This window comes from Lactuca sativa, chromosome 4 (genome assembly GCF_002870075.4).
Source record: "Lactuca sativa cultivar Salinas chromosome 4, Lsat_Salinas_v11, whole genome shotgun sequence".
NCBI lineage: Eukaryota > Viridiplantae > Streptophyta > Magnoliopsida > Asterales > Asteraceae > Lactuca > Lactuca sativa.
The window spans coordinates 179,532,523-179,604,611 of NC_056626.2; the positions used below are offsets into that span (position 1 = coordinate 179,532,523).

Consider the following 72,089-nt stretch of genomic DNA (forward strand, 5'->3'; position numbering starts at 1 on the left):
CAAGTCGTTAGTGGAGCGTGTATGGTTAACCGACACACTAACTTGGACTAACAACGGTGACAATGGGTAGCTCGTAAATTATCATAGATCAATGGAGCGTGTGTGGTTAACCAGCACATTGATTAGATGGTAAATGACATCAAAAGTACCAAGCTAATTTTTATGGTTATTCACACCTTGTTTGTGATCCTCAGTATCCCAGTCACAAACTTGAAGGGCATAATCGAGATTAAACATGTCTTTGAATAGTTCAATGAATCTCAAAGAATCTAGAATTTCATTTCTTTTAAAACCTAAATCTTTTAATGTCATTTTTCGTGGTGGAATTGGTAAATCGTCATTTACCTACCTTCAAATAACATACAATTGGATTACGGCATCCCTCTTCCGAATTGTGAATTATTGTGTTGGGTCCTAGCCTTAATATTTCATTTTGGGTGTTATATTAAGGATTCCTTATCTAATCAAAACTTTGTCCTTATTCTTTTGCAGATGTCTACCTCAAACAACGTTTCCGGTTCCTCCAACAACTCCTTCTCGCTCTTGAACTTTTGTGCGATGATCACTTTCGATGGTTCCAATTTCAATGATTGGATTTAGAACATTCGAATGGCCTTGCGCTACGAGGACAAAGAGTATGTCCTCGAAAAACCGTTGAATGAGATTGATGAGTCCAAAGCTACTCCTGAAGAAATAGCTGAGTATAGGGCTCACTACAAGGATGCTACTAAGGTGTCCTGTATTTTGGTAGCCACCATGACTCTTGAGCTTTAACGGTTCTACGCGGACTATTGTCCTTATGAGATGTGCAAGGACTTGATGGAAAAGTACCATGAAAGAGCACGTCAATAGAGGTATGAAATAGTCACCTCATTCATCACCGCTAAGATGAGGGATGGAGAGTCCATCACGAGCCACCTGCAATGCATACAGAGATATGTGGATCATATCTTGAAGTTGAAAGTGAACTTTGATGAACAGTTGGCTATTGACATAGTCCTACACTCTTTGCCTCATTGTTATGATCAGTTCAAGATGACTTATCATATGAATGATAAGGAAGTCACATTGAGCAAACTTCGAGGCATGCTAAGAACTGTTGAAAGTGGATTAAAGGGGAAAAGTGTCGAATTCACTCCTACTCCTAATGCTACCCCAATCCTGACAATTAGACATGGAAACGGAAAAAAGAGGAAAGCTCCCTCAAAGAACTGGAAGGGAAAGTCTCATGATGGATCTTCTTCTAGTGGAACCAAAGCTAAAACCGGTTCTGCTCCTCCCTCCTCTGATCCTAAAGAAGCAACGTGCTTCTACTACCATGATAAGGGGCATTGGAAGAGAAGCTGCCCGAAATAGTTACAGGACATCAAGGATGGGATGATAAATCCCACCTTCGCAGGTATTTATATAGGATGTGGTTTTCACATTTGTTCTGATTTGGAGGGGCATAGAAGAAGTAGGCACGTGGAGCATGGGAAGATGAACCTGATAATGGGAAATAGGAAGTCATCTCCTGTAACCAAGATCGGAGTTTACACTTTAGTGCTTAATAATGGGTTAGGGTTAGATTTGAATGATTGTTGCTACTCGTCAGAGATGACGAGGAATATTATTTCCTTTCATGGATTGTACAGACAAAGCTTTATATTTTCGTTTAATAATGAAATTGGTTCTATTAATGCTTATTATAATGTTTTATTTTATTTTGAAGGATTTCCTTGTAATGGTGTATATGAAATTGTGATGGTTATAGATAACTTAGGAAATAACATGTTGTATATTGATTCGTCTATTGGTATAGACAAGGCATGCTTGTGGCATAGTCATCTTGGACATGTCAACAAGAAGCGCATAACCCAACTCCAAAAGGATGGAGTGTTGGAGTCATTTGACCTAAATTCAGATGACACATGCAAGTCTTGTTTGCTTGGAAAGATGACTAAATCACCTTTCACTGATACTTGTGAAAGAGGTGAGGGACTATTGGATCTCATACACACAAATGTGTGTGGCTCCTTCAGATCCACCACACGGGATGCAAACCACTTCTTTGTGACTTTTACTGATGATTATAGCAGATATGGATATATCTACTTAATCAAGCATAAGTCGGAAACCATTGAAAAGTTCAAAGAGTTTAAGCAAGAAGTGGAGAATCAATTGGGCAGGAAGATAAAGACGCTCAAATCTGATAGGGGTGGTGAGTATCTTAGTATCGAGTTCCACAACTATCTTAAGGAATGTGGAATTGTTTCACAATTAACGCCTCCTAGGACACCACAACTTAATGGTGTGGCTGAGAGGCGTAATCGAACATTGTTGGACATGGTTTGTTCCATGATGAGTCGAGCTTCGCTGCCAATCTCATTTTGGGGGTATGCCTTAGAGACTGCCGCCCATATCCTTAATCTAGTCCCAACTAAGAAGGTTGCCAAAACACCTCACAAGATGTGGACATGGAAGGTTCCCTTGTTAGCACATAACAAGGTTTGGGTTTTTGAAGCTTTCGTAACATGAGAGACTCACGAAAAGCTTAAACCTAGAAGTGAGTGGTGTATTTTCATCGACTACCCACATAAATCCTTTGGATATCTTTTCTACAGACCTAGTGATAACGTGGTCTTTGTAGCAAGGAGAGGAGTTTTCCGCGAGAGGGAACTCATATGCCAAGAGCACAGTGGGAGGGCAATTGATCTTGAAGAGATTCAAAAATCAAGCAATGAAGGAACCTCTAACGCTAGTGCTCAACCCGAGGAAGAGATTCCTGTTGAACCCATTGATGAGTCATTACCTCTTAGACATTACACTCGAGTTAGAATGACACTGGAGTTTTATGGTTTTCATATTACTATGGATTATGATACGTTTATCAGTGATAGTACACTGGTAAATTTGAATGAGCCTTTTAGCTACAAGGAAGCCATGGCGGTCCCAGAGTCTGCCAAATGGAAAGAGGCAATGGACAACGAGATCCAGTTCATGTATGACAATTAAGTTTGGAACTCGGTTGACAACGTACCAGGTCGAAATACAGTTGGGTGCAAACTTATCTTCAAGAAGAAGACCGACATGGATGGAAAGGTGCACACATTCAAGGCACGGCTGGTTGCGAAGGGCTTTACTCAAACCCCGAGGGTTGACTATGATGAGACCATCTCACCACTGGCCAAGATCAAGTCTATTATGGCTATGTTATCCATCGCTACGTTTCATGATTATGAAATATGGTAGATGGATGTCAAAACCACTTTCCTTAATAGGAAGCTAGCTGAAGATGTTTACATGTGTCAGCCAGAAGGTTTTGTGGATGCTAAGTACCACAATAGAGTGTGCAAGCTTGAGAAGTCCATTTATGGATTAAAGCAAGCATCTTGTAGATGGAGTCTTTCATTCGATGAGAAAGTCAAAGACTTTGGTTTCTCTAGGAGTGAGGATGAGTCATGTGTATATGTCAAAGCTAGTGGGAGTATGGTTAGCTTTCTAGTACTATATGTCGATGACATACTGCTCATAGGAAACGACGTTCCAACCTTGTAGGAGGTTAAGTCCTGACTTAGGAAATGTTTCAATTTGAAGGATCTAGGGGAAGCTGCTTATATTTTGGGGATAAGGATCTTGAGAAATAGGAGTAAAAGACTAATTAGACTTAGTCATAGTACTTACTTGAAAAAGGTGCTAAAGTGTTTTAGCATGGAGAATTCCCAGAAAGGGAAGTTACTTATCCAAAGCAATACCAAACTGAGTAAGACTCAGAGTCCGAGTACCGATGTAGAAATAGTGGAAATGAGTCGAGTGCCATATGCTTCCGTCATTGGCTCGATCATGTATGATATGACATGTACTCGCCCTGATGTGGCTTTTGTGTTGAGAAAGGTAATTTGATATCAAGGGAACCCAGGTATAGCTCAATGGATAGCAGTTAAGAACATTCTTAAGTATCTACGAAGGACTAAGGACTGGGTCCTTATACATGGTGGAAGCGATGACTTGAGAGTGACAGAGTATAGTGACGCTAGATTTCATACCGACAGAGATAACGTCCGCCCTCAGTCGGGCTAGGTGTTTACCCTGAATGGAGGAGCAGTGAATTGGAAGAGTTCCAAGCAAGAGACCGTGGCTGATTCAACGTGTAAATCAGAATACATAGCTGCGAGTGAGGCATCGAAGGAGGCTATATGGTTGAAGAACTTCGTTGTAGACCTTAGAGTTGTGCCAACCATAAAGGATCCCATGGAGATTTTCTGTGATGATGATGGAGAAGTTGCTTTAACCAAGGAACCAAGGGATCATAGCAGATCCAGACATATCGATAAAAAATACCACTTCCTCAGACATCGGGTAGAAGAAGGAATCCTCGTTGTAAAGAGGGTATCGTCAGAAGAGAATCCGGTAGATCTTCTCACAAAGTGTCTGAGTAGGATCAAGCACGTTCAACATATGAGGAGCATTGGTCTGAAGGACAGTATTATTTTTAGTCATTAGATAGATATTTTAGAAACTTGTAATAGATAAATGTAATTGACATTTGATAATTAAGTAATGGAAGATTTATTGATGAGTAAAGTTTACTATCTTGTGTCAACAATTTACTATTTTTTCTCTTTTGCATGTTTTACTTCCTGAAAAATTGTATTGTTCAAATTATCCACAATCGATCATACTTTGGAAGTAAGTAATGAATGAAGAATGTTATGAATTGGCTTGTAAATTTTCTAACTGATTAGACATAACAAAGGTTTGCTGTAACATTCATGAGTACTCCTGAAATAGGATTTGAGTATTGGATTAAACCCGTACTTATTTGAATTACTTCATGGAATTTAACACGATTAATTGTGAGACAATAATATCGTATAATCTTTAAACCGAGATATATGAGTTGTTGTTTACGAGTTGGTTGTATATTGATAATGCGTAAACACATCAGTAACTTGATGTTATAAAACGTGTTGTTGTGTATGATTTGCTGAGTAAATAGTACAAGCATATAAGTCAAAGTTTATTTGTTCCTTTTTCCTTAATAGGAAAAGCGATATCTTGGGCCCCTCGATGATTTTGTGTTGACTTATGTGCCGGGCCCGGTCAGGACTAAATTGATGTGTTCAATTAAGTTCGTTGTTAAACAAATCAAAAATCGGGAAAAAACTGTTGGACATTGAGAATGAATCTGTTCCATGTCATTGTCCACACGATATCTTGCACAACGGAGGATTATATGATCCCTTATCTAAAGGATGCGTCATTGACTAGGTCAGAGTTCGACAATGGTTTTTGAAAGCTATGATTGCTAATCAGATTCTGAAGTCATACTTGCAGTTATAGTTATTAGTCTTATCCAAGTGGGAGACTATTGTATTAGGTGTCTAAGCCCATAACTATAATTGGTATGTACTTGATTTGAAAGTAGCATGGTCCTTTTGGGTTGCCTTCACCATAGCAACTTGACAGGATGACTTTTAGAGAGAGAGGTTATTTAATGATTTGTTAGTATATTAAAATATAATAAATTAAATAGAAATCATATTATTTAATTAATATTTAATCAGAAATTAATTTGGTATTAATTTTGGGATTAAAGGAACTAATTAAAAGTACGAGGACTAGTTTTGCAAATCACTGATAGTTGCAAACTGGGCTGCTGGACTCCCTTGGAATGGGGTGGACGAATTTCTATAGGGAGGCCCTATAGAAATCGTCTAAGGCCTTCCAGAAGGGATGTCCATGGGATGCTTGGAGCCTAAGCAAGGAATTAGGGTTTACCCTGGAAACCCTAAGAGTCCTACTCGCCGAGTGCAAGAACCTACTCGACGAGTAGGATGCAAATTCGCTTGGACTCGTCGAGTCCCCTATGGACTCGGCGAGTTCACTGAACAGTGGGCAGAAAAATCAATTTTTTTTCAAGTATTTTGCATCAAATATCAAGAAAGCAAGCCTAGGCTCTGATACCACTGATGAGTTTTTAGCAATCTAAGACTCCTATGGTGTACATGAAACACTACTGGAATGACATACCTTTCTTGTAGCTTGGATTCCTTAAAACCTTGTGAGCCTAGCACCCCAAACGTGATGCCTCAAATGTTTCACACAACACCACAAATCTTGGAATAACTTGAGAGAAGAACACTTGATCACAAAATCGGCTAGCCCTCACCCTTTTAGTCTTAGTGCCGATTTGGCTTGCCATGGGGCTCTTTATATAGTGTGCCACATGTAAGGTTACACCATGTAAACCCTAATGTGTATGACTTTTCATTTCTTCCATGATCCATTGGTTTTAACCTCCATGGAGCATCCATGGAGCACCTAATGGGTCCTATCCCAATCTAGTGAATCATGAACTATAAGCCCACTACATAAGAATGAATGATTTACAAATGAATCCCCATATATTTAACTAGTCTCTTTTTGATCACAAAATTAATTCCAAATTAATTCCTGATCAATACTAATTACATAATATATTAGAACTTATAATATATTAACAAACCATAAGTGTCCTTTTTCTCATTTTGTCTGTCCAGTTATCATGATGCCATGCAACCCAAAAGGACCATGCCAAACCGGGTAAAGTACATACTAAATATAGTTATGGACTTAGACACCTTATCCAACAACTTCACCATGATTTTCCACATGTATTTGTATATAACTTAAATAAACACACTTGTAGTTTAGAGTTTTATTAAAAGAAAATAACGGGTTGTCATACCGGAAGTGTCATTACTCTAACATGTTGGTTCGAAAAGACAGAATCGGTGTTCGAAATTTGCGCATGCCCTAAAGCTAGCAAGGTGAAATTTGTAGGATGTACATTCATGGATAGAGCCCTTTCTTGGTGGAACAGTTATGTCAAATCGTTGACTCTCCCAGTAGCCAACGCCATGAGCTGGGACGACTTAAAAATTCTGATGCTAGCAGAATACTGCCCGAGGGGAACAAGAACTTTGGGGTCTGACGATGAAGGACTCCGACATCGCTGCCTATACTGCCATATTTAGTGACCTAGCTGTTTTATGTCTCGGGATGGTCACCCCGGAAAGTAAGAAAGTGGAACGGTACATTTGGGGACTATCTTCCCAGATCTAAGGAAACGTGATAGCTGCAAACCCACTTAATTTTGACAGTGCAAAACGCATGGCACTAACACTGGTGGATCATGGAGTCCGCTAGGGCTTCATGACAGCCATTCCCGAGCAACCCAAAGAAAGTGGAAACAAAAAGAAATTTTGGAACGAAAGGAAGGGTCAGTCGTCACAATAGCCCACAAAGAAGCAACAAATGCAATTCACGCTGCTACTGTTCCTACCGCTCCATCACCCGCCAAACCATATGCGGGAACCCTCCCAAAGTGTAACCAATATAATTTCTATCACACCGGGGCATGTCGAGAAATGTACTGCAAAAATTGCAACAGGAAGGGGCATACAACCCGTTTCTATAGGACTCCAGCACAACAAACCACTCAAACCACTAAAATTGGAGTGAGCCAGGCTTACTACGGATGTGGTGAAACATGGAATTTCAAGAGGGACTGCCCAAAAGCAAGGAATGATGGAGGTGTGGGCAGAGTTCTAATAACAGGGCATGAGGAGGCCGTGAATGATCCTACTGTGGTTATCAGTACGTTTCTCCTCAACAATTCATATGCATGCATACTTTTCGATAGTGGTGCGGAGAAACGTTTCGTGAGTCATAAATTTAAATACTTACTTAAACAAAATCCCCAATCACCAAAAGACACATTCACCGTAGAAATGGCGAATGGAAAGGTAGAGAGCACTAATGATATATACATAGGATGTACCTTCACTCTAAACAACTACTCTTTCCAAATCGACCTGATGCTGGTCATAATAAAAAGTTTCGACGTCGTCATTGGCATAGATTGGTTAAGTTATCATCATGCCGATATCCTATGTAACGAAAAAGCCATTCACCTTAATATTCCAAGTAGCGAAACCCTCGTCATTTATGGCGACAAACCCGACACAAACCTTCAAATCATTTCTTGCGTCAAGGCTCAAAAGTATCTTCACAAAGAATACTACGCCTTATTAGATCACGTGGTGGATAAGAAACAGGAAGTGAAAGACATCAAGAATATCCCCGAAGTTTGTTACTTCCCCGACATATTTCCCGAAGATCTCCCAGGAGTCCCACCCGAACGCCAAGTCGAGTTCAGAATCAGCGATTCCCAGAGCTACCCCCGTAGCCAAATCCCCCTACCGTTTAGCACCGAAAAAAATGAAGGAACTATCCAATCAACTAAGTGAAATGCTAAGCAAAGGATTCATCAGACTGAGCTTCTCGCCTTGGGGAGCACCGGTCTTGTTCGTGAAGAAGAAGGATAAATCATTCCGCATGTGCATAGACTATCGGGAACTAAATAAACTCACCATCAAAAGTCGATATCCTTTACCTCGAATCGATGACTTCTTCGACCAATTAAAAGGAGCAAGTTTCTTCTTGAAGATCGACCTAAGATTCGGATACCACCAGATACGAGTCCATGAGGACGATATTCCTAAGACCGCATTCAGAACTAGCTACGGTCACTATGAATTCGTAGTAATGCCCTTCGGATTAACAAATGCACCTATGGTGTTCATGGACCTGATGAACCGTGTATGCTGACCTTACCTAGACAAATTCGTAATTACTTTCATCGACGGCATACTAGTCTACTCCCGAAGTAAGGAAGAACACAGTCACCACCTACGACAAGTCCTGGAAAAATTAATGGCAGAGAAGTTGTATGCGAAGTTCTCAAAATGCGAATTTTGGATTTAAAAGGTGGACTTACTTGGTCACATGGTTAGCGAGGAAGGGATACAAGTGGACCCCTCCAAAATCAAAGCAAGTAAAAACTGGACAACCCCAAGAACTCCAACAGAAATTCACCAATTCTTAGGCCTTGCTGGCTACTACAGGAGATTCATTCAAAATTTCTCCAAGATTCAAAAACCACTTACCACTTTGACTTAGAAGAGTGTAACCTTCAACTGGGAAGAGAAACAAGAAACTGCTTTCCAAACACTAAAGCGAGCCCTATGCAGCGCCCCGATCTTGTCCTTCCTAGAAGGGACGAAAGACTTTGTAGTTTACTGTGACACGTCCAAGCAAGGGCTAGCCTGCGTTCTTATGCAACGAGGAAAGGTCATTTCTTATGATTCAAGACAGATTAAGAACCACGAGGTCAGCTATACCATGCACAACCTTGAATTGGGATCGGTATTATTTGCTCTAAAGATCTGGAGGCATTACCTTTATGGTACGAAGTGCACAGTCTTCACGGATCATAAGAGCCTCCAACACATCTTCGATAAAAAAAGAACCCGACATGAGGCAACGACGATGGGTAGAACTACTCAATGATTACGAATGCAAGATTCGCTATCATCCATGCAAAGCTAATGTAGTTGCAGATGCCCTTAGTTGAAAAAAGTACTCGGACCGCCTTGAGTAAAGTCATTAACCATGACTATCCATTCACACCCGTCTACGCAGATCAAAGAGGCTCAACTGGAAGCCTTGATACCCAAGAATGTGACAGGTGAAGCCTTAAGAGGAATGGATAAAAACCTAGAAGTTAAGAGTGACGGAGTTCATTACCTCATGAATTGAATCTGGACACCGAAGTTCAGTGGGTACAGAGATGTTGTCATGAACGAAGCACACAAGACTAGATACTCCATTCATCCCGATTCAGACAAGATGTACCTGGACCTCAAGAAACGCTATAGGTGGCCAAATATGAAAGAAAAAATTGCTACCTATGTGGGCAAGTGTCTGACTTGCGCCAAGGTCAAGGTAGACTACCAGAAGCCTTTGGGTTTATTACAACAACTAGAAATACCCGAGTGGAAGTGGGAGCGGATAACTATGGATTTCATAACCAAGTTTCCCAAGACAAAGGGTGGTCATGACATCATTTGGGTAATCTTTAATAGATTAACCAAATCCGCACACTTCCTGCCAATAAAAGAAACTAACAAGATGGAGAAGTTAACCAGGACGTACATTAAAGAGATAGTACGGTTGCATGGTGTGCCAATATCCATTATTTTCGATAGAGATAGTAGATTTACCTCACAGTTTTGGCAATCACTGCAAAAGTCCTTGGGAACCAAACTTGACATGAGTAAACCGTACCATCCCTAGACTAATGGGCAAAACGAGAGAACCATTTAGACGCTGGAAGACATGTTGAGAGATTGTGTGAAAGATTTTGGTAAAGCTTGGGATACTCATTTACCACTCGGCGAATTCTCGTACAATAACAAGTATCACACTAGCATCAAAATTGCTCCATTTGAAGCCCTCTATGTCCGTAAGTGCAGATCCCTTTGTGTTTGGCTGAAGTGGGTGATACGCAACTAGCAAGGAAACAAGTTCCTAACAGCACTCTCATCGGTCTTGAGATCATACGAGAAACTACAGAGAAGATCGTCCAAATTCAGGAACGACGAAAAGCATCTAGGGACCAACAAAAGATTTATGCGAACAAACGACGAAGGCCCTTGGAGTTTCAAGTTGGTGACCGCGTCTTGTTAAAGGTCGCACCTTGGAAAGGAATGATACGTTTTGGAAAATGTGGAAAACTAAATCCAAGGTACATCGGGCCATTCGGGATTCTTGCTAGAATCGGTCCGGTGGTTTACAAACTCAAACTAACGCATGAACTCAGTAACATACATCCCACTTTTCACGTATCCAATCTAAAGAAGTGTCTATTCGACGAAACTCTTGTAATCCCACTCGATGAAATCGAGATAAACGAGAGTCTACACTTCGTAGAGGAACCTGTGGAAATCATGGACAGGGAAATCAAGAGAACGAAACAAAGCCGTACACCAATAGTGAAGGTCCGTTGGAATGCCAAGCAGGGACCTGAATTCACTTGGGAATAGGAAGATCAGATAAAAAAAAGTACCCACATCTTTTCCCTAGTTCATGAGTATCACTTTAGAAATAATTTCGAGACGAAATTCCCTCTAACAAGGGGATAATGTAACAACCGGTTATTTTGGATTAATAAAAGTCAAACAAGTCCAACCAAAAGTCAAAGAAATTCAACCACAAGTCAATTACATCAATAGTAATTAAATAGTTTAAATTTAATAATGAAAATTTACATTACTTTATGTGTTTTCGGTTTAGGAATCAATAGCACCAAAACCAAAATCATATTTTGTGAAAGTAATGTGACCGAAATCTCCTTGGCTGAAAACAATCCTCGGCCGAGATCCATCTTGACCGAAAACCCCTAGACCGAGAACCCACTAGACCAAAGTCCTTGAGGTTCTCGGTGGGAACCTTGACCGAAAACAAGGTGATATCGGTTTGGAGGATAAGCCGAGATCACAAACTTTTAACGGTGGCACACCATTCTAGGTGATAAAATACACTTCCCTATGCATCTATCACATCAATTTTTACCATATATATATATATACATATATATATATATATATATATACACACACACACACACACATACCGAAATCAAGGTTCAAAATCCCTTTTCCACTTCAAAATTTCGTTACTTTTTCTCTCAAAACCCTTATATACATCTCCAAATCTTCAAAGTTTTGCCCAGAATATCTTCATATCTTCAAACATACCGAAGAACATTCAAGCTTACCCAGGAAGAACAAACCTTTCAATTAATTCTTAGGAATTAATTTGGTAAGTCTACTTATATCATATAGTGTTAATATAACACTTTATTAATAGTTATCTAATTTATACATGGTATTATGTGATAATCCAAATTAGGATACAACTATATTTACGTGTTCTAACGCGAAGAACATCGCTACTTACACTGTTATCCAGCTAAGAACACACCCGATGTGAGTTCATACCCCTACAGTTTTCACGATTTTTATATGTTTTAGGTGGGGGGGGGGGGGGGGGTTATAAGTAAAACACAAGACAAGTTGTGTTAATATACAAACCGTTACATTTATATTTTTATGAAATATAAATATACATTTGGATATAATAAAACTTTAACCCTTTTGTAGCATGTCGAGCAAAAAGGGTATAATTATATAAACGAACATGTATAATTATTTTATTCCAACTTATTATCATGACAAATTTGATAATAACATACAAAGGGTTCACCACTTCAACGAAGCATTTATATAAACTATAATAGGTACTGTTTATGGAACATACACACTATTTTACCCGGTTGGGGCACATAAACATAATTATTTAAAAGAGTAATTATTTTCATACTATGTAAACATTTACATACAAACATTACAAGAAAAAGGAATTTCATTACACTACATGTAAACCATTAATATAGCTTTATGAGACATTATCTTCAAGTACTTAACTAAGTACCAAAAAAAGTCTGTTATTATAACCAGAGTCTCCTAGAGGGAGAGTGTGATAATTGTGTATAGATCTATACGGGACTGACAATCTCACACCTAAGCTGCTTGCAACAGCTAGACCGGAATGTCTGGGGTGAAAAATGTCGTAACATTCCGACACCTGAAGAACATCGTAACAGGCCAACAGTCTCTAAGTATGGTTATAATAACTCTCAAATTGGTATTAACAATACGTTTGGTTTACGAATACATACACTTCTTTAAATGGTTTTATTTATTTAAAACTACATTACATTATTTCCCAGTTAATACAGTTACATTTCAAAAAACATAGAAAGGGTTTTACATAGATACGATTACAATACATTATTTTCATGTACAATACAGTTTAAATTTCTGGAAACATGCATTCAAAATAATACTTATACATTTTAGTCTTGGAACATTTAAGACTACATTACATATACAAAGTAAATATTGGATTTTCTGGAAGAACATACTATCAAATTCAAGGAACAAAGACACTTATTTCTCATACAAAATACTTATGAACTCACTAACTTAATTGTTGACACTCACTTTTGAAAACCGCTTGTATTCTCAGGGAATCAATAGACAGGTACCCACACATGTTTTGGTGAAGACGGAGCTTAGTATTGTTATGTATTATATTTTTTCGTATGCTTTTGGAGTCAAACAATGATTCAAATACAATGTAAATATTAAATTATCAATACAATGTTTGTAATACTTTGAACTCTATTATGCAATTGTTGTGATATTGTACATGACGTCATCCGCCCCCGGACGTTTACGCCGTTTACTCGGTTCGGGGGTGTGACAAGTCTATTTACGAAGGAGCACGAGTCTCTAATAAGGATCAAGATTGTAAATCGAAGGTTACAATTGAAAGTCTAACATAGTATGAAGAGCGAGTGCATGATTGAGCACCGCCAACAGTCAAGAAGTCCAAGAGTTAGATACTCATTTGAAAGAACATAAGAGTTACGGTTATTAGCTATGATAAAAATATAGCATGTGGAGTCATTATACATGACTTGTTTTGTTGATGATTTTAGGACGTAATCATCATAAGGGGAGATAATTGTAACGTCCGCAGATTCGAGCTAGTCAATTTAGAGACAATGAGCGTTAAAAATGACTTTTTGATAGAAGATTATTTAGAATAAATAATATTAACCAAAGTATAGTATATGTCACAAGGGTTCCGTACATATAATGAATACTGAAATCCGACTTATAACGAATAAGTTATGACTCGTCGAAGTCATTGCGACAAAACCAGCATGACTCTACGTAACGTAAAAAGTGAATTTTTGACTAAATACTTTTTAGCCTTATCAATCTAAAAGAAAGTCTTATTTTACGTTAAACCGAGAGTGTGCATAGAGAAAACGTCCAAATTTGGCTTCGTTAGAGGAAGTTATAATTTTTCTAAGATTCAGCGTAGCTGTACACAACTCAGAAATCAAATTTTAGATCGATCAGTTATTAGCCGACACAACCTAAATGAGAATTGAAGATCTCGTGAATAGGAGCTCAAAGATAAAAAGAAATTCAAGAATGGTGCTCGTATGCGAAAGATATGGACGAAACTTGGTCCCTACTCTTCGAGTGCGGCGAATTCGATACATATTAGTAAATCTGAGATAGAATGAAAATTAGCCAATGGAGTCTAAATGAAAGTTGTAGCACTCGTAAATACCAACACATGGATATAAAGAACGTCGAGAATAGATCTTGTATGTTAAATATATGGACGAAACTTAGTCCCTATTCTTCGAGCGCGATAAATTCGATACAGATTTGTAAATCTGAGATAAAATGAGAATTAGCCGACAGAGTCTAAATGAAGGTTGTAGTACTCAGAAATACCTACACGTGGATATAAAGAACATAGAAAATGGAGCTTGTACGCGGAAGATACGGACAAAACTTAGTTTTTACTCTATGATCAGACCCCTATAGATCAAGCTAGAATTCTTCAAATTTCTTTACTCAATTACTCTAAGCTCTCTCTAGAATTATTATTTCTTTCTTGTTCGATATATCCTAGTTTTAGGGTGCGATAGAGAAGCTCCGAGTCATCAAAAAGCCGATGAAAAGAAGTTTTTAGAGTCGGAGTTCTGCCCGTGCAATTTCTCGATTTTCGTTAAAAGCCCTATAAGTTAAGTTACACTATTCTGTTTTCGGTGTAACTTATATTTACATTCATAAGTCTTTATTATGAACCTATAAAAAAGATTTATCAGTGATTCCAAGTCGTTATACTTATTGATCTACTTACAGGGAAGATGTCTAGGCTGGATTAAGTGAGGTGATTAAAGTGGGATTTCCAAACAGTATACTTTGTATTCCAAACAGACCCTACCTCCAATATGATCCTACTTGGTTGTTCCTTAATTGATAGAGCTTGAAGTAGACTTTGAGTTAAGGATCAATCTACACTAATAATTAGTCATAATAAATAATAAACTAAGACTTAGTGATAATGATACTCGGTTACGTTAAAGGAAAAGTCAATTGCTAGAAGTATTTAATATTAATACATGCTATATGTGCTTATTATTTAAGTTCCTGATATATATGCTAGATGAACGATTTATACATGTTTTACATGATTTAAACTGTATATGTATTTTTATACCTATAAATATATTGGGTAAATATTGGTAGATGAAATATGATATGGATGATGAAAGATGAAATAGATGATGAGAGGTGAAAGATGATGAGAATCCTTGAATTTATCGATGATCCAGCCATCTAGTATATTATAGATGACAACCACAGACTATTCTAGACAGTTCAGTGGAACGGTAGCAGTCTTGCAACCTGTAGGTGTTTGTGAACGATGTGTTCACATGATGTACTCTAAAAACCCTGACAACTATGGACTTAGTGCCTTACAAATGAATGTTGGCAACTATGGATTTAGTGCCCTATAGATGAATATTGACAGATATAGACTTAGTGCCTAATAGATAACATCGGCATCTATGGACTTAGTGCCTGTTGGATAAACCCTGACAGCGATGGAATTCGTGCTTATTCCTTAGGACAATCCTTAGGAATAAATGAATGGAGAATAGATGATTCTTAGGGTAGATCCTTAAGAATAGAGAAGATAATGGGGATGGGAAGTTGGGTTAATTGTTTGATGATTAAACATAATTATTATATTATTGTGGGTTGAAAACCCTATGCACTCACTAGGTTTCCCAACCTGACCCACTCAGTTTATTTGTATCATAGAAGTCGATACGAAGATACATTACACTGATAGATTAAAGGATACATAAATCATTAGTGTAAATGAATGTAAGGTCTGCTTATGCTTATGTTTCTGTATTGACGACGACATCCCAATGTTTTAATATAAACGAAATACATTTATTCGGAAATGCTTTGATAATATGTTTATCATTTTTTCTGGGAACAAATTCCACAATATTATTTTTTAAAATGGATACTCTTATTTTTAAATAAACATAAATTAAAATTTTAAAATGACCGTGAATTTGGGGATGTCACAGAAGTTGAAAAAGAAAGCTAAAAAAGTGCATATTGAAGACTTAAGGGTAGAGGTAAGAAAAGAATTACATGATAGCGTGGATGAAGTAGAAAATTATTTGGGGTCGAAGGCACCAAATGTTATAGGCCCATGGATAACTTCGCAAACATAAAAAACCCCGAAAAAGTTGTCGAGGCGGGAAAGGGCAAAAATGTTGATCTTAAAAATATTGTCCGGAAAGAAAGAATATTAGCGGTCCATAAATTTATTAGTAGGTGGGCATATGAGAGTGCAATTCCTTTTCATGCCTTTGAAAGGGATAGCTTCAAAATGATGTTGGAGGTTATTGGCTAATGTGGAATAGGGCTTCCATGCCCTACTAGATATGCTTTGAGTGGCCCACTTCTAAAGCTTGAAGTTGAAAGAACAAAAAAATTGTCGAGAAAAAAAAAGAACAAGAATGGAAAGAGGATGGATGCTCGATTATGACAGATGCTTGGTCCAATCGAAAAAGGAGAAGCATTATGAATTTATGTGTTAATTCGAAGATGGGTACCATTTTTTATCTTCAAAAGAACGTTCCAGTGAAGCATATACAAGCCAACACATATATGAGTATGTGGAATCTTGTATTCAACAAGTTGGTCCCGAGAATGTTGTTCAAGTTGTGACCGATAATGTCACAAATAACATGGGGGCGACGAAGTTGCTAAAAGAGAAAAGACCATCTATTTTTTGGACATCATGTGCGACACATACCATTAACCTTATGTTTGAAGGTATTTATATTATTTTATTTATTTATTGTATTTGTTTATTGCTTTATTTAGTATAAAAATGTTTGATTATATACTATAATTTGTTATTTAATCATGTTTATTTTTCAAGGTATCGGAGCACTCCCAAGGTTTAAGAAAATCCTAGATCAAGAAAAGAAACTAACCATATTCATTTACGCTCACCACAAAACCTTGGCGATGATGAAAAGTTACACCAACAAAAAGGAAATTATCCGAACGGGAGTCACGAGATTTGCTTCTGCCTTTCTAATTTACAAAGTTTGTCCGAAAAAAGGAGCAACTAAGACATATGTTCTCTAGCAACGAATATGAGGAATGTAAATTTTTCGATAATCCTAAAGGGATTGCCTCGTATAAAACGGTGACAAGTGTCTAGTTTTGGTCTGGTGTAACACAATGTTTATAATTATTCTCCCCTTTGGTGAAAGTCTTTCGAATGGTTGATGCACATTGGAAGCCCACAATGGGTTTTGTTTACGGGGAGATTAAAGTTGCAAAAGAAGAAATTATCAAATCTTTGGGTGGTAACGAGAAACACTACAAGCCTATTATAGATATCATAAACACAAAGATGAAAGGTTGGCTAGATTCAACGTTACATTTAACATCTTATCTTTTGAATCCATATTGTCATTATATTGATGCACAACTCCAATTTGATCCCGATGTAATGGGTGCGATTCTTGATTTTTTTTTGATACATTATTTCTTGGAGGTTTAGAGATGCAAAGGCAAGTCACAACTATTGATTTTCCAAAGCACAAGAAAAAATATGATAGATTTGTTTCCGATATTGCAGTTAAACATTGTAAGGTGAATGATGCCGAATTTGATCCGGGTAATTCGTTTTGCTTTTAGTTATCTATTTATCTATTTTATAAAATTTTGATATTTATCGATTAATAATGTGTTTTTGTTTCAAAATCGTAGCTAATTGGTGGGGACTATTTGGTGGCACAACTCCTCGTTTGACAAAGATTACGATGATGATTCTTTCTTTAACTAGTAGTTCATCGGGTTGTGAAAGGAATTGGAGCACGCATGAAGGGGTTAGTAATCTAAAACATTAAATTTATATTTTATAAAATTTAAATATCAAGTATGTTTAAACTCTTTGTTGTGTTTAAATTTGTAGGTACATACAAAGAAACGAAATAGATTGGAGGCAAGCAAATTGAACAATCTTGTTTATGTTCTATTCAATGCTAATTTAATGGAAAAAAACAAAAAGAGAAAATATAGAAACATGGAAGTGCTATTATTAAATCATTCTCTCTCTCCGCTCAAGAATGGATTGTTGATTGCGATGATTGTGATGTAGATGAAGTAGACCCCAAAACGGTTGATGAAGCTCTTGCAACCGCTGTTAGTCAAGCACCCCGAGAAAGTCAAAAAACGAGGGAACTTTTCGTTGAAAATTTTGAGTCCAAGAGTGAGGAGCAAGTGTTAGAACAAGACGAATATGAGTCGGATGGGGTTCAAATAATGGAAGTATGTGGAGAAGATTAGAAGAAAATTGTTGCTTGTTAAACTTATTATTAAACTTTTATGGACTTATTGGATGATGATTTTCTGTGCTTGTTAAACTTATTATTAAACTTTTATGCTTATTTTGGATGATAAATGGTTGTGATTGTTAAAATTATTAATTATTATTAAACTTTTATGCTTATTTACTTATATTCTTAGTATTAAAGTTAGATTTATAAAATTTTGAATTATTTTTTTAATAATTAATGGTCCCCGATTAATCCCTGTCTAACCTATTAATCCCTAGACCCCATAGATCAAACTAGGTTACATGTGCCCTAAGCAATTGAATTGTTTTGATTGGTTTATGCTTATGACATTGTACTTGTAACCTAGATTCCCCATCATTTCCTTCATCTGTACACCATAGTTGATAACCTTTTACTCATGTCACATATCCTAGAAATATGCACTTCATTGCCCTTGGCTCAAGTATACCATCATTCATATGAGCATATATGGGGCATCCAAATATACGTAAACTAGAATAGTCATAGGGTTTCCCAGACCATACATCTTAAGGAGTCTTCAAGTCTATTGCAGTTGATGGTGATCTGTTCACCAAATAGCAAGCAATGTTGTGTACTTCTGCCTATAATTGCTTAGATAAGTTAGCAAATATTTGCCTCCACCTTGCATGTTGCATGAGTGTTTGGTTCATCCGTTCTACCACTCCATTTTGTTGTGGTGTGTTCCGTACAATGTGGTGCCTCACTATACCTTATGCCTTTCAGAAATTGTGAAATGGAACATTGTAGAACTCCAATCCTTTGTTAATCCTCAGATTCTTGACCTGTTTTCCAGTCCTTTTTCTCAACCATGGTCTTCCATTCCTTTGAACTTCCTAAACACCTGATCTTTGGTCTTCAGAAAGTACAACCAAACCTTCCTTGAATAATCATCAATGAACGTCACAAAGTATCAACATCCTCCTTAATACTTCACTGGTACAGGGCCCCACATATATGAGTGATCATACTCCATGATTTCCTTGATTTTGTGTTGACCGGTACCGAACTTCACTTTGCGTTGATTTCCCTTAATGCAAGCTTCACAAAACTTTATCTTTCTAGTAGCCTCTCCACTAAGTGGTCCTTATTTACTTAGAACTGACATGCCCTTCTCACTCGTATGCCCCAACCTACGCTGTCACAACTCTGTCTTGTCATCACATTCATTCAAGGATTGGGAGATAGCCACTGTTCCCATAACTGTAATGCCTTCTAGGATATAGATCCCTCCATGATTCATCTTCCCTTTCATTATAACCAGAGAGCCTTCGGTAACTTTCACCTAATCACCTTCACCAACGTACCTCATCCCATTCTTAGCCAATATGCCAAGAGAAATTAAATTCTTCCAAAGTTTTGGAACGTACCAACAATCTAACTTCCTGACCATGCCATCGTGCATCTTGATCTGCACTGTGCTACTACCTTTGATACTGCTCACCCAATCATCACCCATCTTGACTGTGCCATCCCACTCTTTGAAGGAGTCAAAACAGTCTCAATTCTACTTCATGTGATAGGGTGTTGTAGAATCCAAGACCCAAGCATCAACAGAACTTGATGTACATACATCAGTACATCACCATCGTCCCCTTCATCACAACTTTCCTAAACCACAACAGTAGTGTTATTGCGGATTGGTTCACTCTTGGACTTCCCATTCTTCACATGCGGACAATTTCGCTTGTAGTGCCCCTTTCTCCTTACAGTTATAACACTTGGCATTCGATGAACCTTTGGACTTCGATTTAGAACATGATCTCCCTTTGTTTCCCCTTATCATATCTCCATTCCTTCCTCTCTCTGCAAACAAACCGGAACTGGACACCTCCTCTCAAACTAAAACTTTTCTTTTCAGCTCCTTGGACATTAGAGAGTCCTTCACATCATTCATAGTGATCGTTGTCCTACCATAGAGCATGGTATCAACAAATTATCATATGAGTTAGGAAGAAAATTGTAACATCCCAAGTTCAGGGGTGCAAAGTTCAGGGTCCAAAGTGAAACTGTGAATGGTCAACTCGGTGAGTCCATGGGTAGACTCGGCGAGTAGGGTCACGATTCTGGTCGCGTGTCTAGTGGCCAACTCGGCGAGTCGGTGGCTGGACTCGGCGAGTTGGTGCTGTGTGGAGAAAACCCTAATCCCAGGGATTGAGCCCTATATAAAGAACATAATACCCTCTCCCCAGCCTCTTTGCTCTCCCTTGAAGTCCAGAAACCCTAATATTCGTTTGTGAGAGAATTAGAGAGCATTTGGACCTTGAAGGAGTGTTTGTTGAAGAGATCTTTGAAGATTAAGAGGCTTGGAGCAAGGGGCTTTTCAAGGTTTTGGCTTATTCTTCTGTTGGAGTCTTCTTTTGAGGTAATGATTTGTTGCTTGAGCCGTTATCCATATAGATCTATCATTTGTGGGATTTTTTGGGTGTATATCTAGTGCTATCTTGAGTTTGGAGGTTGGATCTGAGGTTGCTACCTCATATCTAGAGTAGTGATGATCCAAAAGAGCATAAAGTCCCTATTCAAGAGCTGTTGATGAAGCCTTTTAGTCCCAAACCTTAGCCCAAGAGTGTATTATGCTTAGAGCTCCTTGGATTCACGTAAAGTTTGCCACTTTACGTGATGAATGGCTTGTATAAGATTAGATCTATAGATTGGAGACCCTGCATGGCTTGTAAAGCCTCTGTATGGGTTAAGAGCTAATGGTACTCGGCGAGTCACATGGGTGCACTCGGCGAGTTGCATGAAGACAGGAAGCAACTCGACGAGCTGGAAGAACAACTCGGCGAGTTGGTTGATGATAGCCTTGGACTCGACGAGTCTGTTCTTGGACTCGGTCTGGTCGTGAGGTCCTAACCTTTTCTGGTTAAGCTGTGAATCGGTGAGTCAAGGGATGACTCAATGAGTTGAGTATGGTTAGACTCAAAGTTGTGGGACTCAGCGAGTCTTGGGGCGACTCGGCGAGTTGAGTCGTGTTATGGGAGTTTCAGAGCATGGGGACTCGACGAGTCAGCGGGTTGACTCGGCGAGTAGAGTCAGTCAGGAGTGTTGACTTCGATTGAGGACTTTGACTTTGACCAAGAGTTGACCAGTTGACTTCCAGGGGTATTTTGGTAATTATTGGTATGTATTGAGTTAAGTCTTTTGGCTTTGGAGTGGTGGTGTTCGTGTCGGGGGTTGGAGCAACGTGGTCTAAATCCTTCAAGTCGGCAGTTGCAGGTGAGTTATCCTCATTATACTAACAGGGTCTACGGCACCAAGGACGGCCATATATCGGATGGAAATCTGGGTATTGCTGTTATGTTATTGCTTGCTATGTTTGTATCATGATAGTTAGGGTGGTATATTTGTGACCGGAAGGTCTTATGTGCTATGAAGAGTTTGAGATATATGTTGTTAGGTGTTATAAGAGTTGTATGTGTTATGTTACGATATGAGTAGTATGTTATGGACCGGATGGTCATCATGTTTTATGCGGTTATATGATATGTATGTGTTATGTATGTCATGTATGTAAGGATCGGAAGGTTAATATGACATGGACCGGAAGGTCAACAGAGTATGGACCGGAAGGTCAACAGAGATATGGGATGGAAATCCCCTGAGACATTCGGATCGGAAGATCCCATGGAGTTATGGCTTGGAAAGGCGTATGAGTTGTTATGGCCTGGAAAGGCGTATGAGCTGTTATGGCCTGGAAAGGCGTATGTGTTGTTATGGCCTGGAAGGGCGTATGTGTTGTATATAGTATTTTGGGGGTAACTCACTAAGCTTTCGGGCTTACAGTTCAGTGTATTGTTTCAGGTACTTCAGGAAAACGTGGCAAGGCGAAGGCGTGATCGTACCGTTCCTCCGTTTTATGTTGATGTTTCTGGGATACTCTGATAATAAATGAATTGAAAATCTTTTTGTAATAACGTAATGAATATGGTTGTTTTTGAAAAGTTTAAATTGGTTGTAAATTTTTAGAGCGTTACAAGTTGGTATCAGAGCCTTGGTTTGAGTGAATTGGAAGAACATTCGTGTGAATCCAATCTCAAATCAAGGAGAGTTTTCAAAGTGAAATTGAAATGGTTTTCAAAAATAATTAGAGGAGGATCCGGAGGTACAATCAGCCAGAGCCAGTAAGTAAACCCCAAGATACCATACAAGTTATTTGATTTTGTGATATGTAAGAACAACATGCTAGTACTAGGCTAGGGATCTTCAGGAATTTCATGATAATTACCTGATTATATGATGCCTTTTAGCCTAGGGATTCCTGTTATGTGAGGTAGTTAGCAGTTCCTCTAGAGGTGAGGATTGAGAGGTTGCCGTGTTTATGTTTATCGTTAGGGTGTTGTGGTGATACTTGACATAAATATGGGTAGGTGTAGAAAGTAGTATGGGCCCGTACTACTGAAAGGACATGACCCATACGCGTGTCAAGGAAGTCACAACCCCTAGAGTCGGGTTGGGAGTTGGTTCCCGGGTTATTGGGGAAGCACCTGATTTTTGGCGGTGTATTTCCAGTGTGGTGGTTACGAGGCATGCCGGGGATGGGTCCGGATCAGGATCGGGATCAGGAGAGGGTGTTCACGGTGGATCAGCGCCACCCGAGGTCATTGGTCAGATGAGTATGGATGAGTTGGATGCCAGGATTCGTGAGATCCTACATAATGAGGTTGCTGCTATGTTTAGGGCGGGGATGCCGGAGATGTTTGAGTCGATCAAGACCGCCATGATTGAGTACTTTGATGAACGCTATGCAGCTCTTGCAGAGGCGGCTGCCACGACAGCTACATCGGTTGTATCAGCGGTAGGGGGAGTAACCGGTCAAGGTTTTCAGTATCGGAACTTCGATAATACGATCCTCCTACTTTTGATGGAGTTTAGGATCCGATCATTGCTATGAGGTGGTTGTCGGACGTGGAGGGTTGTTTCTTCACATGTTCATGCCCTGTGGATTAAAGGGCGAGGTGTGCTCTGAACCTTTTAAGGCTCAGGGCAAAGGATTGGTGGAGGTTGACTACGGGATCGTATTCTGATACGCAGCAGGCTGCGGTTACATGGGAGCAGTTCCGGAAGATGTTCATTACCCGTTATGTTCCACTGATTGAGAGGGAGAGGTTGGCTCAGGAATTCTTGGAACAGGAGCAGGATTCGGAGTCGGTGACGGAGATCACCAGGATGTTCACTGAGAGGGCGATGTTTTGCCCTGAGTTTGTTTCGGAGTAGTGTCAGATGTTCTGATATCTGAGTATGCTAAAAGGGATATCAGGCAGTTTGTGTCTACACAGAGGTGCGAGACCTTACTGGAGTTGCAGGCGGCCGCTCTGCGGCATGAGTTGGAGATTGAGTTACAGTTGAGAGAGTAGAGGTAGGCCCCAGTGCAGTCGCAGTCGGCACCGAAACGATCCAAGACAGTTGATTCCAGGTTGGACAGTAGAGCGGCCGTACTTGTGAGAAGTGCGGGAAGGGTCATACCAGGGTTTGTAGGTCCGGTGGTGCATGCGTCAAGTGCGGAGAGTGGTGCATTATGCGAGGGATTGCCGTCAGTCAGCCCTGGTTCAGGATATGAGGATTTGTTATTAGTGCCATCAGGTTGGCCACATGAGGGCCAACTGTCCACAACGAGTTGCCAGGCCAGTGCAGGGTCCAGCACCGGCTACTTTGAGGACTACTGGCGGGGGCCAGGGTGGAGTGGAGCCTCCGAGGGCTCAGGGACGATTCCTTCAGCATACTGCAGAGAAGGTCAGGGTAGGGCCATATGCAGCTGCGGGTATGTTTTCTTTTTTTTCATCTTGTCATCTTGTGATCATTGAGGAGTATGGTATATCTGCTAGTCTTATTCGCATGATTCATGGTATTGTATTTGTTCGTGTTTTCTCCAGGTTATCGTATGATTGAGGGTTTTGGTATTGGGTGTTGTAGTTGGTTAACATCTAAGAGGATGGTTGGTGGGGTACTAGGCTTTTCGGCCAGGATGTCAGGTATAGCAATTGCGTTTTGAATTGTTCCACGGAGAGTCGAACTCCCTTGGAGTTCGTGATGTGCGATGTCGGGAAGTGATTTTGTGGAGGTTGCTTGTTTAGAGGGAATCAGTTCGTGGATAAGGGGAAATGTGTTGAGTAGGGGTTGTTAAGTGATGCCGGCTGGGTCACCGGTGAACGGGAGTCGGTGCTCTAAGTGGGGAGAGTTGGAAAATTCTTAAGAGGATCGATAAGCGTTAGAGTTTGATTAACTGTTGGGGATCCAACAGTGTTTTAGTCAGCCAAGAGTGTGGGCTGGTATGAGTGAGTGACAGATCGATGGGGCGGAGAACAGACCAAGGATTTCGGAAAGGGTGACTGATTGACTTGAGGCCTAGGATTAGGCCGGGTTCTGAATATATGGAATGGAGTTGGAGTTTGGAACCCTAAAAGGGCTAGAACAGTATGTATGGGAGAGATTCCCAGGAGGAATAGTTCGGGATGACGTATGGATAGTTGAGGCCGAAAGGCAATTAGAGTTGAGGCAGGAAGGCATACCAGTCAGACCAAAGGCCTGGTAAGGCGGTTCAGTCATGCTAAAAACTCTGTATGCGTTAGTGGATCTGTATGCGGAGAATGGGTAAATATGTCGCCATGCAGTAACAAACAGTAGGTCTGGCCTGAGTATTGATCTTGTTAGTGAAAGGTGGTGTATGGACTTCGATAGTCCTTGTGATCAGATTCAGAGTATGTGTGGTGCATGGGATAGCGGTTATGCTATAAGGGAATGGTGTAGTATTGGGTGAGCACCGTGGCACTTGTTGTAGTGATAAGGCGGCCAAGTAGATTTCCATAGATAAGGAAAGGGAAAGGTATGTAGCTCTGAGGGGGAGTGTAAATTCACGGAAGTGAAAGCAGTAGCGCGGAGGTATGATTGAGGTGTTCCAATTATGGTTATTGAGCAGTGTGTTTGCGCCAGGGGTATGGAAACACATCCGGGTTGGATGTATGTTGGGGTCTCGGAAGGAGTTCCGAGGGCGTAGAGCCAAAGAGGCTCGGAAGGGATGCAAGGATGGAGCCTTGAATTCCCAGTTTGGTATGAACAAGAAATTATGCATGAAGTGGTAATTCATCCTGGGGGGATGTTTGGAGATGTCGTCAGTGTGTCGGGTTTTCTCAACCTGAGGATGCTAGAGCCAGTTCAGCATGTGTATGTGATTGCGGAGGAGAACTCCTGGGAGTTGCTCTGAAGCTGAAGGATGTGTCATCCTGTCAACATAGAAGGGATAGAGTTGGACTCAGAAAAGGAGCAGGTTAAGTTCAGCAGTGAATTCGGTGAAAGATATGTCTGTCGAGGAAAATAATGGCAGTGTAGTACCGGGTCGGGACCCCGGTGGTTCAGGGTTATATCTAGCTCGTAAGAGTCAAGTGTTTGTTGTGGTCTGGAACGGGTGAAGTATCATGGAGTGGTACTCGATTGATAAATGTGGTTATCAGAGGATGAGGCCGGTGGCCGGATTGAGGTGGGGGTCAGGACACCGCGGGGGAAGAGTTGGGTTTTGGGTTTCAGTGGTGGTGTTTTGAGGAACCTGGTTTGGTTAATGCCAGGTGGTGCATTGCAAGAGTAGTATCTGGAGTTGTGTTGCCACAGGCTTCTAGGACGAAGCCTAATTTAAGTGGGGGAGAATTGTAACATCCCGAGTTCAGGGGTGCAAAGTTCAGGGTTCAAAGTGAAAATGTGAATGGTCAACTCGGCGAGTCCATGGGTAGACTTAGCGAGTAGGGTCGCGATTCTGGTCGCGTGTCTAGTGGCCAACTCGGCGAGTCGGTGGCTGGACTCGGTGAGTTGGTTATGTGTGGAGAAAACCCTAATCCCAGGGATTAAGCCCTATATAAAGAACATAATATCCTCTCCTCAGCCTCTTTGCTCTCCCTTGAAGTCCAGAAACCCTAATATTAGTTTGTGAGAGAATTAGAGAGCATTTGGATTTTGAAGGAGTGTTTGTTGAAGAGATCTTTGAAGATTAAGAGGCTTGGAGCAAGGGGCTTTTCAAGGTTTTGGCTTATTCTTCTGTTGGAGTCTTCTTTTCAGGTAATGATTTGTTGCTTGAGCCGTTATCCATCTAGATCTATCATTTGTGGGATTTTTGGGTGTATATCTAGTGCTATCTTGAGTTTGGAGGTTGGATCTGAGGTTGTTACCTCAGATCTAGAGTAATGATGATCCAAAAGAGCATAAAGTCCCTGTTCAAGAGCTGTTGATGAAGCCTTTTAGTCCCAAACCTTAGCCCAAGAGAGTATTATGCTTAGATCTCCTTAGATTCACGTAAAGTTAGCCACTTTACGTGATGAATGGCTTGTATAAGAGTAGATCTATGGATTTAAGACCCTGCATGGCTTGGAAAGCCTCTGTATGGGTTAAGAGCTAGTGGTACTCGGCGAGTCACATGGGTGCACTCGGCGAGTTGCATGAAGATAGGCAGCAACTTGACGAGTTGGAAGAACAACTCGGCGTGTTGGTTGAAGATAGCCTTAGACTCGGCGAGTCTGGTCGTGAGGTCCTAACCTTTTCTGGTTAAGCTGTTAATCGGTGAGTCAAGGGATGACTCAGTGAGTTGAGTACGGTTAGACTTAGAGTTGTGGGACTCGGTGAGTCTTGGGGCGACTCGGCGAGTTGAGTCGTGTTATGGGAGTTTCAGAGCATAGGGGCTCGACGAGTCAGCGGGTTGACTCGGCGAGTAGAGTCAGTCAGGAGGGTTGACTTTGACTGAGGACTTTGACTTTGACCAAGAGTTGACCAGTTGACTTCCAGGGGTATTTTGGTAATTATTGGTATGTATTGAGTTCAGTCTTTTGGCTTTGGAATGGTGGTGTTCGTGTCGGGGGTTGGAGCAACGTGGTCTAAATCCTTCAAGTCGGCAATTGCAAGTGAGTTATCCTCACTATACTAATAGGGTCTACGGCACCAAGGCCGGCCCTATATCGGATGGAAATCCGGGTATTGCTGTTATGTTATTGCTTGCTATGTTTGTATCCTGATAGTTAGGATGGTATATGTGTGACCGGAAGGTCTTATGTGCTATGAAGAGTATGAGATATATGCTGTTAGGTGTTATGAGAGTTGTATGTGTTATGTTACGATATGAGTAGTATGTTATGGACCGGAAGGTCATCATGTTATATGCGGTTATATGATATGTATGTGCTATGTATGTCATGTATGTAAGGACCGGAAGGTTAATATGATATGGATTGGAAGGTCAATAGAGTATGGATCGGAAGGTCAACAGAGATATGGGATGGAAATCCCCTGAGACATTTGGATCGGAAGATCCCATGGAGTTATGGCCTGGAAAGGCGTATGAGCTGTTATGGGCTGGAAAGGCATATAAGCTGTTATGGCCTGGAAAGGCGTATGTACTGTTATGGCCTAGAAAGGCGTATGTGCTGTTATGGCCTGGAAAGACGTATGTGTTGTTATGGCCTGGAAAAGCGTATGTGTTGTATGTTGTATTTTGGGGGTAACTCACTAAGATTTCGGGCTTACAGTTTCAGTGTATTGTTTCTGGTACTTCAGGAAAACGTGGCAAGGCGAAGGCGTGATCGTACCGTTCCTCCGTTTTATGTTGATGTTTCTAGGATACTCTGATAATAAATGAATTGAAAACCTTTTTGTAATAACTTAATGAATATGGTTGTTTTTGAAAAGTTTAAATTGGTTGTAAATTTTTAGAGCGTTACAAAAATATAAGAGAATGAGCACCTGATCTTCATCTTCAATCTTCATGTTAACACCTTGTGGATTCTAGATGATGCGATTGAATTTATCCAAATGATCTTTCACTTGGAGTACTTTCAGACATTCTAAGAGTTTTCAACCTTTGCTTCTGATACAACATCTTCGTCAATAAGTTGTTCTGGTCCTCGTCACAAAGTTTATCCTAGAGATCAGAAGTAGTTTTTTGATCCACGACCCCCCTTAGTACTTCATCCTTTAAACTCAATAGAATGGCACTATGTGCCTTTATTTGAATTTCCACCTTGTTCTCATCCGCCATGTCCTTTGGCAGTTTTGCTTCTCCTTCCAGTGCTGCTGCACACCCTTGTTGAACCAGAAGAGCCTTCATCTTATCCTTCCACAACGTGAAGTCATTTGAGCCATTGAATTTCTCCAAATCAAACTTGTGAGTAGACATCTTCAATCATAGGAATACAAACCGCAGCTCTGATACCACTTGTTAGGAAGTAAAGCGGATAACTAGCAAATCTATAAGCACACAAGACACAGTATTTACGTGGTTCGGTCAAGGTGACCTACATCCACGGGGAGAAGGGGAGTATTCTTTTATTTTAGAGCTCTCAAACAGAGGTTACAAGTACAATTACACAGAGATTCGCCTGTCACTCTAGAATTCAAGATACAAAATGACCTAACATGCATCTTTATTTATACTTGATGGATCAAACCTAAAACCCTAATGGGCCAAGCCTATTGGCCCATAGGCCCATGAATGGAGGAAACCAATCATATTATGCCATGCAACATCTTCTAGGACATTCTTGAGCATCATAAATGACTACATAGCATACTTGGCTCATCAAGGCCAAGATGGTCCAACTTGAAACATAATGGCGCACCAAGTGTATAGATGGCACAATAGACTTCAATTGTGGCATAAGAACATCAAGATTGGAGCAAGAACACCACCTTGGCACAACAGGAACATACATGGCACAATAAGGTGTACTCCATGACTCAACAGGAGTACCCCATGGTGCAAGAGGGATCCTCATGGCGCAAGAGGGAGCATAATGGCACAAGAATGAATTCCCTTGGCATAACAACATCCTTCTTGGCCAATCCCTTCAACATATGGCACACCAAGGTTTCGTTGTTGCTCCATATCATTCCTAATGCTCCACACCTCGTCCAAATGCTCCAAACCCCCTTCTGTATGATCTGTTCCTTTGGCACTTGATCCGTTCATTTGTCAGACGATCCATTCCTTTCTCAAATGATCAGTTCCTTTTTTACATGCTCCATGAACCCTAAGTGATCCATCGAGCTCCAAGTGCTCCATCGAGCTCCAAGTGCTCCAAATGATCCATGAACGTGATCCAAATGCTCGAATCACATTTAAAAGATAACATGTTGATATTGTTTCCTATTCTAATACGATTATAAAACAAACAATCTTCACACCATCAGACGGAGTCAACCTCGAATGACGCCAATCATCAGAATTCTTCACTGCTCTCGGATCACTTCTACCATCGGATTACATTACCATCGTGAAAACTAAAGGTTATTTTTCATGAACTATTAGGTTGCCATTTTGAATATGAAACCGTGTTTTTGTCATAGGTTGGCTCAATGAGCACATAATATTTAAGTTTTGAAAAATAATATCATAATTTTTACAAAATTCAGAGTTTACAAATGTCTAATGCATAACCTTAAGTATTAAACACTTGTATAAGCTCACTCAATGATAGAAAATTACAGATGAGATTGAGGTGATCATAGAAGGGCATAAGAAATCGCTAAAGGAGTAATAGAAGAAATTGTAGATGACCAGATGTCATATATATATATATATATATATATATATATATATATATATATATATATATATATATATATATATATATATATATATATATATATATATATATATATATATATATATATATATATATATATATATATATGTGATTTATATGTCAGATTAGCAACATTTAATTTTTTTTTTAATACTTTTGATAAAGTGACAAGTCTAGCTTCAAAATCATAGTCCGACCAATAAAATCACATACAAAAAAACTGCACATACGATTTCGGTAATTATATTGGTTACTACATTATTGATGCTTTAAACTCGCTTGTTTCACAATTATATGAAGTTACCGTGTAATCATTTTCCATTAACCCATATAAATTTTAATAAGTCAAAGATTTTGTTATTAATTTTCCATACAAAACAACATGAATCCTACATTATTGATACTTTAAACTCGCTTGTTTCACAATTATATGAAGTTACCGTGTAATCATTTTCCATTAACCCATATAAATTAGAAATATCCCAAATAACCCATCGAGTTTGTCTACAAAACTAGTTGATGACTTTCGACTAAATAATATTACATAAGACACTCTATCACAATAATCCATCGTTTCTTGCTGGCAATCTCCTAAAAAAATTCATCGCCACCGAAGGAAGCCCAACCCTAAACCTGGGATGCCGCAACACGAAAAACCCCGTCGTGATAACCACCATTCTCACCGGAATAAAACAAAGAACAACGGCCGAAACAAAGCAGAACACCAGAAACACAGCGGTGGCTCGTGGGTCCCGCCACGTCACCAAATTTTGAACCCTCTCTCCTTGAGTTGCCAAGTCACCGACCACCGTCTGAACCCTAGAACCCACACTTCTCAGCCGATCATATCTCCCACGCAACACATCTTGTGTTTTCGACGACGTCGGAAAACTATCAAACTCTTCCTCAAGTTCATCTTGATTTAATTTATCAGCATATGAAAGTTTCACATCCATATGAGGAGGATACCTCGATCTAGATCGATACTTCCAAATCCCGATCATAATTAAGTAAAACAACATCGTGCTCATGATCATCTGTGGGTAGAAAACAAGAACCAAGAACAGGAAATGAACAAGAACAGTTAGAAATGGGTTCTTCCAATTCTGTATATGATCAAACCATTTGTAGAAGGAAATAACACCCGAAAGAACTGAAATGAGTCGGGAATAGTTAGCTTTACTCTTTCGCAGACTCCACATGTTCGAACTCACATCAAGCATGTACTCCACCACCTCCCTCCTCAACGGCGGCTCAGCCCTGTTTAACCTCATCCCGACTATTTGAGTCGCCTGGTGTCTCAAACTATATTGCTGAAGAATACTCAACGGATGAATGTAATGCATCTTTGGTAACAATGGCTGTGAGTAAACCTGCATCATATTTAGAATCGAAAAGCATGTAAACCTCACAGCAAGTTGGATTTCACCAGTTTTTTTGACACCTGTAGGCTCTAAAACGATGAGTGGATATGAATGAGTGTAAACCCGATCCGTTTCGAGGGTAGACAACCGGATTCGGATTTTCCCGATTCGGGAATCTTTCGACCCGGGACTTGTGTCCATGCAATTACAGAAAACAACAATCGTGATCACTGTACATGGATCGAAAACTTCCCAGGTGTACTGCTCATTCCATTTTGGATTGAGGGAATCGATTACTGTTCTTGTTCGAATCCATTTATGTCCGTATTTTGCTACACAATAAGCATCCATGGCTACACGACCGTTTTTCGATTTAATTGGTGTTAATCCTTGTGCATTCAGGATTCCCAGTTCTAGAATTCCAATGCTTGGGGAGCTTAATAGTCGGGAGCTTGATCGAAGGTCGCTGCTGTATTGAGTTAACTCATCAAGAACATGATACCCACCATCTAAACAGACGCGTATATGAATCTTGCTACTCAATGTCTCCGTGTTCTTCTCGAGATTATACCATTTGCTATCGATAACAACTAGATTATCGATACGTTTCTCCACATTATGTAACGAGATCGAACACCTTCCGATAACTTCTTCTTTGAGTCCGTTCTTCTCTTCTACGCTTAAAACTAGTTGTTCATCAAATGGTTCTGCTACTACGAACATCAAATCCTCATTCCACGAAGGTCTTGGGAGAGATTTAGTTCTTAAAACAATGTTCTTAATTGCACCTTTCACAACAATCTCTTGCTCCTTATTTTTAATCGGCAATTCTTGAGCTTCGATAATATGAACTCGAAGATACCAGAGTCTAGGTGATAGATATACTTTGGATCGAATATTTGTAACATTTTCACTGTTGACTGAAAGGGTATCCAAATGCCAAGCTTCCGGAAACGACTCATCGGCTTGTGTTCCCATCCAAACAGCCACCATTAACTCTCCGTTGCCATTATGTAACATGTACCATTGGGCCGCTAACGGACTATCCGGCGGAACCCTAGTGGGGAGCTCATTGATGTCGAAAGAAATCCCACCGATGGAATTATCATCATCTGTAATGGACTTGTCTTTGACGATGAGTTCAAGTGTTAATGATTGGATTCTCTCTTTTGGGAATGCGAACACTTGGTTCCATTCTGGATTTGGGTTGTTTTCTAAATGTGTTGTAGTGCATGCAATAAAATTACCAAGTTTAATTTCAACGTAAGGGTCTGGGAAATTGTTGTCATTATCTTGTTTTGGTGGTAAGCTTTTGGCCTTCACGACTTTTACGTATAGGTAATGCATCTGCTCCACAAGATCAAATGTTGTTACATATCTTTCATTGCCGGGAACCCTTCTTCCTCCTAAACTCGGTGTCGTCTCCTTCAAAATGAAATCCTCGTTGTTTTTGTTTGAATTCAAGTTCCTGTTGTGGTTTTGATTCTTATTCTGATTCTGGGTTTGATTCGGGCTCTGATTTTGATTCTGGCTCCGGTTCTGGTTCTGATTTTGATTCTGGTTCAGGTTGTGTTTTGCCATTGTAGAAAGATTGGACTGATTCGGTGGAGTCCAACAAAAACACAGGAATCCCTGAGAAGATTAAAAATTAAAAGAGTAAATTACACAAATGGTCCTTATTGTTTAGGATAACTTGTATGTTTGGTCCTAACATATATTTTTTAACTCGAAAGGTCTATACTATTTATTTTTTTGTTACGTATTTGGTCCTTATCTAAAAATACTATTTTGCTATTATTTTTTAATTTATTTAATTAAAAACATATCAACCCCACCCCCATGATCTTATGTTACCTACTCGCTATTTTCCCTACTTAAATAATAGTATTTTTAGCTAAGTCAGAGACAAAATCCGTAACAAAAACAAACAGTATGGACCCAACATGTAACAAAAATAAACAGTACGGATCTTCGGAATTAAAAGAATAAATTAGGGATCAAAAGTGTAAATTACCCCAAACTTTGGGACAATTCGTGTGTAATTTATTCAAATCAAAAGATATTTTGAATGTTAAGTTTGATGAAAATGTTAGGAAGATGTGTGAACATAGAAAAGAGCAAGCTTTGTGAACAAAGAACTGACCAAGTTTTGATTAATTTGTCAATTGTTTTTGCATTTTGTATAGCATACGTAAGGTTCTAGGTCATGGTTATTTTACTTATTATTTATTAATATATATGTTTGAAATTTTGTGTATTATGAATTCTTGACAGATTAATACACATATAGGAAGCGATAGTTAGATAGTTACGTAAATGACTAAATGGTCTATGTACGAGACTAAATTTACTCAAATGATCACATTGTAAAACATTAACATAAATAATACCTGCAACAAACGAATGCATAAAATATAATTCATAAAAATAATTTTCCCACCAAAACAGAAGTATATTGTAACACATTAAAAAGCGCCGGCATTTGTTACCCATTATGTTTCTTTTTAATACAATGTTACAAATTATAGCAATGTGCCTTGAAAGTACATTGCAACAATTGGTGAAAATTGAGAAAACACAACAGACATGTAATGCATGATTTCTAATGACAAAAAGTATAATATTTAAAAATAGGATTTTGATAAAATGGTCTACGTTACTATTTTGTTGAAAAAAAACGTACACCCACATACATAATAATGCATACAATGATCTAACTAGGAAAACTTTGAAAGTAGATTGCTCTAAGTTGGAACAATTGTTTTATACAATAGCGCACATGAAAATAAATATAAGGTTTACAGTAAAAAAAACGTGTACTAATTATGTAATACTAAAAATGTAAAACTAAAAGACCACAAAAAAAAAAAAAAAAGAAAAGAAAGAATATAAGATAGAATACGATTTATGAAGTTATGAAGATGTTAATTTTGAAATAACCTGAAACAATAGAAGAAGACAATTGATCTCTAAGAACGTAAAAACACGTGAGTATTGAAAATGCTGAAAATGTAAATGCAAAACACTTTCCAATGGTTGATATATATAGGTGGAATATTAGCAATGAATTAATTAATATTTATAACTTACCAATTCAAATCATTTTAGGGTACGGGTTTTAAGGGATGTAGTTGGTAAGTTTTGAACAAGTTGCAGAAACAAATATCATGTCCGAATTATAAGAGATTAGATGATGTATTTAAAATGATTTGGATTAATTGATTCAATGTGAGTATAAGGATCATTTTTTTTAAAGCAAAAGTAAATAAAGGGTAAAAAGGTTTGTTTTCTGAGTTGCCGAAACTCTTTAGGTGAAATCATCTTTGACTATGTTTTATGTTAGTTTCCGATAACAGCTTGCCGATTCTACACGCTTGTTCTAAGCAAATGGCGGTTTCTTGAATTTGTTCAAAGCAATTGACGGTTTCTTTAATTAATTAAACTGTGTAACGAATATGCATAAGAATTGCATATGGAATGAAATACCCTTAAATGCTAATTAAATTATGGCAATTAAATATTTTTAACTAAGAATGGATTACAATACTACAGAATATATATATTTCAATACCCAAATTGCGAATTTCAATATACTTTTCCAATATGCCAATTAAGCGTTACTTAATTCCTTAACGGATGAGAATATTATTTAATATATATTTCAATACCAAATTTCTAATGCCAACCTACTTTTTAATTAAAAATGAACAAGAATTCTCTACATTGAAATCAAAACGTGCGACTCACATGACAAAAATTAAATCCATTATTCTGGAAGTTAATTCTCAAGCATTAACGATTACCCCAAAAAAACTGATTCTTATTCATCATCAAATTTGAGACAAAATATTTGCTAGAGATTTAATTGAACAACAAAGATTTTACAATTCCCTTTTAGGCTGGTTCCCACACCCGCATTTTTAGAGAAAAAGAAGGAAGTGTCCTTAAATGAAGGTTGTGGTGGTAACCGGAATTAACGCGCACTTGTATAACGCCCAAAAAAATGAAGGGAGGCAGTGGCGGAACCATGAATTTTAATATGGTGATACAAACATTGTCAATATATATTATATGTAGTTATCCAACTATTCCAAATTTCAGACTAAAATTTCGGAACAATATTTCGGATTCCGAACCAACTATTCCAAATTTCAGACTAAAATTTCGGATTTGAAAAAAAAAAGCCCTGAAATTTTAATAACAAATCCGAAATCCGAAGAATAATTCCAAAATTTTGAGAAATTTTTTTATCTTTTACTTAAATTTAATAAAAAGTTTAAACATATTGTTCTACTAACTCATTGTCTATGTAACAAATTGTGCTACTAACTCATTAATCAAAGTGAAATCTTATTTACCCTATGTATTCTTGTGTATCTCTTGATCATTTTGAATCTAGATTCATTTTGCTCCATCAATTGGTATCAGAGAAGGATATCAGTTGAACCTTGTTGAAAATGTTCATTTATCTTGTTACAATCTCATATTTATTTTAGGAAAATTGTGAAGGGTATATTATGTAAATGTTGTATTCTGGAAGGATGATAGATGTATGCAGGTTATAAATTTAGACACGCGGGTTGAATCTGGGTCGAATCTAGATCGGGTTATATTTGTGGATTTTATCCGAGATATAAATAGAGGGAGAGAAGGTTTTGGAGATAAGAAGTTCAGAAGAAGATATTAGATCTAGATTTTTTCTCTCAGTCTTATCTCTCGAGAGTCTTGTTGTTAGCTTGATATATACGTCTGATTCGTTGTATTTGAGTGTGAAAGAAGATTGTGTAATCAGTTATGTTTTCTCTCATTTTTTGATCGTTAGAAGTAGCTTAGGTTGAGTGACAATCTGAGTGTATTTTGTAGTGAGTTTTGAGTTGTAAGTATATTGAAAACCACCTGTTTCTTGATCTTAAATTGATATGAGAAATGGTGATGTTGGGAAGTTTGTCTTGTGAGTTTTTTAACATGGTATCAGAGCTTAAGGCTCGTCTTCGTTGATCCTGACGGTCGCTTCTTGTTCTTGTTCGTCTTTTCGTGTTTCTACTTTGGACGATCTGTGAAAGGTATACTTTCTTTTTTGTTTTTTGCGATTAAATGAGTTCAGTTTAGGGTTTTTGTTTTATTTCCCTAAATCTAGAGTCTAGTTGTTGAGATCTTGGTACTGCGAGTTGTTTGTTTAATCTTTCAGGGATACTGCGATTCGAGATCTGACTAAGCGTTGCTGTGAAGTAGATTAAAACTCTCCAACGTAGTCGATCAATCCCTATTAATCTGAAATAATCCTCTTGGGGTCAGATTTCATCACCGATAAACCCTTGTAGGAAACGGATTTAGGGAGTCGACGTTGTCAATCTTTTTTGCCTATTGCACTGTGAGGGTTTCTCGTTCCCTTCTCTCTATTTTCTAGCTGTAGATCTGGAATTTTTTTTGATGTTTTGAGTACATCTGTTATTTGTTGGTTGCTTCTCGAAGCTGTTCTGTTTTTTTTTCACACTGTGTTGATTGTCTTGGGCCCCGACATACTGTGGTGACCATCTGGACTTTAAGTCAACACTAGTGTTGGTTTTTGTTCGTGATCTGTTTTGCTATTTGGTTTCTTGATTGTTTCTTGTGATTTACTATGGCTGGTGAAACTTCTGATGGGAGTGGTGTTCCTAAGGAAACTCCTGTAGATTTTGATGATCCTTTATATGTCCATCCTTCTGATAATAATGTAACGTCTATTATAACTGTTAAGCTGACTGGTAATGAGAATTATCGATTGTGGCCTAGTGCTATGTCTAGAGGTCTTAAAGCTAGAAATAAATTGGGCTTTGTGGATGGTACTATTACTCTTGAAAGTACTGATAAATCTAAAGCTTCTAAATGGGAACATGTAAATGCTGTTGTCTGTAATTGGATTCTAGGGTCAATTTCTGAAACTATATATGCTAGTCATGTGTATTCAGATAATGCTAAAGATATTTGGGATGAATTGTTTGAAACATACAATAAATCTGATGGATCGGTAATCTTTAATATTCATCAGCAGATTAACACATTAAAACAAAATGGTTCTTCTCTTTCTAACTATTTTAGTAAATTAGATTCTTTATGGAAGGAGTTTGATGGTTTAACTAGTTTAACTGAATGTGTATGTGAGGCAGCTACAAAACTTAATGATCATTCAAAATTGGTGAAACTAATGCAATTTCTTAGTGGACTTGATGATGTTTATAATCAAGTCAAGAGTCACATTCTTTTGATGGAACCTTTACCTAATGTTAAATCTGCCTTCTCTATTCTTTCTAGAGAAGAGTCTCTTCAAAAGAATGGGTCTCTTGGGTCTCCTATTTCTTCAAAACCTCAAGTTTCTGTGTTTAATAGCAAAGTTAATGATTTTAAACGAGGGCAGAATCAAGTTAGGTTTTAGAACCAAGGATTACAATGCAAACATTGAAATCTTAAAGGTCACACTATAGAAAGATGTTATAAACTAATTGGTTATCCAAAGGATTTTAAATTTAAAAATGAAAGTAATAATCAAAACAAATCTGGTTCTGTCAACTCTTCTTCTGTTAGTGCTAACAATAGCAAGTCTGTTTCTTCTGAGTCTGGTCTTGGGAGTGATCCTCATTTTCTTACTAGTGAGCAATATTCTAAGTTTTTGCATCTCATTAGTGAGAATCCTGCTTGTGATGATGTGCCTGCTACTGCAAATATGGCAGGTATGTCTATGTTTCAATGTTGTAATTCTTTTGCTAGTTCAAATGATTCTCAAAGCTGGATTGTTGATTCAGGAGCTAATCAACATATGATAGCTTCTGAGTCACAACTTAAAGATGCTATAGATGTGTCTAAACTGAATCTGTCTGTTAAACATCCTAATGGTTCTTCAGCTTCTATAAATAAAATAGGGAATCTTCAATTATCCTCACATCTTACCTTATTTGATGTCTTTGCTGTTCCTGATTTCAATGTTAATCTTTTGTCTGTCCATAAACTTTGTAAAGACAGTGGCTGTGAGGTTGTTTTTTCTGAACATACTTGTAAAATCCAGGATTCACTATCAAAGAAGATGGTGGAGAGTGGTGGAGAGTCTGGGGGATTATACTATCTTGATTGTGTTCCCTCAGGTATTTCAACAAATAATGTGTCTAAATGTTATGTTTCTAAACTAACTTGGCATAGTAGACTTGGTCATCCAGCAGACCAAGATTTAATATCTTTAAAGGGTGTTCTAAAACTTGGAAATGAATCTCTTCCTCCTTGTGATGTTTGTCATAAATCAAAACAAACTAGAGAATCTTTTTCACAAAGTCAACATACATCAACCAAGTTAGGTGAATTGGTTCACATAGATGTCTGGGGTCCTTATAGGCTTGCTTCTATTGAGGGGTTTAAGTATTTCCTGACTATTGTGGATGATTTTACTAGGGCCACTTGGGTATTTCTTTTAAAATCTAAAATTGAGGTTTTTGATTGTTTTAAATCCTTTGTTAATATTCTTTTAAATCAATTTAATGTTAATGTTAAAATAGTACGTTCAGACAATGGTACTGAGTTTGTTAATAATCAAATGAAGTTCTTTTGTTTTGAAAAGGGTATAATGCATCAAACATCATGTGCTTATACTCCACAACAAAATGGAGTTGTGGAGAGAAATCATAGGCATATCCTTAATGTTGCTCGATCTCTTTTATTTCAATCATGAGTTCCTGTTAAGTATTGGGAGATGCTGTTTTGACTTCTGTTTTTTTTAATAAATAGAATGCCTACTTCTGTTTTAAATGGTCAATCACCTTATGAGCTGGTTTTTCAAAGAACTCCTAATTTTGATTATTTAAGGGTTTTTGGTTGTCTATGTTTTGGTGTTAAACCAAATGTTTCTGATAAATTGTCTGAACGTGCTGAAAAATGTATTCTTTTAGGTTATTGTTCTGATAAAAAGGCTTATAAACTCCTTAGTTTGGATACTAATTTTTCTTTTGTATCCAGGGATGTGAAGTTTTATGAGTCTGTTTTTCCATACAAGTTGAAATCAACTTCTATTGATAAAGTTTCGAATAATTTTGGCCCTAGTGATCTCTTTTCCTATGGTGAATTTGATAATAATAAATATATAAATGATTATATTAATCTTGATGAGCTGAGAGTAGAGTCTCAGTTGGATGGTGCTGATGCAGCCATTGGTATGGATGATGTTGATTCTAGTAATTTTGTCAACCCTGGTGGCGAGGCAGTTGTGCCTCCTACTGATTCATCTGTTCCTTCTTCTTCGAGTGTATCTGAGGAAAGTAGTCAATCAGTCTTAACCCCTTCTTTGGATCAGTCTATAGGTGTCTCTAGATCTAGGCGTGAGTCTCATATACCTGTTAAGTTTTCTGATTATATTGTAGAAGGTAAGTATAAATATGGTGTTGAAAGAACTATTAACTATTCTTTTCTTGATTCTGAAACTAAGTGTTTTATTTCTAATCTTGATAAAACTGTTGAACCCAAAAGTTATAATGAAGCTTTAATCTGATCCTAATTGGATTAAAGCTATGAATGATGAAATGGAAGCACTTCATCGAAATAATACATGGGAAATAACTAATTTACCTAAAAATAGGAAACCAATTGGATGTAAATGGGTTTATAAGATTAAATACAAGTCAAATGGTGAAATAGATAGATATAAAGCACGGTTAGTTGCTAAAGGTTATAATCAAAGAGAGGGTATTGATTTTGAAGAGACTTTCTCTCCTGTTGCAAAAATTGTAACAGTTCGTATTGTTATTTCTCTTTCTGTTCATTATTCTTGGCCTTTATATCAGTTGGATATTAATAATGCTTTTTTATATGGAGATCTTACTGAATATGTTTATATGTCACTTCCACCTGGTTATTACTCTAGTAATGATACTAGAGTATGTAAGCTTACTAAGTCTTTATATGGACTGAAGCAGACTCCTAGGAAATGGAATGAAAAGCTTTGTGCATCGTTGTTTATGTTTGGTTTTAAACAGAGTATAAGTGATTATTCGTTGTTTATTAAGAAAGTTGAAGGTTCAATAACTGTATTTCTAGTATATGTTGATGATATTATTTTAACTGGAAATAGTGAAGTAGAGTTAAAAAAGGTAAAGAATTTTATGAGTAGTCAGTTTTTAATTAAAGATCTTGGAACACTTAAATATTTTTTAGGGATTGAAGTAGTTAAATTTGACAGTGGTTTATGTTTAAACCAAAGAACATATTGTCTTGAGTTGTTGCATGAATATGGTATGCTTGGGTGTAAGCCTGTGACCACACCTTTGGAAACAAACTTCGTTATAAACTCTGATAATCATGATGGGAAAAATGAATTGTTGGAAAATAAAACTGAATTTCAGAAACTAATAGGTAAACTTATCTATCTTACAGTTACTAGACCTGATATTTCTTATGCAGTCCAGGTCCTTAGTCAGTATATGCATAGTCCTACAAAGTTACATTTAAATATTGCTTTTAGACTGTTAAGGTATTTGAAAAGTAGTCATGGAAAGGGAATTGCTTTAACCAAATCAAGTGTGTTGGAATTGAAAGGTTTTGTGGATGCAGATTGGGCTAAATGTTTAGCCATAAGAAGGTCTGTATCTGGGTATATGGTATATCTTAATAATTGTCTTATTTCTTGGAAAAGTAAAAAACAATCTACTGTTTCAAGATCCTCTACTGAGTCGGAATATAGGGCTCTTGGCTCTATCACATGTGAGATAATTTGGATTTTAAAAATTTTGTTTGAACTAGAGGTTAAAAATCTTATTCCTGCTTCTGTTTTTTGTGATAATAGTTCTACAATTAAATTAGCTCTTAATCCTGTGTTTCATGAAAGGACAAAACATTTTGAAATAGATCTGCATTTTGTTAGAGAAAAAATTTCTAGTGGTGTTTTAAAACTTGTAAAAATTGGTTCTGATGAACAAAATGCTGATATACTAACAAAGTCTTTAAGTGTGAAACAACATGAATTTTTGTCTAATAAAATGGGTCTTATTGATATTTTCAAAAAATAAATATTTCGATTGAGGGGGGATGTTGAAAATGTTCATTTATCTTGTTACAATCTCATATTTATTTTAAGAAAATTGTGAAGGGTATATTATGTAAATGTTGTATTCTGGAAGGATGATAGATGTATGCAGGTTATAAATTTAGACACGCGGGTTGAATCTGGGTCGAATCTAGATCGGGTTATATTTGTGGATTGTATCCGAGATATAAATAGATGGAGAAAAGGTTCTGGAGATAAGAAGTTCAGAAGAAGATATTAGATCTAGATTTTTTCTCTCAGTCTTATCTCTCGAGAGTCTTGTTGTTAGCTTGATATATACATCTGATTCGTTGTATTTGAGTGTGAAAGAAGATTGTGTAATCAGTTCTGTTTTCTCTCATTTTTTGATCGTTAGAAGTAGCTTAGGTTGAGTGACAATCTGAGTGTTTTTTGTAGTGAGTTTTGAGTTGTAAGTATATTGAAAACCACCTGTTTCTTGATCTTAAATTGATATGAGAAATGGTGATGTTGGGAAGTTTGTCTTGTGAGTTTTTTAACAAACCTTTTCAAATCTCATTGTTCATCGTGTTTTTCCAGATTTGGTCATTGAATTTCAGATCTATTCCACATTTTGCAAATTTCTTTGCAATTTGATCTTTAACTCCTTGTTTGAATCTTTCGATTTGATTCTAAATCCCTATTTCAAGTTCATTGATGTGATTCTTGTTTCATTTCATTCAAATAGTCAAAAGCGGATTCACACTCAACTACGTTCAACCTACCAAGTAGTATTGGTTCTACATCGAAAATTCCTATTCTAGTCCTTGAAGACTAAGAAGTTTGGGTTGTTCACTTTGAAGATTATTTTCTAGTTATTGAAACTCATGGATCTAGAATTTGGCAAGAAATCATACAAGAAACATTCAAGTATTCCAAGACGATGGCTAAAGTCAGAACTTAAGATGAGTATGAAACCATTGTTGCTGATGACACTGAAATTGATTATGTTGAGAAGGACAAATTGATGTGCAATCTAAAAGCATTAAGAATCATAGAGTTTTCTCTTCATCTTGACACTTTTTGTTTGGTCAGTTCGTATCAGACTATAAAAAAGATAAGGGACATATTGAAGGAATTATATTCTAGAGATGTTGATCTCACTCATTCTCTACAAACGTCACTTCTATCTGAATTTGGATCTTTAGAGCAAAAGTCAGATAAAGCTATTAAACAAATAGTCAATTGATTTAATTATTTTTAAGTCGTATGCTAAAACATAGATTGAAAAGAGAATTCATTGAACAAAAGGTCAGGTTCATGATTAGTTTAAGATCAGGATGAAAGTCAATTGTTTCTACTGTTAAAGCTCAAAACTAATTGAAGAATTACTCTTTTGCATAAATGGTTGGTAGTATGAAGTCTCATGAAGATGAAGTGATGAAGGAAGCAAAGTTGGTTACAAGTGTTGGTTAATTGGTCCTATTGCAAAAAGTGAAAGCTCAAAGAAAAAGAAGACAACTATTGTGGTTGAAGATTCTGAATCTGATATGTCAGATGAGGAACATACAAAAGAAGACAAAGTTTTGATGGTAACTAATCCAAAGAAATTCTGCAAAAGGAACTTTTCTCGTTTAAAAAATAACAACAAAAATGAATCTGCTGCAATCATTTACAAGCAAGGAAGTTCAAACTCTGAAAAATCAAGAAGTGAAAGTTTCAAAATTTTCCAAAGGGATTATAAAAAGAAGGAGAAGAAGTTACTTGGTGATTCAGGCTTTGACTACAACCATTGTCATGGAAAGAATCATTTTGCAAAAGAGTGCTTGTTGCAAAAACAGAATGAGAAGATAGAAAACGACAAAGATGAAGCCTCTTATGTAAAGAAAATTGAGGAACTTCACAAAAATTTGACCAAACTAGTTCTTGTGGTGACTGAAGACAAAAATGATGATGGTAACATGGAAGTATGGTAAACTCACTTAGAATATGAAGAATTTCGGAGACCAACTTATGGTGAATGCTTGATGGTGAAGACTAAGAGGAAGAATGGAAGAGGCAAGTGTTTGTTGGTGAATAGTGTCGGTTCTGAAAGTGAAGGTTACTTTATGGATGACAGAGCAGTTTCTGATGCTTGTCTTTCTACAAAGACACTCAAGGAGCACGTTTATGAGTACGAAAAGGTAATTGACATGGTACACTCTATTCTTAAATCTCTTGATAATATTTCTGTTTCTCGTTATAATTAATGTTGTTTTTTGATTTGAGTGATAATATAAAGTGAACTCGCATAAGAAATTCTAATATTGGTGATACTCTTAGCAGTGTCAATTTTAAGAATGAAGGAAGATGCATGCAAATAGAGGCATTAGAATTATATCTAGTTAGCTCTAAGGATGATGTAATAAAACTTAAGAAAGACAATAACGTTGTTTTGAAATAGAGAAATATATTTTGTCTTATTATGAAACGTCTTTGCACTAACATTACACAATTGCATCTTGATTGATAGATAGGAAAAGGGTTGTATAAAATGATTTTATCTTTCTTAGAATTTAAAGAAGATGAAATTGATGCTGAATGTTATAGATGCGAATCCATGGTATCATCTAACGAATCACTGTGTGACTCTTACATGGTTGGACTTGAGAAAATTGAAGACTAAATTAAGTCTAAAGATAACAAAAAGATGCTAAGCGATGTTTTAACGGAAAATGATAAACAACAAACCAAAATCAATTCAATTGAGAAATATAACTTGTTATCCAAGAATTAAGTTGATAAGAAAAACTCAATTCTGAGAATATGTCTGAATTTGATGAAAGCGAACTGAGTGAAATATCTGTTGAAGATGAAGTTGATTGTTCTTCTTTTGTGACAAATAATGAACAACCAAAAAGAAATATGATTTTTGAAGATGCAGTTGAGTTTGAACAGTTTTTTCAAAATGAGGGAATGAAATATTTAAATGTTCAAGCTACAGTTGTTTCCAAAAATTCAGAAAACTCCAAATTAAATTTCTATGAAAAAGGGACTTGACAAAAGTGAAACAATGAAATTAACGTCATTGGTCAACCTTGATAATGAAAAAGGATGTAAGTAATTCTTTTGGTCTACACCAATTGACAATGATGACGAAACGAAAGGTTAATCCGAATTGACTTCGTGGAAAACAAAAGGGAAATACGTTTTGGAACCACTGAACAATATGAAATCTTCACAAAATGAAGCTGGACCAAGTGGAAAAATGATGTTCCAAATGATATCAAAAGGAAAATTTGGTAAAAAGCAATGCCCAAAAGAAAATAAATATGAAATATCAATAATTTGTTGATGAAATAAAAGCAAAGAGAAGCACAATGAGTGTAAGATATAAAAATAGTTTGATTAAAAGGCAGCAGCTGTGGAAGAAAAAAGAATTTGATTGTTCTAAGGAGTTGAGTTAGATTCATGATACTTTCCATGTTTCTTGTTATCGGTTGGAGGTACCTGAGGAGTTGATTCAAATTCATGATACCTTCCATGTTTCCCAGTTGAAGAAGTGTATATCTGATGAGATAGTTGTGCTTCATTTGGAAGACGTTTAAGTCGATTGTCGCCTGAATTACATAGAGAGACAAGTGGCGATTCTGGATAGGATAGTGAAGACCTTGAGGAACAAGCTAGTGAAATTGGCCAAAGTTCAATGGCAACACCAGAAAGGCTCGAAGTGGACCTAGGAGCCTGAGATTGAGATGCGCATGTACTACCCTGATCTGTTTTTTGAGGCTAAACTCGAGGGCAGAGTCTGATTCTAGTGGGGGAGAATTGTAACATCCGGTTTCTAGGTATTTACATTTTTAGTCCTTGTATCAAGATTTATTGCATTTTAGCCCATACGTTGGTTGTACATGAGGTACACGCAACATACCTGATCCAAACTTGAAAAAGTGACTCTCCATAGTATGTTGGGCGTACATGTGGTATGCCGGGCATACTAGCTCAAACCTTAAACCCTAAACTTTAGGTTTTGTTCCCTATTTAAACAACCTTATACCTCCCTTGCACCTTCTAGAGACAACATCTACTCCTTCCAAACCCTAATATCGAGTCTCATCCTTGTGTGTGAAGATTCTAAAGCTTTTGGTGATTTTGGTGCCTTCTTGTTGAATAAGAAGGCCATTGAAGAAGGTGGTGTTGCATGCAAGCTTATGGATCTGGAAACTACCTCACCTTGTGCACCTTTTGAAGGTATAAAGTCCATACCATGTTGATCTTCTTTCAAGATCTCTTTAGATGGGTGTTTATGAGCTTTTTTTCCCAAATCATGGACCTTTGTAAGAATGGGGTACTCCAGAGCATATTGGTTGTCCTTTTAGATGTTTTAGAGTGCCTTGATTCAAAAAAATGGTTGCTTGATCGTTTCCTTTGGCCCATGCATGAGTTAAGTGACTTTGAGTGTTGTAAAATTTAAGGTTTTTAAGCTCTATCTAGGCTTGAAACGGTTTAAATTTAGTGATTTAATTTGTTAAGACATTCTATAGTGGTCAGATTTGATGTTGGAATAAGTGACTTAAAGGATTAAGACATAAAAGTTGGAGTTTGGGACCAGGCAGAGTACGTTGGGCATACTCGTGGCTATGCCCCGTGTAGCTAGGCATGTCCCTAACTTCACTGATTCGAGATCTATACCCCGCGTAGGAAGTGTATGCCTCACGTACGGACCGAGAGGTTGAATTGTTGACTTTTGCTAACTTTTGACTTTTCATCAAAAGATTGAGGGTGTTGGACCATGGAAGGGAAAAATGGTCTTTTTTCCATTCAAGGGAATAGTTGTGGGATTTGGACTTGTGAGTCGGCTAATGACATTAACTGATTAGGGTTACTTGTTGTGTTTATTAGGCAGAGTCTAGTTTTGGCATTTCGGGAGTGAGATTTATCAGTCATCAGTGTCAGGTGTGTCTCCTCACTTATTCTTACCTGTGTGGTAGGATAGCTGTGTATAGATATATATGTGATGCCCAGCTGGGTCTAAGTGTTGCTACTTTGTATGTGTTTTTATATGAGTTGAGAATTCAGGTAGTCTCCAGGGTAGCTGATAACTCACAGGACGTGCTTTTACCCATTGTGACTCTGGGTACTCTCCATGGTTGCTGTTAACCTATAGTTGTTTTATGTGTTTTGTTGTATGTGATATCTTGGGGAAATTACTAAGATTTGTTCTTACACTTGTTGATTATACGTGTTTCAAGTACTTCTGAGGATCACAGGAAAGCGAAGGTCTGATTGTACACACTCGCTGGGAGATTTTTTTTATTAGTCATTATGTGGCACTCTAATATTTGTAGTGATGGTTTGTACTTGATACTTGTGATTTTCTGATGGTTTGGTTTATGAACAATATTTTTGGTAAATTCAAAATGAAAATTTTGGTTTGAAATTTGAGGTGTTACATCCATAAGTGTTCAAGGTATAAGGTTTTTTTGAACTGATTTGGAGTTCAACATAACCTTCATTCAAGGATCAAGTAAGAACTGGAAACACATTTATTTGTTGATCAAAACTCATCAAAAGTTTGATTCACACTCTTTGTCGGTCTTGTACAACATTCATACAAGGATCAAGTAAGGAATGAAAATTTTGGGGTCCTGTTGCCCTTGTTTTAAAGACAAATATCAAAGATGATGGTTTAGATGAATATAGCGCCCAAGTAGCTTGGTATAAATTAATCTATGATCCTATTTAATTAACTAAAAGGTGGTGAAGGGGTCTCTGAGTACACTGGACATTTATTAGGTACGCATGGTGCACTCCTTGCATGCGCGCCATCGGGGTGATCCTTGCGTACACTAGGCGTACCAATGCGTACGCTAGGCGTACTCAAGCCATGGGCAAACCCTAATTTTTAGGGTTTGCACCCTATTTAAGGTCCTTAAGTCCATCAAGTCCATCACTCTTTCAACCTCCATTTCCTTTTAGTTCTAATCTCGAAACCCTAACAACCTTGAGTGCATTTTTGAGCTTACATTGAGTGTTTGGGTGTTCCTTGGTGGTATTAATGAATAAGGAAATTTAAGAAGAAGCAAAGGAGAAGAAAGAGCTTGTAGATCCAGAGTTTGTGCATCATTTCTAGCCTATTGTAGGTATAAAGTATAGAACTTGTTCATTCTAAGCATAAATCTAGACTTAGGGAAGATTTTATAATCTTTTGGTCCCATAACTTGTTCTTTTTATGGGCACCTCTAGGCCATTTGAGTTGTCCTTTTAGACTCTTAGGAGTGCTTGGATTCATAAAAATCGTATCTTGGAGTTTAAGACTCAATCATGCATGTGTTAGTGACCACCTAAGAGAGCTAGAGGGCTTAATTCATGGTTTGAGTCCCATTAAGGAATGCAAGTGCATAAAGTTTGCAACTTTATGGCTTAAGACACTATTATGAGATAGGATCTAAGTTTTAGATGTTAAGGATGAATGGATTAAGTCGGGGGTGAAGGTTTGGCCGATTAGCCTGTACGTTAGGTGTACTCTAGAGTACACTGCACTTACTCGGACAGTGCCCCGATTCCATAACGTCATCAGCATATATTGGGCGGACGAACCATGTATGCCGCACGTACATAGTTTGTGGACTTAGATGAATTTTAGGCTCGAGTATTGTTGGGCTTTTGACTTGGTTAAGTTTGGGCCTCATGCCCACCTATTGTAGCAAGGCATTTGTGGGCTTTAGGCCATGTTGGGTCCTCTTGGGCCATGTTGGGCCTTAAAGGCCTTATAGTTGGGCTTGGATATCTTCTTGGACTTCTATAGATTTGGGCCTTGGTAAGGGAAGGTACAATTATGAAAGTGTGAAGAAACCCTTTTTGCCTTAAAGTTAATAGTGAGGGTTTGGACTTCTGGGTTAGAATATTGGCCTAATTTCTAATTAGAGTTTTATACTTGTGCCTTAGGGAGAGGATTTCACGAGTCATCCGTTGAGTGAGATTTTATACCTTCAGTATAAGGTGAGTTTTCCTTAACAGTATCCATGGGTCGAAGGCACCAAATGCCGACCCACTAATTTATGTTGTAGTATGATGGTTAACTTTGTGAAACTGTAGTTATGCTTGTGTTTACTTGATGAATCTGTGATTATTCGTTATGGTATTATATGGTAGTGTTAGGGGTGAAATAGACACAATATGCTCAATAATATCCGGTTTAAATAGATTACAGGGGAGTGCAAGCACCCATATATGTTTGCCTGTATGTGTTTATGGTATGAGGTATCTTGGGGAACTCACTAAGCTTTGCGCTTACAGTTTTAGTTTATGTTTCAGGTACTTCCAGTTCGAAGGGAAAGGTCCTGACCTGATCGCACCGCATCACCCTGTGATTTCCGCTTTTTGAGATTTTGGGATTTTGTACTCTGATAATATGTTACCATGATACACTTTTGATTGTTTGGATATGAGTATCGTATGTTTTGAAAAAATTTAAAAATAAAAACTTTACCTGTATTCTGGGATGTTACAACTTGGTATCAGAGCCTTGGTTTAAGGATTTAGGCATACTCTCAGGTGTGCCTAGACTAAAATCGGGGGTTTTGTAACTTTTCTACATGAGGAAACATTTTAAAAAGGATTTTAATAGAAGAAATAAGAAGGTGTGATGCGTACAATCAACCGAGCTCAAGTAAGTATTCCCAGAATACTCATACATATTATATGTTTTATGTTATGATATGAGAATTGCATGCTAGATTAGGGGCTAAGGGTTTACTTAGAATTGCATGATTGAATGTTAGGAGAGACGCCTTTATGTGCCTATTTGTTTGAAGCGTATTGATTGGCATGCTAGTATCAGAGCAATAATTGTTAGAATGGCCTATATAGAGTATGTTTTTGAGTTGAATTGCCTGATGCTCGAATGTTGCATGCTTTGTGCATTAGGAAATTCTGTTCGTACTAGGTTAGTGGATGAATGCGTTGGATTACATATTATTGTGATTGGATAATTTTAGAAGGATAGGTTTAAATATATAGCGCAACACTTGTTTGAGTCCAACTTAGTAGGGTGGGACCTGTCATTCGAAGAACTATCTGGTACTAGTAGAATGTAATTGTGTTTATATAGTAGTTACGTATTATTTGTAGAAGTTTCTTTTATTGCTGATAGCAGAGAGGGGTAAGGAAGGGGAGTCTTAGGGAGTCCCTGAGAGATATTTTCATGTGTAAGACGACTTATAGCTTGAGGATGGTATAAATAAGTGTGGAATGTAGTATTGGGCTCGTTCTATTAAAAGCATAGGATTTATACATGAGACCAGGAAGACCACGATGAATCTAGGGAGCTTGAGAGTGTGAACCTTCTTGTACATGTGCTAGTTGTTTATGTGGTTATGTTTCAGTATGGTGGTGACACATCACGGACTAAGGGGTTCAAGATCTGGATCTGCTTCAGGCACGAGCACTGAACCGATTTATAAGAGGCTACCCGATTTCATTGCATCTGAGGTTATGAGAGGCATCCTTGATGCGACCCATGTGACGTTCGGGTCGATCAAGGAGGGCATCATCGAACTGACGCTGGATTACCTTCGGGTCTTCAGGACCAATATGTCCACTAGCGAGTTTGAGGCCCACACTCTCTCCTTCAAGGATTTCAAGGGATGTTAGACACCAGACTTCTTTTGGGTGAAGGACCCTATCACAACCAAGTGTTAGATAACTGACATTGAGTCTGCTCAGATGACGAGCTTCTGCTCCAAGGGGTCGAAGGTAAGGCTTGTTGCAGGATGTTTGAGGGAGCGAGCTCAAGATTAGTGGGAGGAGGTCGGCTATGCTTTGGGAGCCCCGACCATTGAGGCCATGACCTGGCCAGATTTTGTGACCCAATTTCGAGTAGAGTTTGAACCAGTTGTTGAGGTGCATCGATTAGCTAGGGAGTTTCTTGACATGAGGTAGAGGACTAAGACTATGGTGGAGATCATTGCCAAGTTTAGGGATAGGGCTTTTGTTGCTACCCCAGTATACGACTGATGAGGAGATGAGGAAGACCTGATACCAGGATATGCAGAGATCTGATATTAGGGAGTTCGCTAGTTTCTCTGCCTTCCCGACTTTAGATGTCATGATATCTTGGGCGCGTGAGTGGGAGATTGATTTGGAGTACATAGGGAAGAGGAAGGCGGAGCATAGGCAGACGATTTGGGTTTCGGTGAAGAAACCCAAGGGGTTCGACTCTAGGTAGAAGGGACAACAGGGTCGGAGCCGCTATGGAAAATGCGGCAGGTCACATGATGGGGTTTGTAGAGTGGGTGGTTCGGGCTACTACAACTGCGGCAAGGTGGGGCACTTTAGCAAGGATTGTACTATTGTTACCACCACCTCCCAGATGTCAGATCTAATTTGCTTTCATTGCAATCAGAGGGGCCAAAAGAAGCCTAACGACCCGAGTTTAGCATCAGGAGGACGAGTAGTAGCACCTAATCCAACGTCCATATGGATTACTGATGGCCCCTATAGCAAGGCGGATGTGCCTATTGTGAGGAGCAGGGCTTTTGAGTTGACTGTTGAGGAGGTGCCTGTTGCACCAAATGTGGTAACAGTGTATCTTCTCCTTAACTCTTTATTTATATTGATTACTCTGCTCATATTTGTGTGTTTTGCTTTAGGATCGTGCCTTGTGAACGACATCTATGCACTGATATTATTTGATTCAGGGGCTACCCGATCTTTCGTGTCTCTTGTGCTCAACAAGAGGTTTGTTGGAACTACGAGAGAGAGATATATATCATCGATTAGAGGTTGAGATTATGGATGATTGATCCATCTAGGTATCGAGGGTTCATTGGGATTGTGTTCTAGAGATGTTGAATGATCAATATCCAATTGACTTGGTTCTCATTCCTTTGCATGGAAATAAGGTTATAGTAGGGATGGATTGGCTAAGCCCCAGTGGGGCATGATTGATTGTGAGCGTCAGATGGTGCGTGTTCATACCCCATGTGACGGAGAGTTGGTGGTCCATGGAGAGGGCGCTCAACGCGGGCCGATCCTATGCTTAGCTACTAGGGCTAGACGCTATCTGCATCAGGGTTGTTCTGGTATCGTCACCAATGTTATAAATACCTAATGAAGGGTAAGGCGTCAGTTTATGATGTTTCGATTATGTGGAAGTACCCGGATATGTTACCAGAGGGTTTTCCCAAAATGCGTCCGGAGATGCAGATGAAGTTCCAAATTGAATTGGTTCCTGGTGCGGCTCCGATAGCCATAGCACCATATAGGTTAGCTCCACCAGAGACGTAGGAGTTGTATACACTTGAGGGAGGTGTTGGAGATGCTAAGTATGGAGAGATTGGATGCAAAGTTCTCTAAGTGTAAGTTTTAGTTGTCTGAGGTGTTGTTTTTGGGGCACATTGTCAACCAAAATGGTATTACGGTCGATAAGGCAAGGTTGAAGCCGGGACGTGGTGGGAGGTTCCGAGGTCTCCATCTGGGATTCGTAGTTTCCTTGTTTTGGCAAGTTATTACCAATGATTCATTCACGACATCTCCAAGATAGCGGTTCCTCTGACCTGACTAATGAAGAATACTGCCACTTTTCGTTGGTGGCCTAAGCAGCAGGTAATTTGAGACCCTGAGATAGAGATTGTGCGAGGTACCGATTCTAACCCTGCAAGAGGGTGTTGAGGATTTCATGGTTTATTGTGATATGTCTATCATGGGATTGGGTGCGGCTTTGATGCATAGGGGTCGTATTATCGCTTACTCTTCAAGGTAGCTGAAGGCTCATGAGGCGAATTATCCGATGTATGATTTGGATCAGAGTGTTGTGGTTTTCTCCCTCAGGATTTGGCGATATTACCTCTATGGGGTCTACTGTACTATTTACATGGATCAAAAGAGCCTGGGTACTTGATGAATCAGTTGAATCTTAATATGAGGCAGCAGCGGTGATTGGATGTGATGAAGGATAATGATTGTGAGATCCTTTACCATCCGGGGAAGGCCAATATGGTGGCTGATGCTCTCAGCCGCAAGGCGGTCTCGGCTCTGATCAAGGTTATTTGTATGAGGATGACAATGATTACTCCACTCTTAGATCAGATTCGAGAGGCTCAGGTTGATATTGTGAAGGAATAGCACCGCAAGTGTGAGTGCATAGTGAGTTAGGTGGCTTCCATCGATTATGATAGTCAGTGTTTACTGACTCTCCATCGGAGAGTGTAGGTTCCTTATAGGGGGAGGTGAGAAATAGGTTTTGATGGAGGAGGCTCACAAATCGAGATTCTCCATTCATCCAGGGGTGATGAAGATGTATATAGATCTCCGTCCTGATTATTGGTGGCCCTGTATGAAGTAGGACGTATCTTGGTATGTGGAGAGGTTCTTGACTTGTAGGAAAGTCAAGGCCGAACATCAGCGGCCTCACGAGTGTGCAGTTTATGATGATTCATGATAGTATATATGTGGAGAAGTTGGCTGACATTTATATCAGGGAGGTTGTGGTGCAGCATGGAGTGCCGGTTTTGGTGGTTTCAAACAGGGATGTCAGGTTTACTTCTATGTTTTGGAAGAGGTTTCACGAGGAGTTGGGTACTCATCTGCATTTTAGCACAACGTTTTAGCAGCAAACAGATGGTTAGAGCGAACGGACCATCCAGACATTGGAGGATATGCTGCGGGCATGTGTTATAGATTTGGCAATAACTGGGATACATATCTTTTGTTAGCATAATTTTCATATAACAATAGCTACCACACCAACATTAATCGATATCCTTATAAGATGCTCTACTGGAGGAAATGCAGGACCCTGATATGCTAGGGTGAGATCGGTCATTGAATCATGGGGAGTACCGATGTGGTACTCAAGACCACCGAGTTGATTCAGCAAGCTCGGAGTAGAAATCGAACAACTCAAAGTCAACAGAGGAGCTATGTCAACAAGCACCGATCAGACCTAGAGTTCCAGATTAGGTACATGGTTCTCTTTAAGGTGTCACCTTGGAAAGGTGTCATCTGATTGAGGAAGCGGGGCAAGCTGGGCCCTAGGTATATTGGTCCTTTCAGGGTTATAGCCTGGGTGGGTAGGGTAGCATATCAGTTGGATCTTTGGGAGGAACTCAATCAGATTCACAGTACTTTTCTTGTCTCTCAGCTGCGGAAGTGTTTTGCGGATGATTCTGTAATGGTTCCATTGGAGGATATTCAGGTGGACGACCTCCTTAACTACATTGAGAGGCTGGTAGTGATCTTCGATAGGAAGACGAAGACCTTGAGGAACAAGTTTGTTGAGTTGGTAATGGTGCGGTGGCAACACTGCAAGAGTTTAGAATGGACTTAGGAGCTAGAGGACGAGATAGGGGTGCAATACCAAGAGTTATTTTTGGTAGCGGACTTCGTGGAAGAAGTTTGATTTAAGTGGGGGAGAATTGTATTGCCCGAGTCGCCAGGTATTAATTAAACTAGGATCCTTTTTTATTAACTAAAAGGTGGTAAAGGGGTTCATGAGTACGCTAGGGATACATTAGGTACACATGACGTACTCCTTGCATGTGCGTCATTAGGGTGATCCTGATGTATGTTGGGCGTACCCATGCGTACGTTGGGCGTACTCGAGCTAGGGGTAAACCCTAATTTTTAGGGTTTGCACCCTATTTAAGGTCCTTAAGTCCCTCAAGTCCATCACCTTTTCAGACTCTATTTCCATTTACTACTAATCTTGAAACCCTAACCACCTTGATTGCATTTTTGAGCTTACATTGAGTGTTTGTTTGTACTTTGGTGGTTTTGAAAAGAGAAGAAGGATGTTTGAGAAGAAGTAAAGGAGAAGAAAGAGCTTGTAGATCAAAAGTTTGTGCATCATTTCTAGCCTATTGAATGTATAATGTCTGAAACTTGTTCATTCTAAGCTTACATATGAACTTAGGGAATATTTTAGCATCTTTTGGTCCCATAACTTCTTCTTTTGGAGTATGGGCTACTCCAATACATTAGTGTTGTCCTTTTGGACTCTTGGGAGTGCATGGATTCATAAAAATCATATCTTGGAGGTTAAGACTCAATCATGCATGTGTTAGTGACAACCTAAGAGAGTTATATGGCTTAATTCATGGTTTGGGTCCCATTAAGGAAAGAAAGTGCATAAAGTTTGCAACTTTATGGCTTAAGAGACTATTACAAGCTTGGATCTAAGTTTTAGATGTTAGCACTAAATGCATTAAATCAGGGGTGCAAGTTTGGCTGACTGGCCAATACATCGGGCGTACTCTAGAGTACATTGTGCATACTAGGCCAATGCCCCGATTCCGGATCGTCATCAACATACGTTGGGTGTACGATCCATGTACGCCATGTGTACGCAGTCTGTGGACTTAGAAGTCTTTTGGTTTCGAGTATTGTTGGGCTTTTGACTTGGTTATTTTTGGGCCTCAGACGCACCTGTTGTAGCAAGGCATTTGTGGGATTTAAGCCATGCTGGACCTTAAAGGCCTTGTAGTTGGGCTTGGATGCCTTCTTGGATTTGTATGGATTTGGGATTTGGTGGGAGGAAGGCCCAATGAGGAAAGGGTGAAGAAACCTTTTTTCCTTAAAGTTAACAATGATGGTTTGGACTTTCGGGTTAGAATATTCACCTAATTTCTTATTACGGTTTTATACTTGTGCCTTAGGGAGAGGATTTGGCGAGTCATACGCAGTGCGATTTGGTACCTTCAGTCTGAGATGAGTTTTCCTTCACTGTATCGGTGGGTCGAAGGTACCAATTTCGGCCCACTAGTTTATGTTTTATTATGATAGTTGACTTCGTGACAATTGTCAGTTATGCCTATTTTTTCTTGATGACTTTGTAATTATTTGCTATGATATTATGTGGTAGTGGTAGGTGTAAAATAGACCCAGTATCTGGTTGAAATAGACCAAAGGGGATTGCAAGCACCCAGATATGCTTGACAATATCTAGTTGAAATAGACCGAATGGGATTACAAGCACTGAGATATGCTTGATAGTATCCGGTTGAAATAGACCTAAGAGGAGTGCAAGCACCCATATATGATTGGCTATATGTTTGTATGGTATGAGGTATCTTAGGGAACTCACTAAGCATTGCACTTATAGTTTTCCATTTTTGTTTTAGGTACTTCCAGTTCGAAGGGGGAAGGGCCTAACCTAATCGCTCCGCATGACCATGTGATTTATGCATTTCGAGGTTTTGGGATTTTATACTATGCTAATATGTTACCATGATACACTTTTGACTATTTGGATATAAGTATCGTATGTTTTGAATGAATTTGAAAAAAAAATTACCTGTATTTTTTGATGTTAAAATGAAGAAAACAACGTTAGTGAAGTGGGTTTAGTTATAAATTCAGATGATGAAGTAGTGGCATATTACTCAAATAATAATGTCAAGAAATTCTACGAAAAGCCAACAGAAAGGAACTTCAAGAACAACACACTGAAGAAAACTTCTTCGACATCAATCCCGGGATCTTAGAACAAGAATCATGAAAATATTGGTGAAAAGAAGTCTAAGAAGAAGCTTGTGGGTGATTCTGAATATGATTGCAACTACTACATGTTGGATTAGTGTCTAAGTCCATAACTATTTTGGTATGTACTTGACCCGATGGTGCATGGTCCTTTTGGGTTGCCTTCACCAAAGCAACTTGATATGATGAATTATGGAGAGAAAGGATTAAATATGATTTATTAATATATTATGGGAATAATATATTAAAGGAGAAATCATATTGTTTAATTAATATTAGTCAATAATTAATTGGTAATTAGTTTTGTGACTAAAAGAGATTAATTAAACTTAAGGGATTGGAATTGTAATTATAAGATAATTGCAATTTGGGCCATGGATTGCCTTTTATTATAAGGTGGACGAATTCTAATGGGGAAGCCCATATGAAGTCGTCCAAGGCTTTAAGAAAAGGGCTCCATGGGTTGCTTAGGGCTTAAGCAACCAAATTAGGGTTTCCTTGTTAGATAACCCTAATAGCCTCACTATATAAAGACACCTTATGCCTCAAAAACGTGGACAAGCAACCTTTTAGGGTTTCACACGTTTTTGGGCAGCCTCTAACCTCTCTCCTCTTCATCCTCTTGCTTATGGTGTTTGTGAACCATTAGAGGAGTGACACTTGTGACTCTAAGCATTCCAAAGTCAACTCAAGGAGGAATTGGGATTGTTATTGCTACATAACAATCAAGGTAACATTATAAACTTATTATAATATCTAATATGATTACTTGTATGCTAGAATTAGGGTTTATAGTCTTGGATTCAAAGCATGTACAATAGAGAAACCTAGATCCAAGCTTTAGGGTTTGTATGAGCACATAGGATGTCTTATGACCAAAACCCATCAGTGGTATCAGAGCCTAGCTTGGTTTCAATTGTATTGATGCATTAGATATCTAAAAAATTCGATTTTTTGCATTCTGGAGGCTGGACTCGCCGAGTCCATGGCTGAACTCGCCGAGTCTAAGGTGACTCGATGAGTCCAAGTCTGACTCGACGAGTCAAGTCGTCAGAAGAAGGGTACTTCGGGATTTCTTGCTGTTTTTGCTTATGGATAGTTACCTTATCATGTTAGATCAATATTAATCCGATTATATGATATATTTGACTATAATTTTGATCTAATTGAAGATATTTATCAATTAATAAGATAATTGTTTCCTTATAAGATAATTGATTAATTATTTTGAGTAAATTGATAAATTGTTTTGCAAGAAATCATTAAATAAATCAAATATGGATAATTATGTGATTAAATGTTAATTTGAATTATTTGTTATTTGATCCTTGTTGTTATGAAAAGTTTCATATTTTGCCCTTTAGGTTTTATAGTTTAAATTTGAACCTAAAAGTTTTGTAGTTTTGAAATTTAAATAGTTGAAACCCTAATGTGTTGAAATGTTTCAAAACTTGCCCTCAAGTTTTGGAATTTAAAAGTTGATTAAAAAGTTAATTAGAAATGTTAAATTCTAAAACTCTAGTATTGTTTTGAAAAAGTTCAAATCACACCCTTATGGTTTTATTAATTAATTAAGGTGTATAATTAAAAGAGGTTTAATAAATCCATAAAATTTTAGGTTAACCATTTAATAGATTAAAAGTGTAATTGTTAAAGTTAACCACATAGTATTTTAAAAGTTATAAAATACACCCTATACTATATATAACATTAAAAGTCTAACATTATATATATGTATAACTAAAAGTCAGTCTTACCGTTAGTAGGCCTCATTCACGAAGCTGGTCTATAAGGGGTGTTTAAGGAAATTGCCTATAAAATGGCGATTGAATGGGTATCCACTCTTACCCACCGCACTCTTGACTAGTGGAGGGTCGTTAGCCGAACGGGTAGGATAGGACGAAACCTTCCATTATAAGTATAATGAATTACTAAAGTAACTAAATGTTTTCATAAAATTCCCAATCTTAGTTACTTAGGCAAAAGTGAATTGATGCAATTCCATGAAATTACACTTTGTGCCCTTGCGAAGACGTTAGTGGAGCGTGTATGGTTAACCGACACACTAAATGGGTCTAAGCAAAGGTAGCAAAGGGTGACTCAATGTTTGTCATAGTTCGATGGAGCGTGTGTGGTTTACCGGCACATCGAATAGGTGACTGTAACATGTGAGGGCACGATGTAAGTTTGCATGGTTATTCACACTCGCTTTGTGATCCTCGGCATCCCAGTCACAAACAAGAGGGGCATATCGAGATATAAACATGCCATTGAAAGTTTAATGTATCTCAAAGGATCTAGGAGTTTTCATAGATTTAAAACTTAAATTTCTTTTTCGTTTTTCGTGGTGGAAATTAGTGAATCGTCATTCACTTACCTTCAAATATTCTGCAATTAGGGTTACGGCATCCCTCTCCCGAGTTGTAGAATATTGTGTTGGGTCCTAGCCTTAGTATCTCATTTGGGTGATTTACTAAGGACTCAATCTATCAACTAACTTGAATTCGTTTTCTCCCGTATTGTAGATGTCAAAGTTCGACAACTATGGTTTTCCCAAATCCCGTGGAACAAGCTTTCCACATGAAGATGGTATTCCACGATTCAATCGAGGAACAAGAAATCATGCTTCACTTCCTCCTCCTCCTCCTATTGTTCTCCCCAACCCACAAGATCGAAGAATTGAAAGGTTCAATATCACTAAAGCCCTATTGGAAATGAAACATGAAGATGGTAAACCCGTGTGTGCCCACGTTCTAGGAATGAAATCACACATTGATAGGTTGATAATGTTGGGTGTGTCATTCCCAGATGAGTTGGCTGTGAATTGGGTTTTGCAGTCACTTCCTGAATCATATAATGAGTTCAAAAGAAAGTATTATATGATGAATCATGACGACAACCTCATTGACCTAACTTACATGCTCATTGCTGCTGAATCAGAAATGATTTGGCGAAGCAATGGAGCGTATTTGTTGGAAAAGTCAACCAACCATGTTTCCGAGGACGTTCTAGGAGAACCGACCTGCGTTTGCTGCCAAAAGAGAGGGCGTTGGATACAAGTCTGCCCAAAGAGCCTGAAGAGTCCAGAAGCTAGGAGAGTCAAAGAGTATGGCTGTGCTTCAAGTAAAATCCACTATCTAACTCCATTAAGTTCCTATTCATTAATTCTTAATACATAATGTAATAAGATTGCATTTGAATGTTTTACAGGATCGGTGAAAAGAAAGGAAGCTTGGTGAAAGAGCAAGATGAATCTAATCACAAGGAATCGATCTTTATCGCATGGACTTGAAGATTAGATTTTGAGCTTCGATAGTTATGATAGAGTTGTTAGAAATTTTCTTTTGAAATACATAGTTTTCAATGGATTTTGCATTGTAAGGACAAATGTTTTCCGTTGCTTTTATAAATAAAATAAATTTTCGTTTGACTTATTTATTTATTTAATTCCTTGCAATGAAATCGTTATGAAAATTGGTGTTTGCATATTTCTACAACAAATGGATATGATTCTTATTTATGGTGTTTATGGAAAAGTCGAGAATTTACCAAATAGGGAGAGTTTCTCATCGCCCAAAGTTTCAATTGGACAGAAATTTGGAATCACGCAACTTGGTTGCACGATGAATGAGAAATTTCATATTTGGAAATTAGACAAATTCATTGACAAAGTGTCAAGTGAAGGACTAAGAGATCGAGCACACAATGTTGCGTGTTGATCAAGACCACCATAAGAGTAACAATGATATTCGTCATGATTTACTAAAGGTTTAGTAAATATGATTATACTTACAAGATTAAGTGTAATTCTGAATTGATTAAAGGGTTTAGATCAATAGCAGAACGAATAAGAAGAATCAAGTAGGCCGAAAGATAAAAGTTTCTCCATTATAAGAAGATGGGAGAGTACCTTTTATGCTTTATGATAGGTCTTAATGATTAAGAACCATACCTCAATTGATCCTCTAAGTGAGTCTTAGTACAATTGTATGTCTAAGAAGAGGAATCAAGAATTGAAGAAATGGTTAAATCAATAAGTCAATCATACTTCGTTCCAATAACAAGTCTTAAAGTTAAGATTGTGACATTGAGTGAAAGGTATTAAGAAGGTTTGTAACTTTCATTAAATGTGGAAAGTTGTGATGTCTTGGATAAGACAAAGACCAACTAGGACCAATTTATGAAGTGTTTTGATAAAAACTACACTAACTCTTGAATATTTGTTTGTCAAGAAATGGTTATTGACAAGAGAACCTTATATGTCAAGGAGTCAGTGGGAGTCTTAATGGTCTTGAAAGGTTTCAAGAACAAATCAAATAAAACTTATCGATCATCACTAGCACACGAGTTGAGGTTTACAACCTATCGTGTTGACATTATTTTGATTCTATGCCAATCCAATCAAGTTAATTATGCATGTGAGTTCTATGAGTTCTCACTTTGAACGCATAAAAGGCAAAGCACCTTAATCAATGAAAGGTACATTGATAAGAAAAGGTGAGCTGCTTAACTACTTGGAAGACATGGTGGGCAGCTGTGCTACCATAAGGCAAGAAATCAAGATTAAGAAAGTTTGGTCCATATGAGTTTGAATTTGTCGTAAACTTTAGTTTTAACAAATTCACATGGATAAGAACACATACACCGCTCAAATCTAAGTGTCATAAGATTTCCTCCTTCATGAAAATGATTGTGAAGAAATGCATTCACTAAGAGAGATTTTAAGAAGATAGTGATTGTAAAATTGCATTCTCAAATTCGATTATGGTTACGGCATCCCTTTCCATAATTTGAATTGTGAGGTTTGGCAATTAGTCTTAATTGTTTAGACACACATATGAACTATCGAAGGCAAATGTGTATAAAATCAAGAAACGTTGATAAAAGATTATCAAAGCACTAAGTATTAGAAACATGAACTTAAGAAATTCAATAAGCATTGTTTTTCTGAAAGTTAAGATGTTTATGAATACATGTTGAAGCTAGTGGGAGCATAAGTGTTATGTTTTATAATAATCATCAAGATAGTGGGAGCATAAAAGTTATGATTGTATGATTATTAAGGCAAGTATTGCAAGGTTAGCAATATTAATTATAGAAAACAAGAGTCATACTTTGCAAAGTCGCAATAGTTGAAGAGTTGTTTTGCTATAATTAAGGGAGAGAATATTATGCTTCATTTCAAATCTAAAGGTTTAGGTTGACAAATGTTAATAAATTTAGTCAAAGGTACATAGTGTGTTCTTAAAATTTCGATTATGATTACGGCATCCCTCTTCACAATTCGAATTTTGAGAACATAGCAAATAAAACATTATGCGTCGTGTCCCATACGCTTCGGGTATAGGATCGATTGCAAATGCTTTAATGTTTGACCATTCTAAAATTTTCCAAATGTCGAGCGCATTTAGATGGAAAAAGGACAAGAATTGGTTTTGACTAAAACAATTAAACAACTATCAAAGGACAATCCAAAGTTCGACGAGGATTGGTCGCTTGTGAGTAGTTGGAAGTATAGTATAATATGGAAATGTTTCCATATTGGATGGACCATATCGGCATCATTACGAATAGATAAGATTCTATTAAGAATGAGTTGTCATTTGGAACATATGGAAGTGTGTCCATATTGGGAATTGAATATTGAGAAATCTATGATTAGATTAGAAACTTCTATGCAAAAGGATGTTCAAAGAATGTACTTTGAGTGAGAGACATCACGTCTATGGAATTGTCTTGTAACAATCTCCGATAGAAGATTTTGTAATATCATTGGCAATAGTCTTTGTGACTTTGGTGCAGTGACATTACAAAAGGATAAGTTGCATAGAATGTTAGAATCTAGCATAATCTATAAGAAGCAAGAATTTGATATTCTTTCACTTATGAAAAGGATTTGGAGTTGTGAAATGAGAATGATTGGAAATGTGTTCAATGAGATCTATTTCACAAAGTAAGAACCATAGGTAAGCATTGTGTGCATGCTAGGAGCATGGGACAAGTGTTGTAATTCAAGTAAGAAGTCGATTACCCGAAACGACAAATAATGAGTAATCAATATGGTGATAAATAAAAGGCGTTTTATTTAAACTCAAAGGTTTGAGGCCATATGGGATTAGTATTATTCTTGTGTTTCACTTTACATGTTTTGACTTCCAGAATAATTGAGTTTATTAAGAATAATCAAATTATTCAAACGGGCCACAGTCGTTCATATGTTGGAAGTAGATATGAATGAAGACTGTCGTGAATTGGTGTGTGGATTGTCTAAAAGAGTATTAGACATAAGCAAATGTTTGCTGCAACGTTCATGAGTGCTTATGAATGTGATTTGAGCATTGGATTAGACCCACGCTCACTTGGATCACTCCTTGGATTGTATCACGAGTGATTAGTGAGACGATAACATCTTATATTCTTGAAACCGAGATGTGTGAGTTGTATCTTGCGAATCGGTTGCACATTGATAATATGTAAACGCACCAGTAACTTGGTGTTATAAAACATATTGTTGTGTGTAATTCGGTGGGTGAGTGCAAGCAAGCATTGTATCAAAGTTTATCCGTTCCTTTTATTCAAAGTATAATAAAAGCGATATCTTTGGGCCCCTCGATGATTTTGTGATGACAAACGTAAATGCTCGGTCGGGCTAGGGCTAATTTGATTTGTTCAATTAGTCAGTCGTCATAAATCGGAAATCGAGATATAGTACAAAGAGAATGATTTGAAATCATATCTCATATGATATCTAGAATGGAGGAATATATGATCCCTTATCTAAGGACACGCGTATCTGATAGGATCAGAGTTGACAACGGCTTTGGAAAGCTACGATTGCAGATCGGGATCCGAAGTCATACGCAGAATAGTTGTTAGACTTATCCAAGTGGGAGACTGTTGGATTAGTGTCTAAGTCCATAACTATTTTGGTATGTACTTGACCCGATGGTGCATGGTCCTTTTGGGTTGCCTTCACCAAAGCAACTTGATAGGATGAATTATGGAGAGAAAGGATTAAATATGATTTATTAATATATTATGGGAATAATATATTAAAGGAGAAATCATATTGTTTAATTAATATTAGTCAATAATTAATTGGTAATTAGTTTTGTGACTAAAAGAGATTAATTAAACTTAAGGGACTGGAATTGTAATTATAAGATAATTGCAATTTGGGCCATGGATTGCCTTTTATTATAAGGTGGACGAATTCTAATGGGGAAGCCCATATGAAGTCGTCCAAGGCTTTAAGAAAAGGGCTCCATGGGTTGATTAGGGCTTAAGCAACCAAATTAGGGTTTCCTTGTTAGATAACCCTAATAGCCTTACTATATAAAGACTCCTTATGCCTCAAAAACGTGGACAAGCAACCTTTTAGGGTTTCACACGTTTTTGGGCAGCCTCTAACCTCTCTCCTCTTCATCCTCTTGCTTATGGTGTTTGTGAACCATTAGAGGAGTGACACTTGTGACTCTAAGCATTCCAAAGTCAACTCAAGGAGGAATTGGGATTGTTATTGCTACATAACAATCAAGGTAACATTATAAACTTATTCTAATATCTAATATGATTACTTGTATGCTAGAATTTGGGTTTATAGTCTTGGATTCAAAGCATGTACAATAGAGAAACCTAGATCCAAGCTTTAGGGTTTGTATGAGCACATAGGATGTCTTATGACCAAAACCCATCACTACAATGGTAAGAATCATCTAACAAGAGATTATATGTTGAAGAAGAAGGAGGAAAAACCATCTAAATTCAAGCCGAAGCATACCAAGCTATGAAGATTGAGGATTTAAGAGCAAAGTCTAAGAAATTTTCACTTGAAGCAAAAGGGGTGGAAGAGAGTGATGGCACATATCATATTTGGTCATCAGGGTCTAATGATGAGGAAAGGTGTCATCGTATGCATGATACAATGTATGCAAAGCATGGTGATAAAGAGAGTGATAAGGAAAAGGTTAGAATAGAAGTTGAGAGTGATAACATAGGATGGGGTGCCGAAGATGATAATATTGAAGGTCGTTCTTAGATGGTAGAGTCTTCATGATTATCGATGACTGATAACATACTTAATCTTTTGATTTCACCTAAATTTTTCTTCAAATTCATGTAATTCAATATTATATGATATAGATGATGTTTGTTCTTACTTAAATGATTTCTTGATTTCCTTGAGTAGTGACTTTGGGAAAACGAACACAAAGTTGTATGAGGTTAATAATAGAATCGAAGAGAAAAATTCTAAGATATAGAATATGACTTTGAAGTTAAATCATGTCACCATTGATAGAGATTATGTTAGGGTGGATAATATTTTGTAATAAACAGAGGAATATCTATTGTAATACTACAAAGAGGTTGTATGGGAAACTTACGTTGTTATATCACTCGTCAGACAATTGTAAAGAACAACATAGGAAACTATTACCATTTATCACATTTAAAAAGGAATTGGTTGATGAAATATCTTTTGAAGGAGAAATTAGAGTTTCCATGTTTGATCAGGTACCAAATGAGTCATATGTGTATGGAATTGTTAATATCGGTGAAGATTTTGATGTTGATGATTTAGTGAATACTAATAATGATACTTTGAGCAAAGATGAACAAGTGAAAATTTTGAATAAAACTTAATCTTCAACTCAATGTTCGCAAGAATTTTTTTTGATGTCGACGATGATTTTGATATTATCAGTGAAACTGAAGAAGAAGAGTGTGTTGATTGTTCAAAATTTTCAGTCATAAAAGTTAATTCATTAACTAGAAGTGTAGAAAATACTAATTCAACATCGAATACTAATAATGATTCTTCTTTGACAACTTGTAACAATGTTACTCATGATTCAGTTGATATCGAACATATAACTAAAAATCAAAGTGATTTTGATGATGTTTCTAATGAATAGGAAATTCCCCGTGTTGTAGAAGCACATGTTTTTGTAGCATAGAAATGAATGTACTAAGATTTTGAAAGAAAAAGGAAAGCATTATCTTGAGCAAAATGCAATTTTATATCCACAATTCAAAGATTTTCCAAATCAAGTTTTTATGACATCGAGAAATGGTAAGAATGTTAATTTAAAATGGAAAGATTAATCGTGAAAATTATTCAAATCAAAATGTCATAGAAAACAATTTAAATCAAAGATCGAAGACATTTCAAAGTAAGAGAAATCAAAATTAATGTCATAAACTTGAAAAGGAAGACAAAACAGGTGTTTGGATTATGAAAGGAACTGAATCTCCTGTTAAATACATTTCAAAACTAGTTGATGTGTCTATTCCAGATGAGTCAAAAGTTCAAAGCTCAAAACAAAATTCACAAAAACCATTTTCTAAAGCACCTCAAACTAATAAAGTTTTTCTATATAATTGTTATTAGAAGAATAAGCGTAACCTTCAAAAAATAATATCGTTTTAAAAATAATTGACAAAATCGATTTCAACTAGGTTTTCAAAATTGTTTTCTAAATATTTTTGAAAATCAATTTCTAAAAGGTTCTCAAAATCATTTTCAAAATAATTCTGAAATTTGATTTCAACAAATTTCTCAAAACCATTTTCAACATAATTAACAAAATTGCTTTCAACCAAGATCTCAAAGGTCTATTCAACAAACAACTCAAGAAAAATCCACAACTAATGTTGTTAAGAAAAATGTGAATGTTACACTAAATGATCCAAATTTTCTAAATCCTAATTCATAGCAAAAGTCAAAGGTTTCCTTTTTTAAAGGTAAAAATGATATAGATAATTCCAATCATTGGTTGGAAAACAAAGGAAAATATGCCAGTCAAGATAATTTCACAATATCAAATAAAATATGTTTATGAAATTTTTTTCCGTGAATCGAAAAATGGAAGTAGCTCATCAAAAGAAACATTATCGAAGCCATCAAAATTGAGCCAACAAAAATAAAAAATACAATATGAGTTTTCTAAACGCAAAGTTGAGAATGAGAATTGATGCTTAAATTTCGAATGAATATGTTTCCTTATCTCAAAGTAATGAAGTTGGTTTTATTAATCGGATTCAATTCAAAGTTCGTAATTGGATTTGTAATTCTATATCTCGCACTACATTTCACACTAATATTCATGGACCCAAAAAGCTTTGGATACCTAAATCTCTCTAATTAATCGCAAGTGCTATATGATGAGAAACACGATGAAAATTGGTATATCGATAGTAGTTGCTCACGTCACATGACCGGATGAAAGGAGTGCTTAAGAGATTTTAGGAAACTTACTAACGTTGGATACTGAAGTTTGGGAAGAATAATAAACGCACAATCAAAGGATATGGAAAAATAACAAATGGAATTTTAGATAGAAGGTCTGAAACACAATATCATAAGTTTGTCTCAATTGTTTTTAGGAACTGGAAATCAATTGTTGTTTGAAGAAGAAGGAATTGTTATCTCCAGCAAAATAAAAAAAAGAAGCGTTGTTAAATTCCAAAAGAAAAAGCGACATGTTTACATTAAATATGAAGCCTATTATTGGATTACCTTCGATTTGCTTACTATCGAAGACTTCCTCAAATCTAGGTTGGCTTTGGCATCAAAGGATTTTACACTTGAATTTCAAAAATCTCAATAAGCTTCTTTTAAATGATTTGGTTCGTGGTTTACCTGTTCCTAAGTATGACAATGATTTATTGTGTTTAGTTTGTGAATAAGGAAAGAAACATCAACAAGGACATCAAATAGTTATCGACTCAGAGATAGTTGAAACTCAGGAACTTTTACATATTGATTTATGTGGACCATCGATAATTGGATCACTTGGTAGGAAGAAGTACATTATGGTAAATATAGATGATTTTTCATGCTTTACTTGGGTTCAGTTCCTTAGAAAAAAATTCTAAAACTGCTCAAGTAATGGTTGACTTTATCAAAGTCATTGAAGTGAGTTTGAAGAAGAAAGTTTGTAGAACTAGACGTGATAATGGAACAAAATTTAGGAATCATGTTCTTGAATCCTTGATAAATCATGAACTTTTCATCACCTTTCTGCTCCATATATATCTCAACACAATGGAGTTGTAGAAAGAATAAATTGAACCTTTTGTATGGCAGCAAGAACAATGCTAACATATGAAAATCTTCCTCAATATTATTGGGACGAGACTATTTCTACTACTTGTTTCCCTCAAAATATTTATTTTATACATCATAGATTCAATATTACTCTATATTAAATCATCGAAAAAGGAAACCTCATGTTCAATTTTTTCCATGTTTTTCGTTGTTGGTGTTTCATCTTGAATTTGAAAGACAACCTTTCAAAATTTCTAGGATATTCACATAATTCAATTACATACAAAGTGGTGAAATAAATAACAAGACGGATTGAAGAGACATTTAATCTGACAATTGATGATTATTGTGTTAAAAGAGTTGAGATTGTTCTTCCATGGAATCCAATTTTTTCTGATTATCGAGATAATTCATATCAATTGCTTACTTTTGATATAGCTTTTGATATGATTTTTGGTATTCCTGATAGGCCAATCAATGTTGAAATGATTATTGAAGATAACCGAATTTATGAAGTATCCAAACATTCAGAAGATTCAACAATTACATATTTAAGAAACGACGAACATGTAACTTCGATACTATCACACCCCCGATCAACGGTGGAAACGCTGGACTGTGCAACGTTGGGATATTGGATTGAGGCGTATATATATACATATATATATATATATATATATATATATATATATATATATATATATATATATAAAGAGAGAGAGAGAGAGAGAGAGAGAGAGAGAGAGAGAGACAGAGAAAAAAAAAGAACATAACACATAGGTATATCACAAACAATACTTTTATTATTATAATGTATTTGGGATTATATTGTTTGAAAGTTCTAGCAGACATCTTGAACATAACCAAAAATGAAAAAACAGAGGAAACTAAACTTCAGCAAGCTTCCTTGAAGACATCCTCCTTGTCACGGCTATCCTCCTCACTCATCTCCTTGAGATACATGTCTTTTTGAAAACATCAACAAAATGTTGATGAGTGCACATGTTTTTATAGTTTTATGCTTTATTTGTTTGTATTAAATTAAGAATCCTTTTTCTTTTAGAAAACCTTTCTTAAAAGACTTTATCAAACCTAGCTTACTATCTTTTTAGGATACTTTACCAGTCCTAAATTACAAACTTTGTAGGATATTTAATGATCATATCTTATTATCTTTTAGGATATTTTATTAATCCTAATTTATTATCTTTTAGGATGTTTTACTAATCCTAACATATTTTATCTACCACTCTAAGGTGTACCTCTTGGTAGTCAGATCCCTAAGGTGGTTGTAATGTACAACCATGAGTCCCTATAATCGATGCTTTTTGACTAATGATTACCCTGCCACGATGCTTCATCAGACGTTGAATAGTGATTAATGTAACAACGTAAATTTCCAAAAAAAAATTTCATTTTTAAACCATACTTTTAATCATCAAAAACAATGTCAAAAATATAATGTATCCAATGTCATCATAACAACAATTCCCAGAATCACAAACATAAACTCTATGAGTGTGTACGGATCACGTCGGCGCCTTCCCGTGATCCTCGCTAGTACCTGAAACACATAACACAACAACTTTAAGCATAAATGCTTAGTGAGTTCCCCAAGATACCACATACAACACAAACGCCTTTCCAGGCCATAACTCTGTGGGATCTTCCGATCCAAGTGTCTCAGGGGACTTCCGTCCCGAATCCCGGTAGACCTTCCGGTCCTACCCGTATCGACCTTCCGATCCATAACCTCTTGACCTTTCGGTCCATATCATGTTGACCTTCCGGTCCTTATCATACATAACATACATAACACCTACATATCACATAACAACATACAACACATACATCTCATAGCATATAATACCTTCGGGTCACACATAGGTACCCTTCCAGATATAGTATAGTAAGAAGACTCACCTTAATGAAGTCGGATAAACCCTCGTGCTCAACGTCCTGACCTAGCCTCCTGTCATTCAAATAACATTCCCAGTCAATATTCTCTTATAGTCTCATCTTTAAAGATTGGTAGAAGGTCATTCTACCCCTTCCTGAATTCTCTTGAATGAGTCTTGACCAGAACCCTAAGGTCAACGAAAGTCAATGGTCAAACTTTGACCCGACTTGTTGAGTGCACATGGCCGACTCGGCGAGTCGATACAGTTCCTTTGAATCCTTCTAGCCTCTCATGGCACGTTGAGTCATCCCTCCACTCGATGGGTTCCTCCTATCACGAATCGCCGGGCAACCCCAACTCAACTCGTCGAGTCCACTTATGAACTCAGTGAGTTGCTTCCATGTTCATACTCAAATGACCTTCTAAGTTCATATCTGCTTCTCTAATCTATAGATCTGACCTTCCCAAGCATGATAATCACGTAAAGCTCGAATCTTGGTACACATGCAACACACCCAAAGCTTCTTTTGATGAAATAACCTCTAAAATGGCCTCCTAGGCTCATAACTCAAAAGGTATGACATAAAGCCGAGTGGTAAGGACTCTTTGGACCTCTTAAGGTCTAGATCTATGAACCATTTCTCCTTGGGACCTCGCATGCTCCAGATTCAACTAAAAGAGGGATAAAGAAAACCCTAGATTCCATCTAAAATCATTATAAACACGAGAATGGGACATATTGTTACCTCCAACAGCTTCCTCTGATCAAATAGAAGTGGATCCAAGCTCCTCAACCCGCTTAGCTCATTCTACCTCCTTCCTTCTTGCTAAAGCACACAAGAAATGATGAATTAGCCTTCCTCTTGCACCACAAACGATCTCTCTGCTCTCTAGGGTTTCTCAGGGGTGTAGTGGCCGCAAATGGAGGCCATAAAGGCCTTTAAATAGAGCACAGACCCTGAGAATTAGGGTTTCAATCAACAGCACAGACTCGTCGAGTCCACCCTTTCCGACTCGTTGAGTTCGTTCATTAATCCAGTCAGCAATCACGGTCCTCCTCGATGAGTCTACGCCTCAACTTGCCGATTCCATCTCTTTTACTCAAAAAATAAATGATCGAACATAATACCTGGAAATCCGGATGTTACAATTCTCCCCCACTAGAATCAGACTTTGCCCTCGAATTCTTGGTCTGCAAACAACTCTGGATGCTGCTCCTGCATCTCCAACTCCGGCTCCCAAGTTAGCTTGGACCCTCTCTGATGTTGCCACCGGACCTGAACCAAGGACACCTCCTTGTTCCTCAGAACCTTGAGCTTCCGATCCCGGATCGCGATAGGTCTCTCAACATTATTCAGGCTTGCATCCACCTGAATATCCTCTAGCGACACCACCGCCGACTCGTCGGCTGTACACTTCCTCAACTTAGACGTGTGGAAGGTATCATGAATCTGGTACAACTCCGCAGGTAGCTCCAAACGATATGCTACCCTGCCCACCCTCGCGGTCACCCTGAACTGACCAATGTACCGGGGCCCCAGCTTGCCCCTCTTCCTGAATCAGATCACTCCTTTCCATGTAGACACCTTCAGGAGTACGAAGTCTCCCACCTGGAATTCAAGCTCGGATTGTCGCCTATCCGCATAACTCTTCTGGCGACTCTGAGCCGTCAACAACCTCTGCCTAACCTGCTGTATCTGCTCGGTTGTCTGAAGCACTATCTCAATTTTACCCATCACGTGCTGCCCTACCTCTCCCCAGTAAATGGGAGTCCGACATCTCCTCCCGTATAACAACTCGAAGGGAGGCATACCAATACTCGAATGGTGTCTGTTGTTATAGGAGAACTCAGCCAATGGAAAATACGTGTCCCAACTTCCCCGAAGTCCAACACACATGGTTGGAGCATGTCCTTGAGCGTCTGAATCGTCCGCTCACTCTGTCCGTCTAACTGTGAGTGGTAAGTGGTCCTGAAATGCAGCCTTGTACCTAAATCCCCATGGAACTTCTTCCAGAACCTGGAAGTGAAACGTACATCTCGATCTGACATAATTGAGATCGGTACTCCATGTCGCGATACCACCTCCCTTTACATACAACTCTGCCAATCTCTCTACAGGAGAGCTCTCCCTGATAGCAAGGAAGTGAGCGCTCTTCATCATCCGGTATACTATCACCCAAATTGCATCGACACTCCTCGTGGTCCTTGGCAATTTGGTGATAAAATCCATGGAAATCTGTTCCCACTTCCACTCGGGAACCTCAAGTGACTGCAACTTGCCGTGCGGACACTAGTGCTCAACCATAACCCTTCGACAATCAAGCACCTATCAACCAACCATGCAACATCCCTCTTCATACACGACCACCAATAATCTTTCTTCAGATCCAAATACATCTTAGTGGCCCCGGGATGGATCAAGAACCTCGATCGGTGTGCCTCCTCCATCAAAGTGGTACATGCCCCGCCTGCATATGACACCTAAATCCGACCCTGGTAGGTCATAAGCCCGTGACTATTAGTAACGAACTCAGGTACCTGCCCAATCACTTGCTATCTCTTGCAGTTCTCCGGTCTCACGGCCTCTGCCTGGGCCTCCTGAATGGTGTCCAGCACCGAAGTCATCATTATCAACCGCATACAAATATCTCGAATCGGGGCACTCACCGCTCTACGGCTCAGGGCATCAGCTACAACATTAGCTTTGCCAGGGTGGTACAGGATCTCACAATCGTAATCCTTTACCACGTTCGACCATTTTCTCTGGCGCATATTCAGGTTGCGCTGATCCATCAAACACTTCAAGCTCTTGTGGTTAGTGTATATGGTACACCGAACCCCATACAAATAGTGACGCTAGATCTTGAGGGCGATCACCACTGCCCCCAACTCCAGATCGTGGGTGGGATACCTCGTCTCATGAGGCTTTAGCTGCCTCGATGCATACGCTATCACATGCCCCCTCTGCATAAGTACTACACCCAACCCCGATATCGATGTGTCACAATACACCACAAAATCCTCCATTCCTTCCAGGAGGGCTAACATCGGGGCTTCGCATAATCTCTGGCGAAGTGTCTCAAATGAGGTCTGCTGCTCCGGACCCCACAAAAAAGCAACACCCTTCCGGGTCAACCTGGTGAAAGGCACATCGATCTTGGAGAAATCCCTGATAAATCTCCAATAGTAGCCGACCAATCCTAGAAAACTCCTGATCTCGGTGGGTGATCTCGGCACCTCCAACCTCATAACCGCCTCAATCTTGGCTGGATCGACCAAAATCCCATTCTGGTTGACGAGATGCCCCAAGAACTAGACCTCCAGTAACCAGAACTCGCACTTGGAGAATTTTGCATAAAGCCTCTCCGACCTCAATACCCCGAGAATCTCTCTCAAGTGCCCCTCATGCTGCTCTGTAGATCTCGAATTCACCAAAATATCATCAATGAACACGATCACCGAACGATCCAACATTGGCCTCCACACCCTGTTTATGAGATCCATGAACACCGCCGGTGCATTGGTGAGCCCGAAAGGCA

The 72,089-nt window shown here is 37.9% G+C and overlaps 1 protein-coding gene across 1 annotated transcript; it reads right to left on the bottom strand.

Moving 5' to 3' along the window:
- Positions 1-30,230: 30,230 nt before the first annotated feature.
- Positions 30,231-32,726, bottom strand: LOC111907898 (FT-interacting protein 7). The gene has a single exon (XM_023903709.2). It carries the CDS (start codon positions 32,724-32,726, stop codon positions 30,339-30,341), a length of 2,388 nt encoding a protein of 795 aa, XP_023759477.1. The 3' UTR covers positions 30,231-30,338.
- Between the last annotated feature and the right edge of the window lie 39,363 nt (positions 32,727-72,089).

Coding starts and splice junctions, on each gene's coding strand:
- LOC111907898 (XM_023903709.2), bottom strand. CDS start 32,726: ATGGCAAAACACAACCTGAACCAGAATCAAAATCAGAACCAGAACCGG.